This window comes from Silurus aristotelis (assembly GCF_946808225.1).
Source record: "Silurus aristotelis genome assembly, chromosome: 5".
NCBI lineage: Eukaryota > Metazoa > Chordata > Actinopteri > Siluriformes > Siluridae > Silurus > Silurus aristotelis.
Window position 1 is genome coordinate 21,951,049 of NC_139578.1, and position 71,582 is coordinate 22,022,630.

Consider the following 71,582-nt stretch of genomic DNA (forward strand, 5'->3'; position numbering starts at 1 on the left):
TTAGCCGACAGGGTACCGGTGGAAATTGGGCTACTGTTGGCCGAAGGAGGAGAAGGAGAGGAGGAAGGCGTCTACAGAGACGGCAGGAAAAGGAGCAGTGTAGGAGAGTAGAGGTTCGGGTTGGTACTTTAAATGTTGGTACTATGACGGGTAAAGGGAGAGAGATAGCTGATATGATGGAGAGGAGAAAGGTAGATGTGTTGTGTGTTCAGGAGACCAAGTGGAAAGGGAGTAAGGCCAGGAACATTGGAGGTGGGTTTAAACTGTTTTATCATGGTGTGGATGGGAAGAGAAATGGTGTAGGGGTGATTCTGAAGGAAGAGTACAGTAAGAGTGTAGTGGAGGTGAAGAGAGTTTCTGATAGGGTGATGATCGTGAAGGTGGAAGTTGAAGGGATGATGATAAATGTCATCAGTGCCTATGCTCCACAAGTTGGCTGTGAGATGGAGGAGAAGGAAAGATTCTGGAGTGAATTAGATGAAGTGGTAGATGGTGTACCTAGGAAAGAACGATTGGTGATTGGGGCAGACTTTAATGGGCATGTAGGTGAAGGGAACAGAGGTGATGAGGAGGTGATGGGTAGGTATGGTTTTAAGGAGAGGAATGTGGAAGGGCAGATGGTGGTAGATTTTGCTAAAAGGATGGAAATGGCAGTGGTGAACACGTATTTTAAGAAGAAGGAGGATCATAGGGTGACATATAAGAGTGGAGGAAGGTGCACACAGGTGGATTCTCTTTTGTGTAGGAGATGCAACCTGAAGGAGATTGGAGACTGTAAGGTGTTGGCGGGGGACAGTGTAGCTAGACAGCATCGAATGGTGGTCTGTAGGATGGTTTTGGAGGCGAAGAAGAAGAGGAGGAAAGTAAGGTTTGAAAGAAGAATTAGATGGTGGAAACTGAAGGAGGAAGAGTGTAGTGTGAGGTTCAGGGAAGAGGTCAGACAGGGGCTTGGTGGTGGTGAAGAGGTGCCGGATGATTGGGCAACTACCGCAGGAGTGATGAGGGAGGCAGCTAGAAAAGTACTTGGTGTGACATCTGGAAATAGAAAGCAAGACAAGGAGACGTGGTGGTGGAATGAGGAAGTGCAGGAGAGCATTAGGGGAAAGAGATTGGCAAAACAGAAGTGGGATCGACAGAGTGATGAGAAAAGTAGGCAGGAGTACAAGGAGATGCGGCAGCAGGTTAAAAGGGATGTGGCGAAAGCCAAGGAAAAGGCATATGAGGAACTGTATAAGAGGTTGGACACTAAGGAAGGAGAAAAGGATTTATACCGATTGGCCAAGCAGAGGGACCGAGCTGGGAAGGATGTACTGCAAGTTAGAGCAATAAAGGATGGAGAGGGAAATGTGTTGACTAGTGAGGAGAGTGTGTTGAGAAGATGGAGGGAGTATTTTGAGCAGCTGATGAATGAGGAAAATCAGAGAGAGAGAAGGTTGGAGGATGTGGAGTTGGTGAAGCAGGATGTAGATAGGATTAGTAAGGAGGAAGTGAGAGCAGCGATTAAGAGGATGAAGAATGGAAAGTCGGTTGGACCAGATGACATACCGGTAGAAGCGTGGAGATGTTTAGGAGAGATGGCAGTGGAGTTTTTAACCAGATTGTTTAACAGGATTCTGGAAGGGGAGAGGATGCCTGAGGAATGGAGAAGGAGTGTGCTGGTACCGATCTTTAAGCATAAGGGAGATGTGCAAACCTGCAGTAACTACAGGGGAATTAAGTTGATCAGTCACACCATGAAGTTATGGGAAAGAGTAGTGGAAGCCAGGCTGAGAGAAGAGGTGACCATCTGTGAGCAACAGTATGGTTTCATGCCGAGGAAGAGCACCACAGATGCCTTATTTGCTTTGAGGATGTTGATGGAGAAGTATAGAGAAGGACAGAAGGAGCTGCATTGTGTATTTGTGGATTTAGAGAAAGCGTACGACAGGGTGCCGAGAGAGGAGTTGTGGTATTGTATGAGGAAGTCAGGTGTGTCAGAGAAGTATTTGAGGGTGGTGCAGGACATGTATGAGGACAGTGTGACGGCAGTAAAGTGTGCAGTAGGTACGACAGACTGGTTCAGGGTGAAGGTTGGACTACATCAAGGATCGGCCCTGAGCCCTTTCCTGTTTGCAGTGGTGATGGACAGGTTGACGGACGAGGTCAGACAGGAGTCTCTCTGGACTATGATGTTTGCAGATGATATTGTGATTTGTGGTGAGAGTAGAGAGCAGGTTGAGAAGAGCCTGGAGAGGTGGAGATATGCGCTGGAGAGAAGGGGAATGAAAGTCAGTAGGAGTAAGACAGAGTACATGTGTGTGAATGAGAGGGAGGGCAGTGGAGTGATGCGGTTGCAGGGTGAAGAGGTGAAGAAGGTGGAGGAGTTCAGGTACCTGGGGTCAACAGTGCAAAGTAATGGAGAGTGTGTTAGGGAAGTAAAGAAAAGAGTGCAGGCAGGGTGGAGTGGGTGGAGAAGAGTGACAGGAGTGATTTGTGATAGAAGAGTATCTGCAAGAATGAAAGGGAAAGTTTATAGGACTGTGGTGAGACCTGCGATGTTGTATGGATTAGAGACAGTGGCATTGAGTAAAAGACAGGAGGTGGAGCTGGAGGTAGCAGAGCTGAAGATGTTGAGGTTTTCGTTGGGAGTGACGAGGATGGACAAGATTAGAAATGAGTTTATTAGAGGGACAGCACATGTAGGATGTTGTGGTGACAAGGTGAGGGAGGCGAGATTGAGATGGTTTGGACATGTGCAGAGAAGGGACATGAATTATATTGGTAGAAAAATGCTGAAGATGGAGCCACCAGGTAGGAGGAAAAGAGGAAGGCCAAGGAGGAGGTTCATGGATGTGGTGAGGGAAGACATGCAGGTAGTTGGTGTAAAAGAGGCAGATATAGAGGACAGGGTGGTATGGAGACGGATGATCCGCTGTGGCGACCCCTAATGGGAGCAGCCGAAAGAAAAAGAAGAAGAAGAAGAAGAAGTAGGTTCTTTAAAGTAGCCACCTTTTGCTTAGATTACTGCTTTGCACACTCTTGGCATTCTCTTGATGCCTACTTTGAAGAACCTACAATATGACATATTTTCAGTTTACTTTTTTGTTATGTATATAATTATCCACATTGTTAATTCATAGTTTTGATGCCTTCAGTGTGACTATTTGAATGAGCAGGTGTGTCCAAACTTTTGGTCTGTACTGTATATATATATATATATATATATATATATATATATACACACACACACACACACACACACACACACACACACACACACACACACACACAGAGAGCGAGAGAGAAAGAGAGAGAGAGAGAGAGAGAGAGAGAGAGAGAGAGAGAGAGAGAGAGAGAGAGAGAGAGAGAGAGAAAGAGAGAGATATTTTAAAATCTACCAATAGGGTCGCATCTAGAAAAGCGCAATGGTTCATGGGTTTGCAATTTTTACCTCATTGTAGTTTGCTGTGTTGATTGACCGGTTGACGGGTGAGGTCAGACAGGAGTCTCCACACACTATGATGTTTGTGGGTGAGAGTAGGGAGCAGGTTAAGAAGAGCCTGGAGAGGTGGAGGTATGCGCTGGAGAGAAGGGGAATGAAAGTCAGTAGGAGTAAGACAGAGTACATGTGTGTAAATGAGAGGGAGGGCAGTGGAGTGGTGTGGTTGCAGGGAGAAGAGGTGGAGAAGGTGAAGGAGTTCAGGTAATGGAGAGTGTGTTAAAGAAATGAAGAAAAGAGTGCAGGCAGGGTGGAGTGGGTGAAGAAGAGTGACAGAAGTGATTTATGATAGAAGAGTATCTGTAAGAGAGAAAGGGAAAGTTTATAAGACTGTGGTGAGACCTGCGATGTTGTATGGTTTAGAGACAGTGGCATTGAGTAGAAGACCATTGTCTGGGAGTGATGAGGATGAACAGGATTAAAAACGAGTTTATTAGAGGGACAGCGCATGTAGGACATTTTGGAGACAAGGTGAGGGAGGCGAGATTGAGATGGATTGGACATGTGCTTTGGAGAGGTATATTGGTAGGAGAATGCTGAAAAAGGTGCAACCAGGAAGGAAGAAAAGAGGAAGGCCAAGGAGGAGGTTTATGGATGTGGTGATGGAAGACATGCAGGTAGTTGGTTTAAAAGAGGCAGATGTAGAGGACAGGGGGTTATGAAGACGGTTGATCCGCTGTGGCGACTCTTAATGGGAGAAGAAGAAAGAAGAAGAAAAAGAAGAAGAAAAAGAAGAAGATGTAGTGTTACAAACTCAAAATTGTACCTTTTTTGTTTGATTTTCAAATATATATTTTTTTTTTATTTGAAAGTGTGTAAACTTGCGATTTATTGGTTGGTTTGATTAATGGTTTAGAATGCTTTAACCAAGTTTATAATATATATATTTACATATTTAGTTTGACATTGCTCTTTTGGATTGTAGAGTTAGTATGTAGGAGTAACTGCCTGATGTCTGCGGCCTCAGAAAAGGAAGCACACCATTAAAAGATGGCTATATGTGGGATGAGGGATGGTGGATGAAGAGACTAGAGCATCAGGAGTTTACAACAGGTAAACGACTTGTGACTGGTTTAGATATTGAGTTGTGTGCACAATGCCACTTTGTTCATGAATTGAACCATGGATGTTACAGGGTTTTTTGAAATATCGCATTGAAATTAGAGCGTTGTTGTTTTATTTTTTTGTTTTTTTCGTTAAAATGTTAAATTATTTGTTTCAATGTAAAACAATAAAAAAGTGACTAGATTAAGGTTTTGTTGAGCCTGACTTGTGGAGCCAACTTGTTTGGTCCTATATAGGAATAAGGCCAGCTAAAGTTATACATTTGCCTGGGATATGTCTATTCCATGGGCCACATGTGGCCCAAGATCTGGCAACAAATCCTGGTCCAGTCATGTATTGTATTTCATTGCTGTATTTGGGACAAGTGAAAGTGGGTTGTGTGGCCCATCACTGATCCAAGAGATAAATAAACAGTTTGAAGATAGATATATGCGGAATATATTTACGGGATATTATTATCTGGGAGGCCCTCTAGACCATTTATGGTATGTAATCATTTATTAAATAAACAATTAATAAATTAGATGCAGTAGCAGAATAACCATTAAAAGAGGTTATGAAAATACAGAAATTGGTAATTGACCCTTGTTATTAGCAGAATATTAGGCTAAGCTGCATGTGTTTGTTAAAAAAAATCCAGTATTTGTAGGAATGCAAAGCTGAAACTGAGTATGAAATGACATATTAATTAGACTTGTAGACATCAGGTACAAAACCACATATCCAAAACTAGACTAATGACAGTCTAAGTGGTTTAAGATTTTAAGAAATATATTGTTGATGTGGCTGTTGATATGCTAAAACTGTGTATAAGTTTGCTGTTGTACAATATTCAGAGAAATGGCATGTGAAAGGGCATATACTGGGATGATGCACTTTAAGAAACAAAATATTCAGCACCACACAAAGACCATTTGCTTGTAAAATTCCTCAGCTGAATCATAAAAGCAGATACTCCGTCACTGGCCAACAAATGTAATGTTCCTTGTTCATGTCCATGTTCATCATTTACACAGAAAGTCAAACTCAAATAAAACAAAACGTTGAAACACAAAAAAACACAAAAATGTTTTGTTTATTTTCCGATTTTCTTTTTATTCATATTCAAAAGAGAAGCAAGTGAAACAAACAAACAAAAAAAGCAGAGTAGCGTGAAGAAGCAGTCAATGCATTAAAAATAAAACTACTTTAGCGGGAGCGGGAAAATTATATTTTTCTTCGCAAGTAGCTGTGTTTTTTTGCTGTCACATTAACCCGTAATTTGAGCAACCCAACTAATCGATAATGGCATTTGTTGACAACAAATTTCATTATCGATTATTATCGATATTATTGTTTCAGCACTATAATGATCACTCCAATGTCATAGCTTTAGTAAATGAAAGTGGCATTTATGGAAGAACTGGCTTGTAATCAGACAGCTACCAGACAATATGGCTATTCTTTTCTAACACAACATTACTGTATTTCTATCTTTCATCTAAGAGAAACAATTGAAGGAACTCTGCCCAGTTCCCTGGATTGCAGCTTACTTTGGCAGTCACTGTCCCTATAAGGGGATTTTTGTAGGAATTTTTCTTATCTAAGGTCAGCAGCAGGCAGAGAAAGCATCATCAGATGTACTATAATACCAGTAATGTCTGGATGACAGCATAGAAATGGAATGGAAAATAGAAATTATTATTATCATTAATGAATTAAGAAGCCAGCAGGATGACTGCAATACAGTATCCTGATTGAGTGCAGTGAATATTATCACATAACTCCACTTCTGGTTTTACATAGTGTTTTATTTTAGCTGTCATTGATTTATTTGTTATTAATGTTTTGCAAGAAAAATAAACTGTGAATTCACTGTGTACTGTCAGCTTTATATAGTTGAAATGACAAAAGCTTCTTAACTTGACTTGACTTAAAACAATCCAAAGCTAACAAGACCTTGCAGTTGTGTTTGGTCTTTATAGGTTTAAGAAAGGACTGCAAAGCCTTGATATAGCTTTGGGACATAAGTACCCATGAACAAGCATGTTTAGCATTTATTTTAAGATAATGATGATGATGATGATGATGATGATGATGATGATGATGATTAATAGTAGTAGTAGTAGTAGTAGTAGTAGTAGTAGTATTAAGAGCAATAATAATAATAATAATAATAATAATAATAATAATAATAAAACATTTAGTATATTTCCTTCAGGAAGACAATATGATATAGAAACAAGGTCAGCCATGCTAATGGTATGAATACTGGGAAAGAAAATGTGCAAAAATACAACATAGATGATCTAATCAGAGGAAGGAAGGATGAGGAGGAGAAGTCTTTTAGGTTCAGAGATAAAGCAACATGACTCAAAACCTGACCTTGGCCCTTTGATAATTTCATGAAACATGTGTTTGGATCAGTGTAAATTAATTCTGCTGAAAAAATATATTCAGTAATTTGATTTGTTGAAGTATGTTTTTAATACCCTTTCAGAAAATTGCATAGACATTTTTTTGATTCTCATATCTACAAGTACAGTGACCACAGACTGATATAGTACACACACAATGACCACAGACAATATAGTTCCAATTTAAAGAAATTAATTTAATTTTAATTTATATAAAATAAGTCTTGTCTTTGTCCAGCAAAAGAACTTTAGATTTGACAAAGTCAATAATATCTTCATCCACAGCATCAACCTTTACATTTATTCTGTCTGGCTTATCTGAGTCCTTGGCCTGCTTGGACTCCAAGACAATCAAAAACATCAACATAATATAGCTTCCTTCAATCAAAATTCGAGTTCTTACCAAAAACAAGGATTCAAGATCTATAGCAGTGTTACTATAGGCTCCAGGCCTTTTGAATTAGTAAGGCAAAAGAATTGTTAGTGCATAAGTAACTAGAAAATATCAACAAGTATGAGAACATGACAACTAGAGACTTACTGATATTAAACCAAGCATATAAATGTTCTCTTATTCACACAGAAAAAGAAAACAAACTGGTACGTACTTAAATGTGAATCCAAACATGAGTAAATCCCTTAAGCATAGTTTTTCTTACTTGCATACACATTCTTCCACTTTACAGACAAAACAGTACAATTTTACACTCTCACTCGAACTCTCTTTATCCTTCTTAAACATACACATCCTTTCTTCACACTTTTCTTGTCCATCACTTCACATTTCAATATTTCACCCATTTTCCTTTTTAAAATCATATCCATTTATTACCCAACCTACTTCACTTATATACAATCTAAACTCCTACCACATCCCTCCACAAACCATTTACACTACTTTAGGAATTGTAATTCATAGAAGTGTAATATTTCTTGTAGTTCAGACAGCTGTAAAGTTTGCAGTTTACTGTTGATTCACTGTAATATTAATTTCATAATGTAATTAATAATTAAACCTAACACTATGTTCTTTTTAATGTGCCGTCTCTGTCTTTTGTCCACAGATTTTTAAAATTAAGTGAGAAAGAGAACACTAAGCCAGGCAAATAAATAATACAAAAAAAAGTAGAAAAATATGATTACTAATAATATTCAGCACGTCTAGTGCAGGAGAACAGCATTTCTGGAAGGTGTTTTTCTGTTTTGATGTAAATATGCTTTCCAGGAATGCAACACTCCACCTCATTTTGTAAAACAAGCATAATGTTTCAAATGGAGCAGTTTTGTAAGCCTTGGCATAGATCGGAAGTTATGATAAACCCGAATGGAATAAAAAATACTCTTAGGAGGCTTGCAGTATGGCTGGTCCAGTGTGGTACGGATCAGCCAGGACTTTATAGCGGATTTTGGTGTTGGTAACAGCACCATGCTTCTGCCTCAGATGAAGCCTCAGCTGGCTCTTATGACGAAAACGCAGATCACACTTCTCACACTGATACATATGGAGAAAAGGAAACAGAGGAAAACAACATATAAAATAAATATTAGATAATTATATTTTTTCTTCTTTTGTATAAATATAATACAGCTGATTATTTTACAAATAGTACAAAACTAAAACAATTTACTAATCTTTTTTTTTTTTAAGTGTGACTCTGCATGTGTTTTATTTAATACTCACACTGTATGGTTTCTCTCCTGTGTGAATGCGCAAGTGGCTCTTCAGTGTCTGCAGGTGACGGAAACGTGTTCCACAGGTGTGGCATGGGTATGGCTTCTCCCCAGTGTGGATCAGAACATGGGCACGCAGGTGAGCCACCTACACACACACACACACACACACACACACACACACACACACACACACACACACACACACACACACACACAAAAACACACACAAAACAGTAAGTGATCTGGGTATATACTCTATGCTTTTTTATGCTTTTTTTTGCATTCTAGATTTTATAATAGAATCATTGTGGATGTGTTTACTCTACTGTAGTTTTTCTGTATACACATCATGGTAACTTTAATATTGAAGTATAATAGTGTTTTATATATATATATATATATATATATATATATATATATATATATATATATATATATATATATATATATATATATATTTATATATATATATATATATATTATTAATATTATTATTTTTTTTTATGTATTTATTTATAAGCACATGCATATTTTTTTTTGGTAATAGTGGGACGGAGAAGTGATAAAAATCACAGATTAAATATAATAAAATCACTGTGTAACAGGAGAATGTGGTTCATTACCTGAACAAATCGAGCACCACAGGTGTCACAGCGATATGGTTTCTCTCCTGAGTGAATGCGAGAATGGGTCTTCAAATTGGCTGGACGATTAAACTGCGCCCCACACACATCACAGCGGTATGGCTTTTCTCCTATATTAATGTAGAAAAAAGGCAGGGCGGATTAAATTAAGATAAAATGGAACTTTGTGTGAAAGTTTAACAATTATCCTCTGTCACTCTTGATGAATGAACACATCTGCTAAATGCAAAAAAAAAAAGATGTACAATTTGTCATTATAAAATGTGTATTTAACATTGAGATTGTCTGAGATGTAGCCTCTTACCTGAGCAGGTAGGTTTTGTGCTTCCTTGATTTCCTGAATAACAAATCACTGGAGAGTGATTCTCAAGCTTGACTGGAAGCTTTCCAAATGTATGGATATTCTGTTTGGTGCTGTTTAGCAAAGGGGGGAATGGGCTCTGATACAGAGAGAAGAAATCTAGGGACAACAAGAGATCACAGACTCTGTTATTTTTACACAATCACAATTAACTGCACACAATTAATACAATAAATATTTCCATGCAAATTCATTTTTTACTTTAGTTTATTAAGCATATTTTATTAGAAAGAAAGACTGTGCTGTCTGTACCTCTCTTATCCTGGGAAGTAGCTGCTGGTGGTCCTTTGTAAGTGTCTGCTGTGTGTGGTGATAGTCCTTGGTAGGCCATGAAGGGTGTTTGTCTGAAAAAAATTTTTTTTAAATAATCTAATGCTGATTTCTCATTTATATATACATATAAATATATCATCATATATTATATCATATATTCCATCACTTGAACTTACATATCCTTCAAGCCATGTCCAGCAGGTAACCATGCCTCATTAGACAGTTTGGGTGTTACAGCTGCCTGATCAATATCGCTAGAAGAGGAAGAGTGGTCAGAAGTTTGGCACTCCTCCCCTGGCCCTTCCTCTTTAATATGTGTAGCACATAGAGGGTTCAGGACAATATATTTGTATTTCTTCCAGTTACAAGCCTTTGGGTCAGGAGTAGGTCTGGATTCAGAAGAACGATGCTGTAAAGAAATAAGTGACACGCACACACACATAAATAAAAAAGTTAAACACTTAAATACATAGCCACATGTAAACACTTATATACAATGTTAGTGTACCTTTAGTTTAGGGGAAAGACTACAACCACTGGACTCAGCAGGTGAGTTAGGCTGACCTCTGGACTGACAGGGACTGCCTGGTGATGGAGTATTTGGAGAGGCTGGTGATTCAGAGCTGGGAGCAGGACTTTTGCATCTTGTTGCCTCTACTGAATTTAATCTCTCACTAAGAACTCTACATAGGAGTCAAAAATATGTAATGTGAATTAAAAAAAAAATTTTAATTAAATTAGTCATTCATATAGATCCAAAATATCATACAACATCTCATGCTTTCTTCCCTTCTTCCTCTCTCACCTGGCTTGAGCAGAGCGGGGCTCCTCCATGTCCACTGCATTCCTAGAAGTGGAGGAGTAGAAAGAAGAGTGGCCTGGAGGTGATCTGCCACCTGTGCTGACGGTAAAACTCACATGGGTGTTTTTGGATGCCAGGTCCACCAGATGAGGGCTTACACAAATATTTTCACTGTAAGGGACAGAAGGGTTTAGCTTTCAATAGTCAAATAAAAACACAGTATAACTCAAACCGGAGGATACCATGGTGTAATCTACTGTATATGTAGCAGTGATTTGTACTCTTGTGCTTCATGCATCAGTAAATATATGCTGCAAGTCTTATGATTTTGCAGAAAGGTAATATGTTAGTTTACTGTTCTGAACTCCAAACTCTCAGAATTTGACATGTTCATGTCTCACCTCTTCTGTAAAAAAGCTCGGCAGGTGTCAGCAACATGTTCCATCTGCAGATAGGTGGCAGCAGCGAGCACACCAGGTGCGGTGCCAGGGCTGAGAGGAAGGCGGGAAGTGTACATGAAGTCCAGCAGCAATGCCACACTGCCCGCATCTAGCTCCTCTGGCAGAGTCAGGGAAACCCCTCGTTCTCCCACAGCACCAGTCTTGTGTTTGGAGAACAAGGAATAAAAGAAGCCACTGAGAGGAAAAAGAAAAAAGAAAATAAGACACACACACACACAAACAAAAAGAAATTATATGAAAGAAATAAAAAAATAAAATAAAATACACTTTAAATTTGAATGAAAAAATATATATATTCCGACAAGACCAGAATTTCCTTCAAAATACGTAATAAATTTGCAGTTCAAATAATAATGGAAACCTGCACAGATATAACTGGCCTCATGAGAATAAAGAATGACAATATCTTCAAACAATAAGGTGTTGTGCTGAAAACAGGATCAGCAGAGGAAGGAGGATGGGAAAGGGAAAAAAGATGGGAGGGAGGATGAGGAAAAGCAAATGGCCCATGTATCCTGACAATGCCTGCAAACTGACCTGCATGCTATGAGCACTGCACAGTGAGCGTGCAACCGGGCACTGCCCACCAAAAGTGTGGCATCAGTCAGGATGTTGCGATGTCTTAGCTCATTTAAATTAAGCAGAACATCATTAGAGTGGCGCGTGAACTCCTTTACATATCCCTGGACCTCCACCATCGAGTCACGTCTGGTAGAGTCCTGATAATCCTCCACAGCCAGCTGCATTTTACTCATTGTCTATTCGAGAAAAAAATAAGTATATAATCTCTCTTTACATCACACTGTTTATGCAGTTTTGCATATTTACAGAAAAGAAATAGTTATCATGATTTTCTCACCCTGTATTAAAATTGTAGAGAAAAGAAAATTCCAGATGGATCTGTTTGGGGAGACCAGCTCCCTACTCGTACCTACAAATAGAAAGATGAATCATTTATTTGAAAATTTGTCTATATCCTAATACAGATAATTCTAATAATATTAATTAAACTATTTAATACCACAATTGAAAAATGTAGTATATATATATATATATATATATATATATATATATATATATATATATATATATATATATATATATATATATATAAATGTAGTCTGTTATATACAGTACAATAAATGTGAGACTATTAAGCAAAACTATTCAATATATAAGTTCAGCAAGTCAGTCACTCGAAAAACTCATGGTTTTCATTGAAAAAACATGCGCATTGCAAAAGCATATCATGAAATAAACCTGAAGAATTATGAAGGATTCAGTAACACTGGGCAGTCAGTCGTTAATTCTGTAAGCAGCAATTGAAGACTCTTGATACCTGAAGAGCCTTCAAAATGCTTTACTTAAGCTTTGTGTAGAGCACAAAATTATTTTTTTAATTAAAAAAAATATATATTGCACTTCCCTTAGGATTCTTTGTATAAAATAGATAGATAATAGATTGTAGATACTCATTGAAGCATACAAATCCAAGTTATATATATTCTTATAATACTTTAATAGTAAACTTACCCCGACCAGCAGGGACGAGAACACACACCACTGAGTCTTGGTCACTCCTCTCTATCACTGCACATCCAAACCAAACACACAGACTTTTGTGCTCTCTTCTCAGATGTTTATTACAACTGGCTAGGGCAACTGTAGGGAGGAGATCCTTTATAATCTAATGCAGGAAGTTCCACGCAGCTGGGCTGCTCATTTCCTGTGTTGGTAGAAGACATTCTCTTTACACTGATCTGGGAACAGCTTTCCAAACCCTCACGCTGATTTCAAACCACGAGATAGTTTAGCTTAAATTGGCCTGGAAACAGAGCAAAAATTCAAATACCTTTCTGGATCTTTGTTTCCCTTTCCCCAGGAAGCCCACACATGCATTGGAAGAGCCACCGGAAAAGAAACCAGACCTCAACATGTATCAGTTATTTATAGTTGTTTATCGCAAATGTTTCTGTTTTACCTGACTCTAATGTAAAGTTATGGCAGGAAGGAGGGGTGTCTGTTTTGGATCTGTAGCCTACCTGTTTATTTGTGTGGGCGAATTTATGCAGAAAATGTGTTAGATTGCATGAGTGGCTAAACAGCAGGGGGTAAGAGTGCGTGCCTGTGTGCTTGTGCGTGGGCACATAGGCATTGTCACCGGGTCATAAGGTCTAATAACACTGTCCAGGAGTTCACTTAACCAAAACAAAACTCCACAACCCTGTTTGATTCCCACCAGGACACAGGAACTGGACTTAAAAGACCAAACAATTTTTAAAGACTTCACAATTCCTCAATCTGCCTTGCCTGTCTATATTTATATATATGCCATATAATCATAAATCTTTAGGTTTATCCCATTAATGATAGTTGTAGTTTTTAATTAAGAAAATTAACTAAACTTTACTTGTTTACTTGTTGACTGTCTTTTCAAACTGTGTCTTGTCTTCCAGCAGGACAGTAATCTTAACCATACTTCCACATCAGTAACAAAGTGGCTTCAGGGCAACAACATTAAAGTATAATAGTAAAGCCCTCAAAGAATCCTCTAGAAAAACCAAACTCAAAAAGCAAGGAGCAAGCAAGGAAAGCAAGAAGCAAGGAGGCCCTTAAAGATGAATGAGCTACAACAATTTTGTCATGGGGAATGGACAAAAAGTATTATAATAAATTTGTGGAAAGCTACTCCAATCATTAGAATTAATTAAAGCATATTAAAAGGCAATGTTATATACTCACAAAGTGAATGTACAGTTTGTCTAATTGAATTAAGAAATATTAAAGGATAGTCTTTATTTGTCACAAATACATTACACTGAAAATTGTTCTTTGCATATCCCAGCTTGCCTCGAAGCTGGGGTCAGAGATGATATGGTGCCTCTGGAGGGCAGAGGGTTAAGGGCCTTGCTCAAGGGCCCAAGAGTGGCAGCTTGGCGATACCAGGGCTTGAACCACTGACCTTCCGACCAGTAACCCAGCACCTTAACCACTGAGCTACCACTCCCCCGGTTACCTAATTAGTAACCTGCTGTATATTAGTACGTTTTGTGTAATGTCTGAATTTATTTATATCAAACTTGATAGACATAGACGACTATGGGTGATGAGAAAATATTATGCCATGCCAATAGAAAAGCTTTCTATTCAATCGGTGTGGTTAAAGGTGAAATGTGTCACCTTTAGAAACTTTTTTCTCAGCATTGTTAAACAAAGACTAAAACCGGAAACTACAATATTGTTTCATATCATACAGAGTGACAGCTGGATTCTATGAATTTAACCAAGTGATTTCAACACACATTTTCTCACATTAATGCAGAGTACAGTAAAGGACTTCTATACTATGCACATCTTTATAGTAACATCTGAATTACATCTTTAGTCTTTACTAAAAAATTTAATTAAACAAACTATAAAGAGAGAAGATTGATCCAGGACTGATGCTCATATTCAAGATCACAGATAATATTCAGAAAATCACATGGGCTGATACTTTGCAGATCTGGGTCCTGCCCTCATACTAGAAAATCCTGTGCAGAATTGCTGCCAGGTCAGTGGGTGAAGCAAGATTAAACACCCTGCTCAGACTGCTGACATGAGCTTTCGGCCATATCAATCTGACTTCCTGTGACTTTGTGAATTTGCGAGCGTGTGTGTGTTTCATAGCCCTTGTTATGGGCATAGTGAGGAAGGAAATAGGAGAGTGAGAAAAAAAAAGTATACAGGGTAATACCCTTCTTTCACAACTGAAAAACAACACCCAAAAAAATGAAGCACACAGATGTACAGGAACCATGGAACACCCTCTCCGCCCCCTACAACCTCCACATCTCCTCGATGCTTCCTGTGAGCAGCACATACACACACTTACTGAGCCATGCATGAAACGCCTGCACAGGACATCCGTCAGTTTTAGTGGAGAATGAGAATGGGGATATGGGGCCCACTTAGGTCTCCAATAGGTTCAAAACAAATTGGAAGTTACCTCAGCTTGAACATTCTACATAGTTCATGGAGAGGTTCTGGCACACAAACAACACTGGCACATTTTCAGGTACATATCGAATGAGATAGATATGGTCATATATATATCAGGTATTGTAGATATGATTAAAAGGTTTAGGTGATTGTTTTGCTAAATTATTGTACAAAACTGTATTTTTCTCCTTTTATTCTTACCATTTGAGAAAAGAACTGAAATACCAATCATTGTGCTATCTTTCTTTGGGAGTCTACAGTCCAGCAGATTTTCAGATGCACGTTCATGCTGTTAATCTCTAATTCTAGTACATTCTGGCCGACTACAATCAGATCTGGTAACTGCGAAGACCACTGAAGAACACTGATCTCACTGTCATGTTTATGAATCCAGTCTGAGATCACTTTTGCTTGTGACATGGTGCATTATCATACTGGACGAAGCCAAAAAAGGGATGCACATGGTTAGTAACAATTTTGAACTAGGCTGTCGCGTTCAAGTAATGATGGATTGGGATTAATGGCCTCAATGTGTGCCAAAAAACATAACACCTCTTTTTACCAGCCTGGACTGTTGACACAGGCAGGTTGGTATTGTGCTTTTGGTGCCAAATTCTGACCCTGCCATCTGTCTGCTTCAGCAGCATCATCAGTTTTCATCATGTTTTGCCCAATGCAGTCTCAGATTTTGGTGCTTGGCTGACAGAAGAGGAACTTGATGTAGTCTTTTACTGTTGTTAGCATCTGCCTCATTTGCCTTTTTTGCTTACTATAACTGTACAGAGTGGTCAATGTAGCCATTCTGTCAGATTAAACTAGATTAGCCATTCTACTTTGAGCTCTCATCAGCAAGGCATTTACATCCACATAACTATTTGCCTTTTTAGTACTATTTTAAGTAAACTCTAAAGATTCATATAAGATCTGCAGCTATAGAAATAGTAAAATGATGGTCAAAATCATTAAGATCCCATGTAAACATTATCAGAGGCATTTGGTTTGTATTTGCATGTTTTTATGTTTTGCACTGATTGCATTTAATTGGCTGAGGAGATAACTGTATAAGTATTATATATTAAAGTTCTCATTGAGTGTAGATGATTCTTGAAATATTGTGGACACCTTGTTGCTGCTGAACAATATGGTCAAAATCCTTAAGCATAAACTACTAATTTCTATGACCTTTAGTTTTGCTTATAATTATTACTGAAATAATTCACCTAAATGTGATCTTGAAATGCAGGTCAACAGTAAACGCTTACCAACAACAAAACAAATGTGTGATTTTGAGACTTGTGATTTGACTAAACAAACAGCCAATACACTAACATATGTCGGAAGTATCTTTTGGACTGGGGTGTAAAGTGCATGTGTCATTGTGTTCATGTTTGTTTTGATGGAGCATAGAATCAATTGTGTATTTTGTGTGAGGGAGACTGAAAAAAAAAGAGAGAAAGAAAACAACATAAGAAAAAAAAAAATAAGGAGATGTGGGTCTAGGCAACTTCCAGGCATTGTGCGAATAACGGAAGAGAGGGGGTGGCCGAGGAAAAGTGAGAACATTACTGAAGGAGGTTCACCAATTAGCGGAAACTGCACAGTCTGTCTGACTGGCAGCAACACCACTTTTATCATTATTTTACACTTTTATCCAGTGCTCTGTGTTGCACCAATGTCTCATAGCACTATTTTACTCTTTGGGTGGGGTACATCTCTGTGTATTCTGCAGGTCTATATCTGTTTAGGAATATAATGCATTATGAACTAAAACATTTCTAATCAGATTCTTTGTATTTTTATATATGTAGTCTTAGATTTGAAAAGAAAATTGTGACTGCAATTTATTTCAAAGCTAGTTGAAATGCATTCATTAGTTGAAATGGTTTATTTATCTACATTTAACAATCAGTCCAATAGTCAAAAATCATGTGCAACTTTTAATTACAAAAGATGGAGGTATATTTTGTTTAAATTGACCACATAAAAATAAATATTTATTAATCGGGATTTTGAAATATCATACAAGCACATGCAACAATAAAAAAAAGACATTAAAACCACAAACATATAGGAGGATGTATATTTTTTAATGTAGTTTATAGATCATTTTATATCATGACAAAATACAACTGTTGCAGCTGTTAAAACAATAATTGCAGCCATGATAAACTGTTTCTTCCTGTTGAAGCTGTTGTGGACATATAAGGACATATACGAGAGCTATCCGGAAGGGCTGAAGTGGAAATGGGGGATTGTTTGTCCTCTTTAGGAAGGTGACAGGAGGCAGAAACATGGAAAAAAAACCTGAGACAAACAATAAAGAGAATACTAAAAAAGAGCTTCATATGAAGTGAAGATAATGTGAACTGTAGAAAGTGTGTATGCATTCTTTTTCTTGTGTATTTTTTATATCTTTATTATATATTGTTTATATTAATCTGCTATTTACTATTGTAGCTTCTAATTTAAATAGCTATTTTTTGATGACAAAAGTAAACATGGTTAGATTTGGGTGCTAAGTACTATTAATTAGATGTGAATCATTATTTTAATAGAAGGGCAAGGATAATAATATAAGCATGAGTGTGTAGCAAAAGTGTGAATAATACACTATTCATTTCCTCTTCAGTCTCTCAGAATGATGAAATAATGTTGTAAAGCGAAAAAGGCTATGTGGAAATGAATGAATCACTCAGGACTGACATCTAACACACGGTCATGTGAAAACTAGAGAAAGTGGGGTAAGATGATATTACTTTCACAGGCATAAAATCCATAATGAACACAATCCATTCAATTGAGTGTTTCTTTTTCCTTGCCAATAATATAATTTCATTCATAGGTTCAAGTTTTGAACCTTCACTATTAGTTATTTTTCAGGTATATATTTGTAGGCGGCCCCAGTGCAAAACTTATCAGCACCCTTTACCCCCTAACCTACATAACACTGACAAGAACTTTTTTGGGTAGTGGTCCACTGCAGTAACTTGCATTACCTAACATCTAGTTCTTCACTTGGAAACTGCATATATTATTATATGCACAGAATGCATGTTGCAGGTGTTGTATACTCAGTCATTTATAAAAACAGGTGGAACCTCCAGACCTTTTATATACAGGTGCATCTCAATAAATTAAAATATCATTAAAAATTATATTTATTTTAGTAATTGAATACAAACAGAATGATATATTTCAAGCATTTATTTCTTTTAATTTTGATGATTATGGCTTACAGCTAATGAAAACCCAAAATTCAGAATCTCAGAAAATTAGAATATTGTGAAAATATTGGAGACTCGTGGCATCACACTGTAATCAGCTAATCAAATCCAAACACCTGCAAAGGTTTCCTTAACCTTTAAATGGTGTCTCAGTCTGGTTCAGGCTACACAATCATGGGGGAAGACTGCTGACTTGATATTTGTCCAGAAGACGATCATTGACACCCTGCACATAGAGGGTAAGACACAAAAGGTCATCGCTAAAGAAGATGCTCTTCAAGAGTGCTGTTTCCAAGCACATTAATGGAAAGTGGAATGGAAGGAAATAAAGTTGTAGGAAAAGGTAAAATAAAGCCCATTCAAGAATTTAGGGGAGATTCACAAAGAGTGGACTGCAGCTGGAGTCAGTGCTTCAAGAGCCACCACGCACAGACGTACCCGTGGGCTGCAACTGACGCATTCCCTGTGTAAAGCCACCGTGTCTTACCTGGGCAAAGGACAAAAAGGACGGCATTATTGCTCAGTGGGCCAAAATCGTCTTTTCTTAGATGAAAGGATAGAAAGTTGTGCATTTCATTTGGAAATCAAGGTCCCAGAGTCTGAAAGAAAAGAGTGCAAACTTTACACAGGACCTCAGTCCGTGGTGGTTTGGGGAGTCATGTCATCTGCTGGTGTTGGTCCACTGTGTTTTATCAAGTCCAAGATCAGCACAGTCGTCTACCAGAAAGTTTTAGAGCACTACATGCTTCCTTTTGCTGACCAGCTTTATGGAGATGCTGATTTGATTTTCCAGCAGGATTTGGCACCTGCCCACACTGCCAAAAGCACCAAAAGTTGGTTAAATGACCATGGTGTTGGTGTGCTTGACTGGCCAGCAAACTCACCAGACCTGAAACCCATAGAGAACCTACAGGGTATTGTCCAGAGGAAAATGAAAAACAAGAGACCAAAAAATGCACATGATCTGAAGGCCATTGTCAAAGAAAGCTGGGTTTCCATACCACCTAAGCAGTGCCACAGACTGATTACCTCCATGCCATGCCGAATTGAGCCAGTAATTAAAGTAAAATGAGCCCCTACCAAGTATTGAGTACATATACAGTAAATTAACATACTTTTCAGGAGGCCAACAGTTCACTAAAAATGTTTTTTTGATTGGTTTTATGAAGTATTCAAATATTTTAAATGAATTGGTGGGTTTGTGTTAAATGTGAGCCCAAATCATCTAAATTAAAAGAAATAAACAACTGGAAAAATCTGTGTGTGGTGAATCTATATAATATACGAGTTTCACTTTTTGAATTGAATGACAAAAATAAATCAACCTTTTAATGTTATACTAATTTATTGATTATACAGGTGCATCTCAATAATATTTCAATTAAACTGATGTTTTAATTATATTCAAAATGCATTTTCACGTAAATGTACAAATGCATTTAAAACTAATATAGCATATTTATTTATTTATAGATCAAACTTAGTCCTGTGCCAAGTAAGGATTACGGGCGCCTTTGGTGGCTGGTTTTTATTTCTGTAGATGAGGATCAGTGCCATCTGTCATATTCCAATACGGGATACTGACTGCAAGGCGCAGCTCGCGCGCCCCTCACCGAACTGACGTCACGGGCTTAGAAGGTCGCCACGGGCCCCGGTATCCACGGGGGAGAGGGTCTGAGTCTTGGTGGGATGCAGTCGGTGTACAAACTGCTCAAAAACTCGTCAACTTGACCCACGCAACACGTCGAATGCACGTCGAAGAAACGTAGGCCATTTTCCTGTTGTTTTTCCTGCGCCTCGTTGAGGGTGTGTGAGGGAAGCGATAGGTGTTCATCCTGGTCTAGGCTTAAGCTACAGTTAGCATTCTCGTGCAAACACATAGACGTTGTATTTTGCCTTGAACAGAAAATATATCCTTTATATAAACTTCTAATTTCAATATTTAGTGAAAGTCGGATAATAAGGCGAGAGCGCTGTTGTATTTTGCACGCCATTTGTTTTACATGAACATAAAAAGTGTCTAGTAGCTACAATGCATGGACTTGAAGATCTACTCGCCCTCCGCGCGCACCAAATGTAAAATAGATATAATATATTTATATAAAAAATAAAGAACCCAGAGAGGAAAGGATATACATTAAAAGACACATCTATTTAATTTTGCCAGATGAGAGTCGAATGAGTGCGGCTGTAGACGTGGTGGAATAAAGCCAGCATTTTGAGCAGCAGGAGAAGGAAGAGGGGGAGGTACGGACACTGATTAAAAAAAAAAAAAAAAAAAAACATTAACGCTGCATTTTTCCGGTTTTCTACACAATAATCTGAACGCGGATTTTTGATGATATGATTTGAGCCGCTTTATGGCGACGATTTACACGTTTCTTTTGATCTCCGAGTTGAAAGCGGTCCCGGCGGCACCCTCCCACTGATGGTAAGAGTGTAGCGGCGACTCTGATACACTTACCGGCGAGTGTAGCTTGTTTCCGAACCCGCCGCCTTTTAAATTTCATAAAAAGGCATTATGTGGAAACCACGATTGTGACTTGTGTTTGAATGTTGGCCAGCAGTCCTCGGAGTTGAGTTCGCTCCTGAACGGCTGAGGATACAAACGAAGCCGGTGTGGTGTCGGTACACAGCTCGGTTACATCTCCTGCTTGTTTTGGACGCAGGCCTGTAGGCTCAGAGTAAACGTTAACCGAGCACTTGGGTTGTTCAAAGATGATCCAAATAGTTTATAAACTGGTCTGTGACCTTACATCATGAAAATAGAAATGACCTGTTGCATGTGGTCCTATCAGAACCTGAATTTTGATCATTCTGTTTCAGGTTTAGGCCATGTTTTTTCCCCCAATAACCTTTACAATCATCATTGCAGTAGGAAGCATCCAGTATTCCAGGTTTTGTTCACCATTGTGAAGCAGATATTATTGTACTAGGCCAGCTGGATCGAGCCAAACATTTATTACACAAGATTTCCGATCTTATTTTGATTTAGAGGTTTGTACACAAAGGGTCATATCTAAAAATCAGGACAATAGCTATTGTGCCAATGAGGGATTAAGAGGAGCTTTGCACCTGTGGGAGTTTTGTGTGTAGTATGATGTTTGTTGGAGTACATATGGAATTTCCCTAATGCTTGAGAATAGTTCCCTTTTCCTGCTTTTTAACCAAAGGTTTGTTGTAGCAACTACTTGACAATGTGAAGCTTGTAACATACAAAGACCAATATGAAAAAACTCACCAGGCTTCCATTTGTGATGATGTGCAGTGGCATAATTACTAATAGTTTGATAGCGTCACAAATCAAATATCAGAGTTTGGATAGTAGTTATTTACTTATATTCTAACCATACATTTATTTATGGATGAACAAGCTTTATACACAATTTAAATTAAATAAATATATATATACAAAGTGTTATTCTCATGCTTCTTGCATAAAACAAAAAAAACCTTTGCTCTGCCAGTGGAAGCCCACTATGTCCAGTTCTTCCTGGGTGCCTTCGAGAACTCTGAGTAGCCCTGAAAGAGCTGCAGCACAGATGTCACACTCTGGACCTGCTTTCTACAGACCTCCCAAAAAAGGTCCACCTGACCAGAGAGCCAAATATGGTGGGTATGACCAAAATGGACCAGCGGGTGGAAATAGTGTACCTTCAAGGTACATTGCCACTGGACCCTCAGGTGAGAAAGTCTCATACTTTTATATTTTGTTTCCTGTATGTACACACAATGTTGTGCATGCGGTGCAGACCTACAAGATCTACCTAAAAAAAATGTCAGCTGTTGAATGGAATAGTGAATCTTAAGGTGGACATCATACATTACAAGGCCTTTTCTTTAAAATAAGAGAATATACTGCATATGTGAAATTAAAAGTGCCTGGTCTGTTCCAAGTGATGTATTTTTAAAAGTCAATATCTTTATATATAGAAGCATCTCTCGAAATTCCAAATAACTGAGAAACAAGTTCAAACAAACTTCGTTTGAAAATGGTGGTAAATAAAACCTGGTTGGCAAAAAAAGCTCAGTCTCCATCTTTTGAATACAGACAAAAATGTACAGTGTATTTATTGTTGTATATGTTCATAGATCATTAGGAAAGGCTTTGGTTTTGATTCTGTCTTCCCCTATTGGTGTATATCTACTGTTATCTTTTTGCAAGTATATTTCTGAGAGCGAAGGGATTATTTGTTGAATTTACTTTAGTACACTAGTAACAGATTACTGGTTTCTGTTTTTCTGTCTGTAAAATGTATAATGAATTTGCTGACAGAGTAAATAAAGATTTCGATACTTACTGTTCTATGATTGGATGATAAATGATAAATGAATAATGATTTTTGTTTTGTTAAACATTGCTGTGTTTGTGTGGTTACTTAGGAGGAAGCATGCATCACCAGCATCAAGACGGTTATTCAGGGCCTCCGTCCTATAACCCACTTTCTCCAAAAGGGGAACACTATTATCCCCCAGGACCTGGACCCACAGATGATCATCTCTTTTGGAGCACACACATGAAAAGCTATGATCAACACGTGAGTCCAAACCACTATGTTGCAAATTATGAATCACTGTATTTGAGTTTTTGTTTATGAATAAATACACCAATGTCGTTATTTTAAGACAATGTAGCACTTTTGGCATAGTCTCTGACACACTTTTCTAGGAATTTGTAATCTCAAATGATTATAAAGTAAATTTTATTTCCTTATTCTTTGTCGTATTTGCTTCCCTATATGTAAATCAAATATATATATAAAACATCATAAATAAAAATCTATTTCAAATTGCTCTAAAAAAAAAAAAAAAAAAAAAAGGTATAGGTACAGTGTTTTCTTTATATTTTAGTTTGAAATGATCCCAGACTTTGGAGGCTTTGTCGTATTATTTGGCTTGAATCTTCTCCTCACCCTTTGCTGTTTTCTCCCCGTTACGCCATGTTTCTGTTATCGATGTCTTCTGTGTTACCTGTCCAGAGTTTAGCGGGTGGTGCGTCAGTAATAATGGTCTGTGGACAACACATAGCTCCGTGTGTAGTTAAATGGACTAAACGAAGCATTTAGGCAAATTATTTGCTTCAATTATTTTTTTTTTGTATTCGAATTACTTAATTTACTCAAGGAATTGGAGTAAATTGGTGTATTATAAATAAATATGTTATTGTCTTGTCATTTTCAGACACGTGGGTCTGATCAACACCTCTCTAGTATTGATGCAGAGATAGATTCCCTTACATGCATGCTGGCTGACATGGATAGCCATTCTCAGAACACAAGCACACAGGTACACTAATACTCTGTTTTATCTTTCTTATTGTTGTTATAGAAATTAAAATAGTTTAAGTGTAAAAATTATTACCATGTAGATATGTAATTGGTGGTAAATTAAATTCTGCTGATCTTGTATTAGAACGATGCCTGCATGTACTGTAATGTGATTTGATTTGTATTTTTTATTCATGTGTTTGTAAAAACGAATAAACTGAAATATGTGGAATCCCACTCAAAAATCCAGGTAGCCAAGTGAGTAAAAGATTTACATTAATTTTCATTTTGCACAGCTATACGACAATGTGCCTTACAACAAGCATCTCTACAGCGATCGCTACAAACCATCCAATCAGACAGGTGCTCCGTCCCAGAACAGACCATCCATGGGTTACCCTCCACATCCTCAAAGCCAGTACCATCCTTCTCCACCTTATGTGTCCACCCCAAAGCCTGAACACTCCTATCCATCCCCATCATCGTCTGCCCACATACCTTACCCCCAACCAGTGCCAGCCTCCTACACCACTGCCTCCACTCCAAGTGGGCCACGCTTTACTGTGCAGGTCAAAACTGCCCAGCCTGTGACTTATTCTCAGAGCGGGAGACAGGCAGAGCAGGCCTACACCCCACCACCTCCTCGCCAGCATGCTACTTGCCCTGCCCCACAGGATCGCCCACATTACACAGATGTCCCAGGACAAGGACAGGGCTGGTACCCACCACCCCCTCCACCAACCCAGCAGGCCCATGGTGATCCAGCAGCTTATAAGGCAAGCTCTGGTAGTGTTCAGGTGCCAAGCAGGGTACAGGGACCACCAGGAAAAAAAGGACAAGAGCAGAGTTTCCAGTCTAGTAAGGTGAGAATTTTCTAGATTTCTTAACTGTGATCTGATTGTGGAGACCAAAACATGTTCAAAAATCCCATGTGTTTGTTATCTAATTAGAGATTTAGTCCCCCTTCACTGTTATTATAATCCTGTCTTTTCTGGGAAGACTTTCATTAGATTCTGAAGCATGGCAATGGGGATTTGCCCATTCAGCTAAAGAGCATTAGGGAGGTCAGTCTCTGATGGCTGTTGCGGAAGCCTGTGGTGCAGTTGGCATTCCAACTACAGTAGGGTTAAGGTCAGAGTTCTGTGTAGGGCACTCAGTTTCATTCACTTGACAAACTATGTCTTTATAGCGTGTACATGGAGGCACTGTCATGATGGAACACGTTTAGTCTCCATAGGGCCTAAAAACGAGTATACAGTGACATGCTTCCAAATTATGTGGCAACAGATTAGGGAGAAACCCACATGTGGATGTGATGGTCTGGTGTCTATGCTTTAGGCCATTTAGTGTGAATGCTAACATTAACCATATTTGCTAGTAATCAGGTTTTTTTTTTTTTTTGACAAATCAGTGACTGGCTTATTTTATGTATTTTTTTTCCTTAAATTTTCCAGTTATATTTAAGTGGAAATGTTTGGACATTTGTGAGTAGAAACCCATTTGTAAAAAATGTTGCACCACCAGGGAATAGTGCCAAGAGCAGAGGAGGAGTTGGATCGTCTCACTAAGAAGTTGGTGTATGACATGAATCATCCTCCCACAGAGGAATACTTTGGTATTATATCTCACATAACACTGAGTCAATAGTTCATTTAACAAACGTATGATCTTGACACCTAGTTTGCGTTATGCCATTTTGTTTCTCTCTCAGGCCGGTGTGCCAGGTGTGGAGACAATGTTCTCGGTGATGGGAGTGGCTGTATTGCTATGGAGCAGGTTTTCCATGTGGACTGTTTCACATGTATTACCTGTCATGCCCAACTTAGAGGCAAGCCTTTCTATGCACTGGACAAAAAGAGCTACTGTGAGAGCTGTTACATTGTGAGTCTTATTTATTACATTTTTGTTACTCTGCACCTGTATTTGCTATTTTTGTTTCTCTTTGACTTTTCACATTTTACCCCAGAATTCTTGTTTTTTTATTGCCTTCACATTTTTTTTCTCCTCTCCTCTGTGTTCTTGGGCATAGTCATTCTCATACCCTCTCCGGTGCATCATTCTCCTCGACATCTTAATGCTTTATTTATAGTGGAACTGATGTTAAACCATCCTTTTAATAAGCATAAGATGATCAGTTTAACACATACATTACAACAATGTGAAATCCTTTATTCGCGTATCCTAGCTTATTAGGAAGCTCTGGTCAAAGTGCATAGCCAACTAAAAAACAGTACCTCGTAAGCAGAGAGGGTTAAGGGCATTGCTAAAGGGCCAAACAGTGACCAATCTGTAACCCCAGGCCTTAACCTTTAAGTTACCAATTCCCCTACTTTTGACATGCAGTTTATCCTTACATGCAGTTCTTTCCTTTACTACCACTTTTTAATTTTCTCTTCACAAGATGTGCTGCCCCCTGTCTTGTAATTACTTTCTTAATTGAAATGGAATTCTCCATCTTCTCATTAATCACGCTCTTACTTTTGTTCTTGTTTCTCCAATTTTTTCTCAGAGCACATTGGAGCGCTGCTCAAAGTGTTCAAAACCGATCCTGGATCGGATTCTGCGGGCAATGGGTAAAGCATATCACCCACGCTGTTTCAGCTGCGTCGTTTGTGGCTGCTGCCTTGACGGTGTTCCCTTCACTGTGGATGCCACTTCACAGATTCACTGCATTGAGGACTTCCACAGGTAACTGCAACTGCATTAACATAGACTTTTTCAGTCTTAAACATGTGCCAGCCTTTCTGTCAATACAAGTGTATTCACATGTATACTGCGTAATAGGGCAATTCAAAATCCTTTGCATAAAATATCAGCCCTAATCTAGATATGATTGAAAAGCATTTTATTTGTAATCCAGTCTAAATTATAGTGGACATATTTGATAACTGTATTTCCTTTGTGAACAGGAAGTTTGCCCCAAGATGCTCTGTGTGTGGGGAGCCAATAATGCCTGAGCCAGGTCAGGAGGAGACAGTGAGAATTGTGGCTCTAGATCGCAGTTTCCATGTCAACTGCTATATTTGTGAGGTAAGCACACACTATTGAAATTAACGTTTTCACATTTTCTAAAGCTGAGTAAATGAAGTAATTAAGAAATCGTCCATAATTCAGTCAGAGTTTGAGTACTTGATTGTGTTGCAGGAGTGTGGTTTGCTCCTCTCATCTGAAGGAGAGGGTCGGGGCTGCTATCCTCTGGACGGTCACATTTTGTGCAAGAGCTGTAGTGCCCGACGAATCCAGGACCTCTCTGCCAAAATCTCCACCGACTGCTAACAGCTGTCTGTTATGTTTCAATGCTTTTTATTTTTTGAGGGATATTCAAAGAAAAGCTCAAAGTAGGGATAGCCCCCTCCCCCCTTCCATTCCCCCCTTTCATATTAGCAGACATCTAGGTAATGAAATAATTTCACATGCATTATAGCTGAATTCTACAAACTCAGGGTCTATATTGAAACAGAGCCGTAAAATATGAATGAAGTCTTGCATAGGCCACTTTAGAGGTCAAGTAATATTCTTAACTAAAATAAACACGTTGGTTAAAAAGATTAAAATGCTTATGAGTATAAATTTTGGTTGTTTATATGAGTTGCTGATTTCTCTTATCAGGTGAAAAGGGCACGTTCGGGGTTCGTCAAATAAAGCTTTGTCAGCATGAATCTGTGCTATAACAAAACAGAATTGTATTGGATTAACTGAATAATCAAAAGTTTAAATTACCCAGGAAACATGATGGTAAGGAGTTAAATTGAACTAAAATCACTTTATTGTACACATTTCCTCAAGCTTAAATCTGTATCTGTTGACCCCCTTTTTATACATACAGCAAGGGTCACAGGACAATTTAACTTCTGTTATAACATTTTATATATGCTATAACTTCACACCTTGTCTGCTGTTTTCTGCAGCACACTAGAATTAACACTAGAATTGTTCATTGTTATTGAAGAAAGCACCATACAGTTTAATACCAGAGATGAAAAGCTTTTTTAATTTTATGCCACATTTTTGTTTTTTTGAGTTGAGACTAGTTTCATTTTGTACCTAAAATCTAACTCCTAACCAACGCAGATCAGCATGAAGGCACCTTGTTTAGATAACTATTAAATGAAGGAATTGTAAGCCTATTGTATCATGCATACTGATTTGAAAAAAATAATAGTACTTTAGAAGTAAAGTTGCGTTACAGGGATTTAGAGATGTTGTAAAAAAAAAAAAAAACCCGTAAGGTAATTATAAGATGAAAGAGGTAAATGATAGAAGGAAGCAAAAAGGAGATTGCTGATATTCAGTTCAGTGCCTTCTTAAAATAAGGTTGCCCCGTTAAAAAAAATCTTTCTGGACTGAAATAAAACATAATTGGTGTAGTCTTGCAATCTTGCACCCCAAAACAATAAAGTACTCTCCTGCTGAACTACATTCAGGTAAATGAGCTTTAAACCTTTTGGTTCTTCCACCTTGTTATTTTGCAGCCCTTGCGGGTCGTCTAAATCCCATCCTTGTTTGTTTTTTTTGCCATGGAAGAGTTTTTCGATTTTGTGCTCTTTTGCACAAGTGTTCAATATAACATTCTCATTACTTTATCACCTTTTTTTTTTTTTCATTTCTGTTGGCTAAATAAATCAATTGATTTTGACTGGGCTAAAATAGAATTTCTGATGGTGACGATAGACAGTGATCTGTAATGATTTTAATATACCTATTGTTTCTATTTATGAACTTGCACAATAATTATAATGCAAAAACTGTCAGTATTTGTGTCAAACAAGAGTTTATTTATCAAACTTAAAATTGATTTAGAAATCATTGACAATTGATTTTAAATTGGTTTATAAACAATATTTAGTATTTTTTTCTTTTTATTTTCACTTATTTTTAAGATTTGAACACTCATTCTTCTGCATGTTTTTATTTTTTCCTCTGCTTCATTGCAGAACAGTATCAGTGTCCCCTTACTATTTAAAACTTCATGTTTAATTACTGCCTACTGAATATAATGAACAAAGCTCTTCATGCAGCAGAACTTGTGACTTCGTACAGTGCCACCTTTGTGATTTATTGTGATTCTGACGCATTATTTGAGACTACGGTTAAAAAAAAACCATTCATCAGTACAGCAAGTGAATTTGTGGTGGGGTTTTTATTTTTTTTGTTGTTGTTTTTTTTTTTATCATGGGTGTATGGGGAATGCATCCCATAATTGTTTTAAGAAATGTTAGTTATCAGTACTGCAGATATATAAAACTTTCATGCACTTGTGTCTGAGTCTGAATAGAACAAAGGTTTATTAAAAAAATAAAAATAAATTGGAATCCATATAATATCCTAAGACACTGTCATGCAACTACAAAATGACTCATTACAGGTCAGACATTTGGTTAAAACACCCAAACCCAAAACTATACACAGACACTTTTATTGCTGGCTACTCAAAATCCAGCTATACAGAAATTGGACTCCACCACACATGAGGGTTGAAAAAGAATATCAGCTAACAGGAGGTAAACGTTTTCCAGAAGAAGTTTCTGCACCCAGCTTTCCGTTCACGTGGGGTTAATGGAAGATGGCGTAGGATGCGGCTCAGCTCCATGTCCTCATCAGAAGGGGTGTCATTCTCATCTGGGATCTCCAGCTCAGAAAGGAGCTTTGGCAGAAGTATTCGCAAATAGTCCTGTGTACACATAAGATAAAATATCCAGCAGAGCGTAATTTAAATAATCAAAAATTCTTAATTCATTTGACTGAAGAAAAAGTATAAAAATAGTGAAGATTGACAACATTTTTGCATTCCAAATAATAATGATTTTATATAAATATATATATATATATATATATATATATATATATATATATATATATATATATATATATATATATATATATACACACACACACAAAAAGTCAAATTTTAGTATATATATATATATATATATATATATATATATATATATATATACACACACACACACACACAAAGTCAAATTTTACACATAATAATCACAAATTATTCTCACCTCCTTTCCGTCTTCCTCATTTTGGAGCAAATGAGCCATTAAGTCGTTTCTGGGAGCTGTTCTGACCCTACTCACCAACACAAGAAGGGACAAAGCCAACACCACTACCTGCATTGGAGAACTCATCCTAGTGCTCATCTATGTGTCCAGGCCTATTACTATCACCTGGTCCACTAAGCACAGTGGTCCAAGTGCAGTAATAAGAGGGTTATATACAAGTCAGAGAGGTGGGTGTCTGGAGATGTGTTATTGGTCTAGAAAGGAAAAGGCGTAAAAAGATATGCGGCCATAGACAGAATATATTATGGATGTGTTTGTGGGAGGGGTAAGCATAAATGTGTGTGGTTGTGTGTCAAGATGAAAGTCAGGGTGTGTGAGGAATATCTCAGTAGGGAAAAACTGATAAGGTCAAAGGGAAGTGGTACCTTTTTGATGAGCAAAAACATCTACTTGTAGTAAAAGCTCTAAAGTGGTCATACTACAGTGGTGTGAAAAAGTGTTTGCCCTTTTCTGATTTCTTTTTTTTTTTTGCATGTTTGTCACACTTTAATGTTTCAGATTATCAAGCTAATTTAAATATTAGTAAAAGATAACACAAGTGAACACAACATGCAGTTTTTAAATGAAGGGGGTTTTTTTTATTAAGGGAAAACAATATCCAAAACTACATAGCCATGTGTGAAAAAGTGTTTGCCCCCTGTTAAAACACCTGAGTTTAATTTCTCTAGCCACAGCCAGGCCTGATTACTGCCACACCTGTTCGCCATTAAGAAATCTCATCAATAGGACCTGCCTGACAAAGTGAAGTAGACTAAAAGATTCTCAAAAGCCGGACATCATGCTGAGATCCAAAGAAATTCAGAAACAAATGAGAAAGAAAGTAATTGAGAGTTATCAGTCTGGGGAAGGTTATAAAGACATTTCTAAAGCTTTGGGACTCCAGTGAACCACAGTGAGAGCCATTAATCACATATGGCAAAAAAATGGATGAGTGGAGAACCTTCCCTGGAGTGGCCGGCCGACCAAAATTACCCCAAGAGCACAACAATGACTCATTCAAGAGGTCACAAAAGAACCCACAACAACATCCAAAGAACTGCAGGCCTCACTTAAGGTCAGTGTTCATGACTTCATCATAAGGAAGAAACTGGGCAAAAATGGTCTGCATGGCAGATTTCCAAGACGAAAACCTCTGCTGAGAAAAAAGAACATAAAGGTCCGTCTCATTTTTGCCAGAAAAAATCTTGATGATCCCCAAGACTTTTGGTAAAATACTGTGGACTGATGAGACAAAAATTTAACTTTTTGGAAGGTGTGTGTCACATTACGTCTGGAGTAAAAGTAACACAGCATTTCAGAAAAAGAACATCATACCAACAGTAAAATATGGTGGTGGTAGTGTAATGGTCTGGGGCTGTTTTGCTGCTTTAGGATCTGGAAGATTTGCTGTGATAAATGGAACCATGAATTCTGCTGTTTACCAAAAAGTCCTGAAGAAGAATGTCCGGCCATCTGTTCGTGACCTCAAGCTGAAGCGAACTTGGGTTCTGCAGCAGGACAATGATCCAAAACACACCAGCAAGTCCACCTCTGAATGGCTGAAGAAAAACAAAATGAAGACTTTGGAGTGGCCTCGTCAAAGTCCTGACCTGAATCCTATTGAGATGCTGTGGCATGACCTTAAAAAGGCGGTTCATGCTCAAAAACCCTCCAATGTGGCTGAATTACAACAATTCTGCATAGATGAGTGAACCAAAATTCCTCCACAGCGCTGTAACAGACTCATTGCAAGTTATTGCAAACGCTTGATTGCAGTTGTTGCTGCTAAGGGCCGCCCAGCCCGTTATTAGGTTTAGGGGCAAACACTTTTTCACACAGGGCCATGTAGTTTTGGAATTTGTTTTCCCTCAATAATAAAAACCTTCTTTTAAAAACTGCATGTTGTGTTCAGGTGTGTTATCTTTTACTAATATTTAAATTAGTTTGATTATCCCAAATGAGGATGGGTTCCCCTTCTGAGTATGGTTCCTCTCAAGGTTTCTTCCTCATAACATCTAAGGGAGATTTTCCTTTGCCACAATCGCTATGTCTGCTCATCACACCATTCACCTTAACTGTTGATTTCTGTAAAGCTTCTTTGAGACAATGTCTATTGTGAAAAGCGTTATAGAAATAAACTTGACTTGACTTATTATCTGAACATTAAGGTGTGACAAACATGCAAAAAAATAATAAATCAGGAAGGTGCAAAAACCTTCACACCACTGTATGTTACTGATAAAGAGAAGTATACTGAACCCCCTGATGAAACCCAATGTGCTTGTGATACCGAATGCCAAGCAAAGAAGTCCATTGACGTAAAACTCTGTTTAGGCAAGAAATTTGTCAGTAGTGATTAAGTGCAAACCACATTGATGTGTCTTGGTCTCTGTATGTGGTCCTTTTTTTATGAAGACTTGCTAATGACGAGAAGTGACTCAAATGTTAATTGGTCTGCATGCCCACTCCTCTCTCACTAAAGGCATCGTGCACTGTAGCCTATACAAGACACACACATGCTGATATACACACCTATCACGACCTGGTATTTAACAAGCCCAGATTTAAACAGAATGTCAAGTATGATCTAATACGCTACTTGGTTACTGCTAACATGACATCTTTGCAAGTGGAAATATCAATATATTGACTATAGTCAAATTAATCTATTTTTTTTGTATTGTATAATTACAATATATATGATTATTAAACATATTCCTAACATTCTTACTCATCTCAACATAGAAATACAGGAGACTGGTTGTACTGGCAATTCCAAATCTTGAAATAAATAACAGCATATTAAACAAGCTAAATAATATATTTTAATTATATTATGCACTTAATGGACTAAAGTATTAGGACACCTTCATCCAACCATGGTAATTGCTCAAAATGTTACTACAACGTTGTTGACACAATTGTATAGGATGTCTTCGGATGTGGTAGTATTACATTTTTTCTTCATTTGAAGTAAGAGACCAAAACCTGAATTTTGGTGCAGCATTTCAGAATCATTCCTGCATATACTAGCTATATAAGTGTCATCTTTAATCAGTTAACTATGATGCTTAATCTAAAAAATTAATAGAGATTAATTTAAATAAAGTAATAAAAATTTTTTAATATTGTACAATTTGCACAAAAAAAAGTAATTACCAGAATAATTTAAAAGAACAATCACAATTATAAATGGGTATTAATGTAATTACATGCCAATCATTCAAATCAAAATATAAGTCTATTCTCACTGACACTACTACATTTTTATTAGATAACGTTATACTGCATACTAAATTATTAAGGGCTGTATTTAGTTTACAGTTACTATACTTTGATGTATAAATATGGAAAAACTGGTGAACCAATCCTGATCATTTTGGCCTAGCTCTATACTCATAGACGAGTTTAAAATTTAGGTGAGTTTTATAGTTGATTTTTTTTTACCTTTTACCCATATAACAGATTATTTATCTATAAAAATGGTTTCATTTAGAACATTTGAAGAGCAAACTTGAATTATCCCATTAACCTAACAAACCCATTTGTCTCATAATTTACATGACCAAATAAAATAAACTGTTAATTATTTTAGTGTAAGGAAAATAAATACACTGCACTGAGGATGTACTGTATGTAAACTTGTTAAACTAGCACTGCTTACTCTTTATTTTCCTTTTGTTTCTTTTTACAAAGACTTGCTAATGATGAGAAATGACAAATGTTAATTGATCTGCATGCCCCCTCCTCTCTCACTAAAGGCATCCTGTGCCATAGCCTACACAAGGCACACAGCTGATGACATCGCTGCTTTCATGACCTGGTGTTTAACAAGCTTAAATTTAGCTGATAACCTCAACAATGATGAAACTATATTGAATGTACATTCAGTGGTCACCCAGGTGAGGAAGGGTTTTCTTTTGAGTCTGGTTCCTCTTTAGGTTTCTTCTTCATTTTTCCATCCATTAGGATTTTCCTGGGGATTTGAAATGAAGACAAATTATGTGTTTTTGTGCAAATTACAAAAGAGAAAACACAAAAGTATAAATGATTTGTGAAAAAGCTCAACAACTGTTTTAAACTGTTGTGGATTACCTTTTGACATGATGTTCATCTTTTCTTGAAACATCTGTCTTGTAACTGTCCTTATAAGCACATCTGCAAACAAATCAGTTTCTTATCTGAAAAAAAAACAGCTATTAAAATAGCTGCTACAGGTGCAGTTTGCAAGCTCTGACTAGTGTACTCTCTTACCATCCAATCAAAAGACGTGAAAATGTAGAAGTAATTAAGCGCCTGCTCAAGGGCCCTGGAGTCAGCAACTCAAAATCTGTTTGGTTAAAGAAACAGCTTCAAGCCACATGGATTGTAAAATACAGGGTGCTGGCAGTATTCCTTGCACATGGCTTAAGACAGATATTTTTAACTCCAGCAACATGTGATGTAATGGCCTTAACCTTAACAAACATTTGGTTGTGCTGCAGCGTTCTTGAGGAAACACTATGAAATAAAGAGGACAGACTATTGAGAATAATTCAATATATTTTCATGGACAAATATATATATATATATATATATATATATATATATATATATATATATATATATATATATATATATATATATATATATATATATATAAAATCCTGACAGTTTAGGCCAGCAAAAAAAAAGCCTTGGTGGCCCTGATTGCATATCACTGGAACAAAATAAAAGCATCTAAAACAAGTAAAAATATATATATATTTTTTTGTAATATATAAATATGGACAAAATTGGGACAATTGATTTTTACTTTGAAAATCAAAATGTTACCACAAAGCACACAATTGGATAGGATGACTTTGGATGTTGTAGCATTAAAATTTCCATTTATTTGATCTAGGAGACCCAAACCTGCTCCAGCATGATTGTGTCCCTGAACGTACACTAATCATGTGTTAAACCATCACTGCTTGATCTCCATTTTCCTCCAATAAGGCATTAAGCCACTAGATGGCAATACTGGTAGAAAACCAGAACCAGGGTTATAAAATAAGAGCACATCACAATAGAGACAATCTTCACAATCAGACAGAATACAGTTTTTCCTCAGGTGCTTTGGAGCGTTTTTCTAATCAGAAAAAAAATTCTCAAAACTACTTGTTCAACCTAATTATTTAGTCACTTGTGCAAATCATAAAAACATTTCGTGTTGCTTTGATCAAATTGCAAATGCTTTTGTACATTCATTTAATTGATTGTGTACAATTGTCTATAGTTTTCTTCATTCTCAGTTGTTTGTCATTATAAAAGTTTCCCCTTTCATTGACTAAACCCCCCAAAAATCTCTGCATCAGTCACTGTATAAGTCATTGAATCCAAAATGGTTAAACCAGTTGTCATGATCTTTCAATCGTAAATTTCCATCAAACTTCTTTTGTAAATGTGCCTTAAATTGATGAATTGTGCAGATGAATCTTGAATTTCACTAACAAAGGTGAGTGAACGGCATCAAATTAACCAATGATCAACTGGTTCTCTAAAACAGGTCAAAGTTGAATCTCGTGAACCTTCAAATGGTGACAAAGAAAAACACTGAATTACAATTTCTAAAAAGGGATGGAAAATCAGGTAACGAACAAAGACAGTAAAAGTGTAAATCCTGTCCGGTTTTATGCAATCAATATAAGTCAAATATGCCATCAAATAAATTAATTTGTTCTGTTGAAGTTCATATATATACCATACAGAAGAAATTCAGCCTTGTGAAATTTCAATCATTTTAATCCAAACTGTAGTTTATATCAGGAACTACTGAAACTGTGCCGTCATACTGACAACATGACTGGACGTACTGAAGACCTTGTTTGTGAACAATGACGAAAGGACTTGTCATTATGATGGCAATGAAATGTCCATTGAAACAAATATCTTTGAGGGTTGAACTAATGATTTTGAGAAAAGTACAGCTTTTGCAAGAAATCCAATGTGTTGTCCTGTTTGTACAAATTGCTTTGAGAATGCACTTATTGTTTTGCAAATATTAAGGATGGTTTAAAAAAAAAAAAAAAAAAAAAAGCAGACACATATACACACACAGTCTCCTGTGTATTTATTATATAATTTATAAAACTGAGAAGCTGAGGGTTGCCCAGGGGCCCAACAGTGACAGCTTTGTGTGCTGGAAATTAAACTCACGACCTTGCAAGCAGATCAGTCCAACATGTTAACCATGGAGCTACTTCATCCTCGATCAATCTGAATTGCAGTGACAGAGACAGACAGACAGACAGACAGACAGACAGACAGACAGATAGATAGATAGATAGATAGATAGATAGATAGATAGACAGACAGACAGACAGACAGACAGACAGACAGTTAGTTAGTTAGTTAGTTAGTTTCTGTTTGCTACACGTCACAGTTCTGTAGTGTTTACCAAAAAACTGTGAAGACTTTTATGCTAGCAAGCTCCGTCTTTCAGTTTCCGCTACGTGGCGGAAGTTTAGTGCCTGTGTTTGGGGAAGGGGTTTGTTAACTGTTTGTTGGCGCCACTAAAGCGAGTGTTTCATTAATTTAGTCCTGACGTATTCGTTTGGAAGATGTCAGATACATGGAGCGACATTCAGGCTCACAAAAAGAAGCTGGACTCTCTGCGAGAGAGGCTGCAGAGGAGGAGGAAAGATCCGACACAACTGAGCACCGGTATGGTCCTGTGTATCAGATAAACACGATCTAATCAGAATAACCACAAAGGGGCTTATAAATAAGTTACTCACCGGACCAGGTTTAAAGCTCATACTGGGGGCAACTCACATTCGAATGGGTTTAATAATCTGTACGTGCTGCGTGATATTAAATGTTAGCGGTAAACAGATGTTATAAATGAATGCAGGCACAAACAGTGTCCTGTGATCTGTTTCATTCAATCCCCCCAATGCATTATGGGTATTATGCACCGACAAAGACAGGAGTATGTTAGCTAGGGTCCTGCAGGGCCACATCTCTACTCACAACAAATTAATGAAGGCTATAGGAATCATGTGTATTTAATTAAACCTAAACTCTGCAGTTTTTTAAAGATTGAATATTGTTGATTGTATATTGTGTGCAAGTTCTTTAACCACATCTCTATTTTTTTCCTCCAATCAGAGGTTGGCAGTGGTGATGGAGCACCTACACGTAGTGACAGTCCGGGGCCAACCCTCCAACCCCCTACAGAGGTGCAGGAGGAGCGTTCCCCTGACCCTGAATTAGAGAGAAGACTTTTGGAATACCTGTCTGAATTGAGCCTCACACTCCCCATTGATTCTCTGACCATCACCAACCAGCTAAACTCTGTATGTATAAACGTGTGAGTTTAGTCTGTATGTGTTATGTGGAGAATTTAAATGTTTATTAAAAGAGAGTAAATCTTTCTTCCTCTCACTGTCACTTTTTTTTCCCTTAACTTTCTTAGTCTGAATCAGCGGTGTCGCACGCCTGCATCCAGAGTCTTCTACTTAAATTTTCAGCTCAGGAACTGATCGAAGTCCGACAGCCAACAAACAGCACAACCTCTTCTTCGCCCACCTTAGTTATCTCTGTCGATCATACCAAACTGTGGGCAATGATCAGTAGTTCTACACCACAACCCCAGAAATCTGGTGTAAAAAGAAAAGGAGATGAAATTATTCATCAAAAGAGGGCCCCTGGCTCCTCCCCTTCTTTGCTTCAGTTGTCTTCACCACCGCCCAAGACGTCGTCAATTTCTCCTGCTTCTAGTACACAGCTGGCAGGGACATCTGATTGGAAGTCGGGATCTGGAGGAGTTGGAGCTGAGAAAAAAGGCCGCACCAATAAGGGAAAGATGTCTCACTTGGATATGGAGATAGAGAGCTTATTGAACCAGCAGTCAACCAAGGAGCAACAAAGCAAAAAGGTATAAAGCACTTTTCTGGTTGTTGCAAGCATTATTTATTGTTGTAGAAAATGTTTGTGATTATTTTTTTACGTGTGTGTGTGTGTGTGTGTGTGTGTGTGTGTGTGTGTGTGTGTGTGTGTGTGTGTGTGTGTGTGTAGGTGAGCAGGGAAATCCTTGAGTTACTGAATACCAGCTCAGCCAGAGAACAGTCGATTGTAGAGAAGTTTCGTTCACGTGGTCGAGCACAGGTGCAGGAGTTCTGTGATCAAGGGACTAAGGAAGAGTGTATGCGATATGGGGACACACCACAACCCTGCAACAAGTTACATTTCAGGTAGGTGACCAATTGTGACACAGCAATATCATTTGTTTTCTAAATTTGTAATGTTTTTCCAGATAATACTTACTGCTTGCAGTAAAGTCATGTGTCTTCCCTAGGCGGATCATCAACAAACACACAGACGAAAGTCTTGGAGACTGCTCCTTCTTGAACACCTGCTTTCACATGGACACCTGTAAATATGTACACTATGAGATTGACAGCCCCCCTGAAGCTGAGAGCGGCTCTATAGGACCTCAGACAGGCACCACTGAGCTCACTCTGCACGCTAGAGATGGAGAGAGCAACGTGGGGAAACTGTTTCCAGCTCAGGTGCGCGTTTCTAAATATTGGATGCATACATAATTTTTGTATTTTTTGAAGATGAATAAAGGTGTTGGATTATGTCACAGTTTGCTGTATTTAGAAAATTCCTGCTCTTACAGCTAAAGCACATGTTTCTGTCTCTTATGGTTTACTCAGTGGATCTGTTGTGATATTCGATACCTGGATGTGTCCATCCTCGGAAAGTTTGCAGTGGTGATGGCCGACCCTCCATGGGACATTCACATGGAGCTTCCATATGGAACTTTGACAGATGATGAGATGAGGAAACTTAACATACCTGTTCTGCAGGATGATGGCTTCCTCTTCCTATGGATGACTGGAAGGTGGAGATGAGTTTATTATGAATATTGCTGAATTTGATGAGTGTTAGTGGTAGTTTAAATTTTTTATTTGGTTTAACATATGAGGAATTCTTGCAATGTTGTGGAGCAAGTTATTCTGTAAGAGAAGTCTTTGAATCAGTCGTTTAGAAAATAGCACAGATTTGTGATTACCAGGAGAATTGGTAAATTTTACTTTCTATTTTTCTTTCTTTCTTTCTTTTTCTATTTTTCTTTCTTTCCAGAAATTTTTTCTTTCTTTCCAGTTGTGGATTTAAAAAAAAAATCCACAACTGAGCATTTTGGTTCGCGTTTACAAATTAGTAACATATTGACAGAAAGCCCATATGTCGAGTTTCTCACATGCACAGTTGAGCACTCCCTACTTCTTTTTTATTATTACTTATACTACTTTATTTATTATACTTGCTTTACTAATTGATCATATTGTTTTTTATTATTTAACTGCTAGTCATGCATTTATGTTTGTTTAAAAAATGTATTCTCTAGTTTACATGCACTCTGACCACACTGCACATATACCAAAGCTGAAATAAGCGAACTGGCTGCGGAATTTGCGTGAGCGTTTTTTTACGAACAAATTTGACCCTGCACCACTTTGATAAATAAGGATGTTTTATCCTTTGTTTAAATAGTTTATTATTAGTAACAGGTTTATGACCTGTTGCTTCAGTATAATGTTAGATTTAGATTTTATACCATGTTATCTCTCAAGTGTAACCTTAGAGAATCTCCACAGTAAAACTTCTACAATCTAACAATAGACTGCTGTATGTACAGTGGAATATTTTTAAATACAGTATTTTCTGCCTCAGTCAATTTTTACAATATGCCATTTATTATTGTGTAACTGCCAGATGGTTCAACCTTTTTTCTTTTTTCTTTTTTTTTTTTTTTTTTGTGCATCTACAATTTTAGCTAAAAAGATTATATTCACATACATTTATACTAAAGTATATGTCTTAATGTCTGTGGTTAGCCACAACCTATTGCTGTTTTTGTATGGTTCAGTTCAGTGAACTTTATTGTCATGATTTTTACAGTAGTAACCATACTGCCTGAGCATTGATGTGATGAAGAAATTTGAATACGATGAAAGCTTTTATGACATTTACTTGTATATAAAAAAAAATAAAAAATCCGAACACATTCAGTGTAATGGCCAGTCAGGTCTCTCTCTTTCTCTTTCTCTCTCTCTCTCTCTCTCTCTCTCTCTCTCTCTCTCTCTCTCTCTCTCTCTCTCTCTCTCTCTCTCTCTCTCTCTCTGTTTGTGTGGATCTGTGTTTAACTCTGCTCATGTAAATATTGACTTATCTTTGAAATGCATAGTTGCTATGAAAACAGTTCTTTGTTTTTAATGTCCTACAGGGAACATGATGATTCTCAACATACATAAAGCAGGTGTAAAGTTTTGTGTAGGATATTTCTAGGCTCACTGATGTAGTCATATTATTTTTACTCTGCTGTCATTTACAGAGCAATGGAGCTTGGTAGAGAGTGTCTAAGCCTCTGGGGGTAAGTCCACCTGAACTTAAAATAATCTGTTATTATCTGTTTAAATACTAAAGAAGCCTTTGGATTGTGTTTGATTTCTTTTGAATTTCCTCAGATATGAGCGTGTTGATGAGATCATTTGGGTCAAAACCAATCAGCTCCAGCGTATTATTCGAACAGGACGGACTGGACATTGGCTGAACCATGGCAAAGAGCACTGCTTGGTGTGTTTCTGTATGCTTATGCCACATGTGTTTTATTTTCCTTCTTATTCATTGTTAAAACACATTTCCTTCTCTCTCACTTTTATTAGGTAGGGGTGAAAGGAAACCCCCAAGGATTCAACAGAGGCCTGGACTGTGATGTGATTGTTGCAGAGGTAATTTTGTCATCAAATATAGTGTCATGCTGGTTTTATTCACTTTACATCAATAAAGCGGTATTATATTTAACATATACTGTGTTTTAGGTGCGCTCAACCAGCCACAAACCAGATGAGATCTATGGAATGATTGAGCGTTTGTCTCCTGGCACTAGGAAGATTGAACTGTTTGGGAGGCCTCATAATGTCCAGCCAAACTGGTAATTTTTTAAGTGTGAAGTTGGAAGTTTAATTTGTTATATTTTTCCTTGTTTTATTTTTTGTTTGTTTTTGTTTTTTCTCGACTTACTGATTGTTTTTCTGCTCTTTGATTGTTTTTTTTAGGGTAACTCTGGGGAATCAGTTGGATGGGATTCATTTGTTGGACCCTGATTTAGTAGCTCGCTTTAAAAAGCGCTATCCAGATGGAGTCATTTCCAAACCCAAAAACATGTGAAGACAAAACCAGCTTATAGTGACATGTTACATGTTCAGTCTTCTTACTTTCAGTGTTTTAGGATCATATAAAGGCAGGAAACCTTTTGTATTGTCAATTATTTTTTAATAAAATAACTAGCTATATTGATTCTTTTTTTTGTCCAAATTCTTTTTTTAAATTATTGTTTTATTACCCACTTCACTTTAAAAAAAATTTTGTTATGTTGCAGCCTGATAGTACAATTGTTCAAATATTTTTTTTATACTTTTTTCTATACTCAGGAACCAATAATGATTATGTGAAAACAGAATTCTAGAAATGTCTGTAATGTTTTTACTATAAAAAAAAAACCCTGACAGGATTCAGAAAGTGAAAAATAGGGGTCTAAATACTTTCTGAATGCACTGTATCCCTTGCTGATTTTGTAAATTTACCCCCTTACAAAAAGAAAAAATTAAAAGTCAAGAATTTTTATGATGGGTTTATTTTAACAGTAAGAGAGAATATTTTAAAAAGGAGAATGAGAAGCTGGACACTGAGGAAGAAGAGAAAAGGACTGTATCGATTAGCCAGGCAGAGGGACTGAGCTCGGAAGGATGTGCTTAAAGTTAGAGCAATGAAGGTTGCAGATGGAAATGTGGTGACTAGTGAGGAGAGTGTGTTGAGAAGATGGAGGGAGTCTTTTGAGCATCTGATGCATGAGGAAACTGAGAGCGAGACGGGAGGATGATGTGGAGATGGTGAAGCAGGAAGTGGATATGATTAATAAGTTAGGGCAGTGGAGTGGTGTGGTTGCAGGGAGAAGGTGAAGGTGGATAAGGGTTCAACAGTGCAAAGTAATGGAGAGTGTTAAAGAAGTGAAGAAAAGAGTGCAGACAGGGTGGAGAAGAGTGGCAGGAGTGATTTGTGATAGAAGAGTTTCTGCAAGAGTGAAAGGGAAAGTTTATAGGACTGTGATGTTGTATGGTTTAGAGACAGTGACATTGAGTAAAAGACATAAGGTGGAGCTGAAGGTAGCAGAGACTCCCACACACCCAAATTAGTCCTGTCCCTTTAAGAAAGAACTCCTAATAACAAATTATGTGTATAAAAGACACCAGTCACTGGCAATCTTGTATTTTATTTTCAAATTATTGTGCCAACAGTGGTCTCTTTCTCACCAAGCTTCTTTCTGATAGTCTTGTAGCCCATTCCAGCCTTCTGCAGGTCTACAATCTTGTCCCTGTTGTCCTTTGACAGCTCTTTGGTACTTCCCATGTTGATGGAGAGGTTTGAATGGAAGAGGTTGAGTCGGTGACGGGTGTCTTTTATACACATAATGATGTTGATATTAGGAGTTCTATTCTATAGGGACAGGACTAATTTGGGTGTGTAGAGAATTCTTTCTAATTTGGTAGGGGATCAAATACTTATTTCACTCAATAAAATACAAATTAATTTATAAACCTTCTTTAAAGCTTTTTTTTAATTGATTTTTTTTTTTTATATTCTATCTCTCTCTGTTAAAATAAACCTACCATAAAAATTCTGGACTGTTCATTTCTTTGTAATGGGGTAAACCGCAGAGGAACAAATAATTATTTCCACTGTATATATTATATATAACACAATATAGAAAAATGAGATTCATCTCATTGTAAAATGTCATCATTTAGAAATTAAATTCATTCATTCATTGAATAGATCAGAAATGTAAAAGAGAAAATCTTCCCTTCAGTGTTAATTTTATAAATGTGAAATGTTTCTTCCATTGTTAGAAGTTACAGAATAACTTACATTTTAATGGAATATATGGTAATACATGAAAAAACACTGTAACAATTTAATACAAAAGACATACAAAGTTTTTATAGTGATAGACCACATGTCCTGGGTAGGTGCCCTAACAGTCATTAACAATGACTCTACTATTAGACAAACTTTTATCTGTTTTTTTTTTTTTGTTTTTTTTTTTTTTATCAGATTTAACTTGTAAAACACAAGGTTGTTTTTGTTTGAGTCTGCACATAAACCTATCTGACTAACGTGACTAATCACTTGTCCTTTGGGAATAGAGATCAAATAAAAACATTACTCTTAAAAAGGAAAGAAATTGCAAAAACAAATTATAGCAAGAAGTAAGAACATTAATGTTAAAAAAATATGTGAATAAGTATCTTATTAAATATCCATTTGCACAGAATTACCAGACATAAGCAAATAATGTGGCCTTCCAAGTATAACAGTTTGAAAGAAGCCATACCATAAAATCACTGCACATAAACAGAACATAGACAACACTTTCTAAAGACTTGTAAACATTTTTTCCTAAATGCGCTGTTTTCTCCTCTTCCTTCTTCAGTGTAATCATTTCATTCATAAGGGCATAAGGTGACATTATTGAACAGAATTCGGGACATCCTGAGTGATATAAAGACACAATTTTGAAAGTCCTGTGTCTGCCATCCATGATTATTACACCCAGTTGTCCCTCGACATGGGTCAGAGTTCATTTTTACAACCATGGCAACTTGTCAGGTGTTAATATGTGGTGTCTATTGCATTGAAGTTGCTATCCATTTGGTGTCTAAATGAGAGCCGAGCCTTCTGGGAGAAATATGCTTGAGGACTACCCAGGTTGCTGCCACTGTCACCCTCACTGACTGTCGATGCTGTTGAGCAGAGACGTGGCTTTGGCTCAGCTTTCGGTACTGCAGGTTCTTTAAGAGATGACATTGTAATATTAGAACTATGATTGGAAAAATACCATACTGTCATATATTTCATATTAGCTGTACATCAGCTATGATAAGTTAGACTATAAACGGCAAATGTGTTAGTTAAATCATGCATTTTCATTCTACCCTATACAGCCTATCAGCACGAGTAGATTAACAGCTCTGCTATAAATTATTCTAATTAGCAGGCTGATACAGAGAGGCACATAAATTAAATCATAGTCATATAATGAGTATAGCTGGTTAACCTGTTTCAGGAGGGCATTCTTGTTCTTTGCACCGCTGTTTGCAGCGTCTGTAGAATGGGAAGCACAGGAGTACCTTCACGCCCATTTCTCCAGGGGAAACTGAAAAAAGGAACTGGGTAAGTTCAGAGAGAAGTATGAATTGAGAATAATTTGGTTGTGTTAGAATTTAAATATTCAAAAGCATATTAATTACTTTATACTGTCAAACAAAATTCAATCAAGAAATCATGGAAATGTATCATATAGCTAAGTGAGTTAACCTGAGATTACAGTGCTGTATACAGTCATCGTCTGTATAGTCAGACAAACTTACTTTTAGCTGTTTTAGATATTTATTCAATAGTGTTGGATAAAGTGCTTTTTTTCTGTCAGCAAACATTCCAGAGCAAATAGGTTTCAAAAACCACAAAAAACTGAAACTAGCCTCAGTTAAATGCTGTGTACTACCTCATACCATGTGAAAACTTTAGCAAAATCAATTGAATATGTCACATTTTTAAAAGAATTTTGTCACTGGTAAGTGCCATTTTAGTAGGTATATAAAATGTATGGGGTTGTTATAAAGGACGTTTTACTCCTTCTGCCCTTGTGTATGGTTACTGGTTAAGAGTGAATCAAATCAAATTTTATCTCCCCTTCTTAAATGTCTTTTCTTTTGCTATGTTAGTCTGTGAATCGATGTCAACATTCCGCTAAACCCTTGATTGGTATTAGTCTAAAGAGCGTGTTCCCATAGTTGGCCTGCTAATATTAGTTTGATAATCTTGCAGTGTGGGGAGCAATTATATCAAATGCCTTGTAGAATACAGTGGTATAGTGACAGTCATCCAAAAATCAGTAATGTGTTTAAAAATGAACCGCAAACCAGTTATACTGGTGTACATTCAATACACCCTCTAAGAGGTTGCATACAATACTTTTTGTATTTAATTCACAGGAATTCCTGATGATTTCCAGCTTCTTTCTTAAGAAATGAAATAGAAATATTACAAAATATAGAAATGTAACATGACTTGGGAAGGCGTGTTAATAGTCACACTACACAATTTCATATCTTTTTTTCATTTCATTTCACATGTCATATGTGCATACGCTTCGATCATTAGATAAAGGGTCTAAGAAGAAATTATACCAAACATTTATACCAGTACAGAACTGCAATCATGGCTGTACCTTCATGCTACATGAAAAGTCTCTTGTTTTCTCTTAAGCTGGGTAGAGTTATCTTAGTTTATCTAAAAAATATTATCTTTATCTGTAGAGTCTTTCCATATAACTACTCCCTCCCTCCAACCCAGGGCTATTTGGTAAACTCTCATATGCCTGGCAGCTTTCTCACACTGTGAATAATCTGGCACATGATGAACTCATCATGTGTTCTCAGTCCACAAAAATCTATCTGGCACAATGTCAGTTGCTATTTAGCCAAAAGTGGCAATTACATTTGCCTAATATTTTATTCAACTTTGCATGTGAAATTACTCTGAGGTGCAGAGACTTATCAGAAGCTTATGAATACAGTATTATGTAAGGAATCAATATGCAAACACTGAAAGCTTGAGATTTTACATGATTTTTGAAAACTGTCGAACACTGATCACAGTAAGCCTTTTTACATTTACATCTACTACTGCTTTTAATGATTAAATCAAAAATTATTACAGAAGTGTGATGGATCGGGGTAATCAAGATGTAGGTCTTTGTTTTTGGAAAACCATCAAGAGCTGTGTTATGTGTAGCAATAAACATAAAAGTACTGCATATTTATATGTATTATACACTGTGTTCTAATCACTTACATCATTAATCACCGATGTCTATCTTTAGGAATGTAACCTTGTACTGTTTATGTTTAGTTAAGACTTGAACTGCAACTCTGGTGTTCGTCATGAGATCAAACGTGGCTCTTGGGGTCACATAAGTATATAAAATTGTTCTAAATGATATATTTAAAATTAAATAAATATTTATTACCCTTACAAGTAATGAAAAAATAAGCCCTTCTCTGTGCCCCTTCATATGAAGAGCAAAAAAACAAGTTACAGTTCTTCTTTCCTATTAGCATAAATATATCCAATGCTCGCTCCTCTCTGTTATCTCTCTTGTATCACACTCATTATTCAACATAGACATGTTGTGTACACTGGCTGGTCAGTGGTGAGGAAAGCCTTGTAAAGCCTTGTTTATTCTATAACCATACACAATTGGGATATAATCCAGAACTCATTTACGAGGGAGCTGAGCACATAAGGCCAGACCGAGCCAACTCTTATTTATCTATAGTTACATAACTGGAGTCACAGGATAATGTGAAAAAGCTATGGTTAAGCTGTTTTGCTGCTCGAGTGGTCAGTCAACTAAATCCAAGTACACATCCAAAACATTTATAAACAAACTGTCTACTTGTCTACACAACTTTTTAATGTTATTAAATTAAATGAAAGCTCAAGACAATATTTGTTCTTTTGCTGTTGCAGGTTATGTTACCACAAAAACAGGAATTCAACGTGACATTTTCTGAGAAGCAATAAAAAAAGTTTTTACTTTACCACACATAACCACACCTTTTCTGTAACTGTTTCTAGGAACAGTACATGAGTGCAAATGTCACTAAACAATTCAGACTATTGCAAGTTTCCAACTCACATTCTGCTTTCTTTTTTTTGAATAAGTAAGAGATTTTTCCATCAGTCAATAATTTTGTTAATCAAACAGTCAGGGTTTACAAAATGCTTTTTGGACCATGGTATGAAAATGACATTAGAATTAATTTTTCACACAAAAACTGATTGATTTTTCTGTAAGCACGCTGATGCTATGTATAGCAATACACTGTATTACAGTAAGATTCTGGAGTATTGTCTATTTTAAGGACTTTGGATTCCTGGCACTGCACCCAGCACAGTACTGGTGGTGGATTTGGTAGCACAGTTTCAGACCTGAACTGAGGTTGTGTAGAGTTTCACATATTCTACACGACTTGTGTCTCCAGTTCTCCACTTTCCTACTACCTCCCAAAAACATGCTAGCTGTGTGTACATGTGTGTGACATATCCTGCAATGGAAAAGCAGAGTATATATGTCTTTTTGCCTTTCCCCAGTATTCCTAAGAAAGGCTCTGGATCCACCTTGATCAAAATAAAGTAGCTAGAACCACCTGCTAGGTCAGATGTGTAGTAACACAAAAAAACCCGTCGAATGCATTAGTTTGCATAACAAGTTACAAAATTATCTGTGTGACAAAAGTCTGCAATTTTGTGTTCTTTACACGTGTATATCTCAATATGGATATTTGAAAACACAAGTGGAGCATTAAACTAATAATAACAAGTGAGATTCATTGTAAATTGTTCATACTTGAGACACTTCAAGATGTGCACAAAATGATTTCCTGCTTTTTTTATTGCCAGCATATTGTAATTCTAGGTATAATCCACAGATGTCACTTCAGTTTTAATTCCATGGATTTTTACAGGTTTTTAACTATATGAGCCAACGCGTGTGCAGAAATGGGTTTGGCCTCATCGGGAACAGGCAAACGAGAGCACCGCGCCTCAAACATATGGTAAAGTGAAGGATGCAATAGCAACATTATGTCCAGTTAACATATAAATAATCGGCGAAAGGATAATCGTATCAGCTCGTTAATGTCTGAATGTCTACGCCGTTCCCACTTTGTAAACACCAGCGCACGCGTGCTGTACGTGACGCTCCGCGAGCCCAAGCCGAGTAATGAATGTACACAACTCAGTCAGGTGGTGCGTCTTGTGGTTTATGACGTAATAAATCTCAGCAATTAATATCTGACGAACAAAAGCATTTACCTAATATGCAATTGGGCGTATTAATGGTTAAGGCAACAGCCTTTTTGTGCGTGCATATGTGTGTGTGCATATGTGTGTGTGTGTGTGTGTGTGTGCAAAATCAGTTACTGTATATAAACATGTCGGACACAAACAAACCTGGAGTTTAGGGAGAAGTAGGTCAATGTCTTACACTCAAATAATACAAATAATACCATCTTATCAGATCTTATTAATTACTTCAAAGCAATCATAAAAATGCACAACACCTTCACCTCATTATGCTGCACCAGTGGAAGCCCGACCAACCATCTTCTTTTCATACTTGGCATTAAGATTGTGACTTTGGTTTGCGTTCTATAGAAGTGAGATGACTGGCTTGTGTTGGTGTTTATATTTTTGAAACGTGCAATATAATGAAAGGTTTATTGGATGACAGACACTCCCACCATGACACACCTCCAACAACAGTCAGGTAAAGTTTTTCGGCAAAACACGGTTTTTAGGAGTGTTTTGCATTGCTGCGTAATATTTAATATCCACTTACCAGTTTAGTTTAAAAACGTGCGTCACGTCTTCAGATCTCAGCTGAGTGTTCCACTGCTCAGATTCCCCGAGTTCCACAGGACAAGGAGCGACGGCGTTACAAGAAGGTGTCGAGTGGTGTGTGTGTGTGTGTGTGTGTGTGTGTATATATATGTGTGTGTGTGCGTGCGCACGCGCGCGTATGTTTGTACGTACGTGTGTTTGATACAGCACGGAGAGCTCTTGCGCTATTTAAACGGATTTAGAGCGACCTCAGGCTTCCAGCCCTCCTCCTCCTCCTCCTCCTCTCCCCCTCCTCCTCCTTCTGTCAATGGCATTCTGAGAGTCTGGCAAGCCTCTAAAGTTGAGTAATAAACATTCCTACTTCTAAGAATCTTCACCTATAAATATACTACTACTAATTTAAAGCATATAAAAACAATGAACGAAAGATGTGGCCCTTGAATTGCTGAACACTGCTGCTGTAATAGCTCTATGTTTTTCCACATAGACACACTTCTATCACTTCTTGAGATCTGTAGAACACCGTTACACAAATTTGTCGAAACCTTCCACTCTATTTGCATTTAAAAATGGATGCAGGTTTATCACAGGGCACCATGTACAGACAAAAACACAAACACACACGCAGTAACCTGAGTTTCAGATTGAACACTAAAACCCTGTGCTGTAAAGTTGCTATACTACCTCCCTGCACCATTCATCATGTAACAATAATAGTTTATTGTTACACAGAGATTTCGGAATAAATGTATGCAAATTCTCTGTGTAACATTAAAATGTTAGTGTTACATGATGCATGGTGCAGGTAGTATAGCAGCTTTAGTAGCTTTAGTATAAGTAAAAAAGCAGCATTGTATTGTACATTTATATGAACTGAACAAAGGCTAAAACTGTTAAACTGGAAGTATCCACTTTGGTGTGAAGCATAAACAGAGACAGAAAATTTTGTTGAAGGTATGATTGCATTCTGAAGTTTTGGCCATAGAAACCAATATTTGTATTCTTTTTTTCTTCTTTTTTTTCTGAGCTATCTCTTGTTGTTGTTGTTGTTTTTTTTCCCAGTAATTGAATTATTTCACTAGCATCATTTAATCATAAAAAAATGCTAATTGGTAACAGTCATGCATGAGCTGTGTGAAACTAACTGAAAATTCCCAGCTGGACCCTGCATTCTTAATGGCACTGGTATCCTGGCCAGTCTGTCAGGAACAAGGTTTAGTCCAGTGGAAATTTTTATGGAGTTGATTTATAAAGAGGAAACAGATTAGAATGCAGACCAGCATGCCTGCTGCACAATCTGGGGCACAGTCCAGGTTACCCACATGATGCTATCCATGCTGAGGGTCTGGTTTCTTTTTTTATTGTTTGCTTTTTTTATGTAGTATGCTTTATAATTGGTATCAGAACAGTTGGTAGGTGTGGAGATAAAAGATACAAGCTTGTATGCATGGTTATGAAATTACTGAACAAATTTTATTCTTCACTGAGACAGTAAGTAAAATAAACTCTTCCGTAATATGCTTTCATAATACACTGTCTTTTTCCCTTTTCTCCGTGGATTTCTCCCTGACCTTCCTGTTCTTCTGCCAGTCTCTTTTATATTGTTTTCTCTTATCTGTTTAATTTAAACCCTGTTGGAAGAGGGATGTGGTTTAGACAGTTCTGGAGACATGAAGTGGGGCACTATCTGTTATTGATATGCAAGTGAGTAGTCAATCATTAACACTGTGGGCTGTTGATAAGGTCCAGGCGAGCCTAGTAGGTGTCCTGTAGGGTTTAATTCCTGAAAATTTTTCTGGCATCAGATCATATAAGACTGGGTTTGATCCCAACAACATATTCCTAGTTGTTTGAATAACAAATATTATTATGAAACAAATATGCAAATCCTTGTCTCAAGGCAATTTATTGGCAAAGTATCATGAAAAATTATTATATTCAAATGTCTAAAATACAGTTCACTATCATTTATCATTCTGTCCCAATACAATTTCAGGGCCACATTTGTTACCATTTATTAGAGAGCATTATCTACATACTAAACATTTACATACATTAAATACAAATAAATCCTGCATGCTGAAGTCTGTATCCATGCCTTTTAAGAAGAAGGAATATAATACTAGAGTATAGTTTTACAGTTTATGTGATCTGTGATAGCCACCTTCACTCAGTGATGCCAATGTCTGAATATGGAAACGCTCTCTTGAAAGCTTATTTGACAGATGTCATTGTAACATAAGTTACAGTCTAAAAAGGACCAATCAGTCTGACTAATATTTACTCTGTGAATCTTTGGTCCCTCTGTTATTGGCCCTGCTGTTATTCAGCAACTGGCAACCACTGAAGCCACATAGCAACAGATAAGAATAGCAACTGCATAAACATAGGTAGTAGTGTTGTGATGGCAGTGATAATTAGCAAATGGAGCAGAATCATTTGTAAAATCTTCTACACTAGCTAAAACTCTGTAAAGCTGCTTCGAAACAATGTCTGTTTTGAAAAGCGCTATAGAAATAAACTTGACTTGACTTCACATAGCTAATTTTTTTAATTAAACATCAACATAATAATATGATGTATATTTTTTCATTTAAATATAACATTTAAATTAAATATCTATTATTAGCAAGCTTGCTGATTACTTCATGCAATAAACAAACCATATCTAGTGGCAGCATGTGGAAACTGTATTTGTGGTTATGAGATATACAGTATGAAGAATGTATGTCAGTAAAAAAAAAAAATTGTCTGGCTGGGTGTCAACTGTATTTGTCAGAAGAAAATGGCATGTTTGTGCATGCAGTTATTAGTGTTGTAAGAAGTGTTTCATTCCTAAGCCCTAAGGCTGTATTCATACTGAAACTCTGCTCAGTTCAGAAACATACAGTTTTAACTGGCACACTCTAGCTCAAGTTGCCTCAGACCAGTTTTTCTTGCTGTTACCCCAAGTTCCCCCTCCTCCCCATATCTTATATTCCCATATCATTTCTTCTTCCATTAACCCAAAACAGTTCTTGTTAATTCTTATAAAATATTTCCCCTTATCACAAATTTTTCTTATATACGTATCTGGTTAAAATGCACAGATATAGATCTTTGGATGTCTCGGGTTGTTTTTAGTTTTAGGGACTAGTGCTGGCTTGTTGTTCACTTCCCTTCCTGCAAGTCTGTGTTGAATTTGTATTCTGTCAGACCAATGATGTGATGTCTCTTCTGAGGTACTGAGTCACATTTCAAGAAGTTGTGGTTATGGTGTGGTGGGTATATTTGTGCACTACCTGTTAAAAATAGATAGTGTGTATAATCCAACACAAATATATGTCAAGTGTACAGGTTTCTCTAAATAACAGTTTGGATTGGATTACGGTTTACAAAATAATGTGCAACAAAGTTAACTGTACAAACAACATCAGCAATAAGAGTTGTTTGTGATTTCCTTGAGATTCATTCATGTGTGCTAACTGGTCTGCTCCAGTTCTGTTGTGTTCTTTGCAGAGGCTTGTGTACATTTTGTGCTTGTGCTCTCTGTGGGTTGAAAGACTCAGTGTGTGGATGTGTGTGTGTGTCTGTGGGGGTGTGTGTTTTCTGGCAGAGTAGTAAGTTTGCATTGGTTCTTTTGAGTGAACACTACTGGTACTGCCAATCCGAACTATCAGACCAAAGCTCCCAATTCTCCTCAGCCTGTCACCCTTTAAGATCCTCTGTGAATATGTGTGTGATCTGCATGACAAACGACAGAATGTCTTGATTCTTCTTCTAAGCTGATTTTGCTTTTGTTTAACTATATATAAAAAGGAACATAAAATTGAACACCTTGATCATCATTACTTTAAAAAAAAAAATTATATATACGTATATACAGTGAGGAAAATAAGTATTTGAACATATATACATATATAATGCAAACTGTTATTATATACATATATATATATATATATATATATATATATATATATATATATATATATATATATATATATATATACAGTGAGGAAAATAAGTATTTGAACACCCTGCTATTTTGCAAGTTCTCCCATTTAGAAATCATGGAGGGGTCTGAAATTGTCACCGTAGCTGCATGTCCACTGTGAGAAACATAATCTAAAAAAAAAATCCAGAAATCACAATATATGATTTTTAAACTATTTATTTGTATGATACAGCTGCAAATAAGTATTTGAACACCTGTCTATCAGCTAGAATTCTGACCCTCAAAGACCTGTTAGTCTACCTTTAAAATGTCCACCTCCACTACATTTATTATCCTAAATTAAATGCACCTGTTTGAGGTCGTTAGCTGCATAAAGACACCTGTCCACCCCATACAATCAGTAAGAATCCAACTACTAACATGGCCAAGACCAAAGAGCTGTCCAAAGACACTAGAGACAAAATTGTACACCTCCACAAGGCTGGAAAGTGCTACAGGGAAATTGCCAAGCAGCTTGGTGAAAAAAGGTCCACTGTTGGAGCAATCATTAGAAAATGGAAGAAGCTAAACATGACTGTCAATCTCCCTCGGACTGGGGCTCCATGCAAGATCTCACCTCGTGGGGTCTCAATGATCCTAAAGAAGGTGAGAAATCAGCCCAGAACTATATGGGAGGAGCTGGTCAGTGATCTGAAAAGAGCTGGGACCACCGTTTCTAAGGTTACTGTTGGTAATACACTAAGACATCATGGTTTGAAATCATGCATGGCACGGAAGGTTCCCCTGCTTAAACCAGCACATGTCCAGGCACGTCTTAAGTTTGCCAATGACCATTTGGATGATCCAGAGGAGTCATGGGAGAAAGTCATTTGGTCCGATGAGACCAAAATAGAATTTTTGGGTCATAATTTCACTAAACATGTTTGGAGGAAGAAGAATGATGAGTACCATCCCAAGAACACCATCCCTACTGTGAAGCATGGGGGTGGTAGCATCATGCTTTGGCTGTGTTTTTCTGAACATGGGACAGGGCGACTGCACTGTATTAAGGAGAGGATGACCGGGGCCATGTATTGCGAGATTTTGGGGAACAACCTCCTTCCCTCAGTTAGAGCATTGAAGATGGGTTGAGGCTGGGTCTTCCAACATGACAATGACCTGAAGCACACAGCCAAGATAACCAAGGAGTGGCTCTGTAAGAAGCATATCAAGGTTCTGGCGTGGCCTAGCCAGTCTCCAGACCTAAACCCAATAGTGAATCTTTAGAGGGAGCTCAAACTCTGTGTTTCTCAGCGACAGGCCAGAAACCTGACTGATCTAGAGAAGATCTGTGTGGAGGAATGGGCCAAAATCTCTCCTGCAGTGTGTGCAAACCTGGTGAAAAACTACAGGAAACATTTGACATCTGTAATTGCAAACAAATGCTACTGTACCAAATATTAACATTGACTTTCTCAGGTGTTCAAATACTTATTTGCAGCTGTATCATACAAATAAATAGTTAAAAAATCATAGATTGTGATTTCTGGATTTTTTTTTTTAGATTATGTCTCTCACAGTGGACATGCACCTACGATGACAATTTCAGACCCCTCCATGATTTCTAAGTGGGAGAACTTGCAAAGTAGCAGGGTGTTCAAATACTTATTTTCCTCACTGTATATATATATATATATATATATATATAATGCAAACTGTTATAATTTTGCAATTATATGACATAGTTCCATAAGCACCCTTGAGTCTTGTACTGATTTGAACCCATAAAAGAGAATAAGTACACTCAGAGAGCACCTCACCAGATATGGCCAAGACACCATGGTATGTTTATATTTATCAGTTAATGGAGTTTATTCAAAGTGGAGCATAGCTAGACAGTTTGTCACCACCGATAAGTCACTATTAAGGTTTGTAGCTTCCTTAAAGTGTGTATCATAATCCAGATTGAGTATATTTTCTGTCTGCATTAAAGCCTTTGAGTGCCGAAAAACTTTACTGATGATTACAGGCTTAGTACTTGTTATTAGTCACATTAAGATGACCTAAAAATATTATTACTTATAAAAATTTTATCCATAGCTGTAATGAAATCAACATCAATAACACTGAGATAACTACACAATGATGATTTCTACAAACACGTTCCATTCTAAGTTTCTTTTGAGCTGTTCGAACAGCTCTAAATGTTTCTTTTGCCACATGGATGGTGCTGATCCTGCTTTCAAACAGGATCTAGTTCAAACTGGTGAGCAGTGCAATTTAAAACACAGATGCAGTGTCCAAGTAAATACATAAGATCTCAATGAATGTGCTTTATAGTTTAGTATTCTGAATATATTATGAAAATTTTATTAGGATTAAACGTTCCAGTCTGCAGAGATCACATAAACATTGTTATGTGTGTCACATTACTTTATGTGTATACTGAAGGGTCAAAGGTAAAAGTTTTATTAGAGCTTCAAGCTTTATGCAAAGATTTCACACAATTACACAATCTTATTATCTGGCCTTAGAGCTTCAAACTTTATGTAAAGATATTACACAATCTTAGTGAATCATTAACACATATTTATGCTATATAAAGTTAATAATTGATTGTTATAGCAATATAAATAACACAGTGATATTAAAAGTAGATATCTAAGCTATATTCACATATGCAGTGTTGCTTTCAGATGACTAATTTTAACTCTTCAATTCTGCTGCTTTGAGACAATGTCCGTTGTTAAAAGCGCTATGGAAATAAAATTGATTTGACTTGACTTGACTTGACTGACAGTGAATACACTATAAAAAAAAATAGATCTATTTTGAATTAATGATTAAAATTGCATGTTTAAGCGCAGTCATTTTTAACACAGGAATTTGTTCATGTGGATCACCTTAATAAATAGATATGTATGTGACTTATTTATCAGTGAAGAAAATATGTATTGTAGAATTTAATTCCATGGCTTTGTCTTGATAATATCTTCCACTCACAAACCTCCATCATCCTGCAAAAGAAAAATACATGTATAAAAGATAATTTCTCTCTGTGGGATCTTAAAATTTGGGTTTCTACTTCTATGTGGAAAAAAAAAAACTATTACAAACAAAACGTTTGTGACACACAAACATTAAAATAAACTATTTAAAATGTTGCTGATTCTTTGGTAGATTTTGTTGTTTTCTTTTAAAATGAATTTTTAAATACAAGCCAAGGTTTTTAAGATATAATCTAGAGTAGGAAATGTATCCCACTATACCAGCTTTCAGTGTTTCCATGATGAGAGTGCACTTAACCAGCTTACAGCCACTGACACAAAGTGCAAACGATATGCTTATTTGCCCCCCGTTACTAAACGTGTAACCATTAATAAGGTTAGGGTTCACATTTTAGATTGGCCATAAATGTATTACTGATTATTCAATTTATTGAGCCATATTCTTGTCTCCAACTCCCTATCAAACCACTACAGAACATTTGTGAAACTTTTGATTTACCTCTGGTCTTTTTCGACAGTCCCCACATATACAACCCAGGCAGCCATTAATAACCTGGATCCCAAGAAGCACAATCTGCAGGAGACCCAGACCTAGTATGATGGAGAAGAGAACGATGTGCCAGAGAACTACGTTTTCCGGGAAAATACAGAGAGACCACTGAGTTTTATCCACCAAGTAACTGGTGGTACTGGAGAGAGAGAGAGAGAGAGAGAGAGAGAGAGAGAGAGAGAGAGAGAGAGAGAGAGAGAGAGAGAGAGGAATATAATATAATATAAGTTTTTTTTAACATTTCGTTAATTAAAATCTCAAACAGGTTCATTCAGAGCTAAAGCATTTAATGTACTCAATTACAAAATAGACATTATTAAAATTATTTAGTTTGACTTGAGTCTAGGGATTAGCTACTTTTCGGGTTTGTTCTCAAACGGATGTTCCCAGGTCTCTGAGGCACCACGGCACTTTGGTCCAATAGCCAGTGCTGAGGATGCCACGCTGGTGCTGTATATTGCCCCAATCAAACCAAATGCAGAGGAAAACACAGAGTTCAGCATCTACAGACACACAGACACAAACACACATTTCACTTATTAAAACTAAGGTTGTTTTTACATGGCCTATGTATTAGAGTAAATATATAGAGTTGTGCTTAAATCTAAACCTCAGTAACTCTTGCACAGGTTTGAAAAGTAAGTGGTCAAACAGAGTCGATTAGTGATTAACAAAGTTGATTCGTGAAATTGTGTGGACTACTTTCTATTTAAATTTCAGTTTACTTGTTTCTACTTTTACAGTTACAAGTGTTCCTTTTTTCCATATATACTAGATTTGAACATTTCCCCGAAAATAAAGTAGTTTTGCTTACACGGCAGCGATTTCCACAGCAGCCATACCCACAGCAACCCTTTCCACCAGCTTTGATAGCTGAACAGCTTGGACACAACATCTGAGGGACAATGAAATTATCATTAAACAAAAATCTAAAAGAACTTCTATTACTGATCATTACTGATCAATTGTATACCAGCTGTTTACATTAAATCATATGACTTTTATGGTGTTGACATTTTTTAAACTTTAATTACAATTGTACATAATCCACTATGACTCACTTAATACAGTTTATCTAATAGTCCTCTAATGTTACAAGAAAAAAATATTATTTCTCCAAAACATAGAGACTGAGACCTAAGAGTAATAGATAATAAATAACACTAAATATATGGATAGTAAATAAGCAGTTGTCTATATAGCCAATTATCTTTGTTTCATAGCTAAATTTTCTTTGTATTACATTTTGGTACAACCATGAAACAGAAAAAAAAATGTTTTACTTACAAATAAGCCTCCTCCAAGGAATCCTCCTAGCAGCCAGACCTGTAGGGAGATCTGATCATTTTCTAAAACCTTGCCATCGGGGAAGAACAACAGCAGGTTGGCAATCATACACAAAAATGCAGAGGGCAACAGTATTAAACCCACTAACCGTGCACACTTTCCTGTACAACACATCTTTAAAAAAATGTTACCCAATTTAAGACCCTTAAAACAGAACCAAGATCATATAAGCTCAAAATAACATCAGCGCTTCTGTGCCTCAAAAGTCAAATGAAGATGTGTGCATTAAAGAGCAAAATGAAGCTTAGTGCCCCAGCTAATGAAGGACACACCGTGCTAATCTAAAACTTCTGCATGACCTTTGATATGTGTTCATATTTACTGATCTACTATCAGTGTCATTTATGGTTTGTGAACACAAGTGAGTATGTGTCTACAAAATTTATACAGTTGCAGTTGATTGTTAGGGATATAAAATAAAATGATTTATTGATCATTCCAGGTGTGTGTGTTTTGAGAATTATAACTTTTGATATTCTGCTATAAAACCTGGATTTGGACCAAATGCAATTAAAATGTATTTTCCAAGTACAACTTTCCATTATTTGAATACAATTAAAATAAAAAATTATTTATGGGAATATACTCATATCTTCTTCTTCTTCTTTTGGCTGCTCCCATTAGGGGTCACCACAGCGGCTTATCCCTCTCCATACTACCCTGTCCTCTACATGTACTACACCATCTTCATTTACTACACCCATAAACCTCCTCCTTGGCCTTCCACTTTTCCTCCTTCTACTGATATACCCCATGTCCCTCTTCTGCACATGTTTTAACCATCTTAATCAGGCCTCTCTCACCTCTTCTCCCTGCAACTGCACCACTCCACTGCCCTCCCTTTCATTCACACACATGTACTCTGTCTTACTCCTACTGAGTTTTATTCCCCTTCTCTCCAGTGCATACCTCCATCTCTCCAGGCTCTTCTCAACTGCTCCCTACTCTCACCACAAATCACAATATCATCCGCAAACATCACAGAACTCCTGTCTGACTTCATCTGTCAACCTGTTCATCAGCACTGCAAACAGGAAAGGGCTTAGAGCCGATCCTTGATGCAGATCCAACAACGCCTTGAACCAGTCTGTCGTTCCTACTGCACACTTCACTGCTGTCACACTGTCCTCATACATGTCCTGCATCACCCTCATATACTTCTCTGCCACACCTGACTTCCTCATACAATACCACAACTCCTCGTACGCTTTCCTTAAATCCACAAACACACAATGCAACTCCTTCTGACTTTCTATATACTTCTCCATCAACATTTTCAAAGCAAATATTTTGTCTGTAGTGCTTTTCCTGCTCCATTCCTCAGGCATCCTCTGACCTTCTAAAATTTTGTTGACAATCTGGTTAAAACTCTTAACATCTCTCCTAAACATCTCCATGCTTCTACTGGTATGTCATCTGGTCCAACCGACTTTCCACTCTTCATCCTCTTATTAGTTGCTATTACTTCATCCTTACTAATCCTATCCACTTCCTGCTTTACCATCCCCACATTATCCAACCTTCTCTCTCTCTCATTTTCCTAATTCATCAGCTGCTCAAAATACTCCTGCCAACACACTCTCCTCACTAGTCAACACATTTCCATCTCTATCCTTTATTGCTCTAACTTGTAGCACATCCTTCCCAGCTCGGTCCCTCTGCCTGGCCAATAAATAAATTATTTTCCTCCTTCTTTAGTGTCCAACTTTCCATACAGCTCCTCATATGCATTTTCCTTAGCTTTTGCTACATCACTTTTTACCTTCTGCCACATCTCATTATTCTCCTGCCCACTTTTCTTATCTCTCTGCCGAGCCAAATTCTGTTTCCCCAACCTCTTTCTCCTTATGCTTTACTGCACTTCCTCATTCCACCACCATGTCTTTTTGTCTTTCTTTTTTTTTTTTTTGCAGATGTCACACCAAGTACCTTTCTAGCTGTCTCCCTTATCATTTCTGCAGTAGTTGCCCAATCATCCAGCACCTCTTCACCACCACGGAGCCCCTGTCTGACCTCTTCCCTGAACCTCACACTACAGTCTTCCTATTTTAGTTTACACTATCTTATTCTTTTTTTCAGTTCTTACTCTCCTCCTTTTCTTCTTCACCTCAAAAGCCATCCTACAAACCATCATCCGATACTGTCTAGCTATGCTCTCTCTGTAGACGTCTTCCTCTCCTCCTTCTCATCCTTTGGCCAACAATTGGCCAATTTCCACCAATACCCTGTTGGCTGACAATACCTGTGGCAGTAGTTGGTAACCTGGCAAATCTGGTATGCAATTCTGATTCGTGATCCACATATTTGATAACGCAACCCTCCCCATTTATCCGGGCTTGGGACCGGCACTAAGAATGCACTGGCTTGTGCAACCATAATGGCTGGGTTGGAATTTACTCATATACTGCATATATTAATACATTGATTTTAGTTATAGATAGTGTAAAAGCAAAAAAGTACTATACATAATGCAAACATTTCTCCATTATATTTTCAAATAGGCTTTTACATAGATTTTTGCTGCACAGACTAAAGGAGGCTTAAATGTGAGCACAACATAATATTTTCTGAGATAATTAAAGGTATAAAATATGCCTTTCGTCATTTAAAATGTAATTTAATATATTTTTATTGAAGAAATTAAATTCTGTTGTCATTGCATTATTCATTTTTAGCTCATTGTATGTTCACCCCTAGATGCGGTAACGATGTTAAATAAGTTTTCACCTCTGTGGGTTTTCACAGGAAGGAAGTGTTCCGTTGATGGGCGTGGTTTAAATATTAGCATGCTAATATTATTATTAGCCAAAAAATTTCCCAAGAAAATGCCCAGTTTTGCCTATTTTATGTGTGGGGCAAAGTTTTGTTTCATGTTTTAATTAAAATAACAAATGTTTATTTAAATAGTGAGCCACTCTTTGGTTAAAGATCCGTCCATGCGACTTTATATCTGAAGTTTTTTTCAGTTTATTTATTTGCTTGTAGCTCTTAATTCACCTTGTGCAGGTAAGAGCATTTGTTTTGTACACTTTTATAACATTATTTCAAAATTATAGTTGCCATGGTTCTTCTTATGTATCATTTTATTATATTAAAAAATTAAATAGAAAACTTTACTCTGTAATTTGCTTAACTATTGCTGTTTTATTTTTTAAGTTATAGTTCAGGGAAACAAAGTATTATGAGAAACAATCCAATTTATTGTACAATAGAGTTCAATGTGTAATGCTTTGTGGCCCCTAATGAGAGACATTAAGCATGAAGTGGGGATTGTGATTTTTTTCTTCTTCTTTTCTTTCCCCCTCTTCTCATATATGGCATGGTGAATCAAGGAGTAGGCCTAGTAGGCCCTGTGCAGTTGTTGCCCACCTTGGGATCAGTGCCTTTACCAAAATTAGTGAAGAAATATATGTTCTGTTTTAAGAAATAATGTCGATATTAAATGTTTTTGCGAAACAGTCACTGTCCCAAATGGCTAGTTAACGCCATGAGGTTATTCTTCTAGTCCACACAGATGTTTTATTGTTGATGTTTTCCAGGACTTTGGTTAGTAATAAAGAATGTCTGGGACACCCCTCAAAACTCCATTACATTCAGTGATTGATAAAGTTTATCATTATGTTATCCATTCCTTCACTAAATTAGAAATTTTCACACAGAGCCATTCAAATGGCCTACTTTTGAGAAATAGTATCAGTGGTAGAGACCCTACACTTCTGATTTAGAGGTTGCATACTGCTCTTTAAATTAGATAAATTATGTTGTTCTGGATAATGCTGTCTGCCTAATGGCATAAATTAAATCAGCCAACTATTAAATGTTTATGCAATACACAATAATTGTCATTATTGTAATTTAGATCATTAATCATAGCTGGCTCATTGTCTTTTTTTTTTGTAATTTATCATGTACAATTTGCAACTGTACTACATAATTTGTTGAATAATTGATAAAAGACATGGTATGATTTAATTAACGGGAAAAAAATTGCTGGACCTAAAGGGCACAAAGAAAATATGTAAGAGCAAAATAAAACATGGTTTGGTGTGGAAGACCAAACATAAACCCATTGAGCATCACCGGGATGTACATGATTGCTGACCGAACCACAGTCCCCCTCTCACACGTCAGTGTATGTCCTCTCTAATGCTCTTCTAGTTGAATAAACACAATTTTCCACAGGGACTGTGAAAGCCTACTGTGAAAAGCCTTCCTAGAAGTCCCTTAAGGTTATTAAAACCGCACCAGATGGACTACATTTAAAATGGGATGTTACAAAAAACATGTATGAATGTGATGGTCATGTGTCCACAAACTTTAGGCTATATAATGTAGTTCTTTAGTTTAGTTCATAAGAGAGAACATACATTTACATTTACATTTGCGGCATTAAGCAGACGCCATTGTCCAGAGCGACGTACAAAATTGCTTTGAGTCTCTAGCGATGAATAAATATACACTGGTATGCAAGATTACAAACTTAATATAAATATAACTCAATATAAAATACAGAAATACAGTATAGCTGGCACTTGTGAACACACTCTTGAAGCTCTAAATTAAACATAGAAAAGATAATTCTCCAATTGGCATTTTAGCCACATGTTGTCCATGATGCTTTTTAGGATGGGGCAATTTACAAAGTATTGCATTATGACTGTTATCTCTGTCATTTCTGCAATATCTTATTTGAGCACCAATAATTCGATTAGATTGGTGTTCTACTGTAGTGTAGTGTCTGACAATTTTCCACACACATAAATCCACAAAGACTAGCTTTCTATGCCTAAGAGAAGTTCTTCTGTTTGCTTGGAGGAAGCTTGGTTTGCTGGCTGCATACTAGTTTTTTCCCACATTTACAACTACTATGTCACGTGGCATGTCGACTGTTGCTTGCTTTACTGGGGACCTAATTTGATCAATCCCATAATAAAGTTTAGTTTAGTGTGTGTGTGTGTGTGTGTGTGTGTGTGTGTGTGTGTGTGTGTGTGTGTGTGTGTGTGTGTGTGTGTGTGTGTGTGTGTGTGTTTGCGCTCAGCAGTACATCCGGGAACGGTGCACCCCATTATAAAGTGAAAGGAAAGACTTCTGAAAGCATTTTAGTAAATGCTGAGTGATCGTGCAGTGTTAATATCGAATTTTAAGTCAGTGATCCGATCTGAAGTGACACATTCCACATCATGAATGATTTTCTTGAAATGCGGGTTTTATATAATTTTTTAATAATGCGTTGATGAAAGAAAACAGTGAAGGATCAGGAAATCTTTTCTGTGTATAAATTCTTCCCTGCTCCTGGACCGACTGTTGTGATTTGATGTCTCGAGTAAAAGAGGAAAGACTCTACTTCCGGCATTGCGTCGTTCTCATTACATATTCAGAAGCAATGCATTATGGGAAATTTCACTCTGTTCACTAGATCTTTTTTTTTTTTTTTTTTTTTTTTTTTATAAAAAGACCAGTCTTTCAGAAACACGGGATTCGTTAGGAGTGATTAGACTGTACGGTTTTCCATGTGCATGTGTTTGTAATAAATAAGAAATGTCACTCACCATGATGGTAAAGTGTGTGTGTGATGGTGACGACGCTCCACAGTCCGTTTCCAACTCATACTTACCTGGCAGGGGAGATACCATGATCAAGAAGGTGGTTCACCCAGGGCGAGGCTCAACCATTGCACTCCGGTTGTGCTGACCCCTGCGAATTCCCCAAATGTGGGAATCTCGACTGCATAATTTATGATAGTGGGGGACTGCGTTCGCGCTCTCCCCTGATTTCACTGGTGAAAAAACAGACTTACCTTCATATTAAAATGTGTTGTTTCTTATTTATTATATCAAAATATTAAGATGTGTATCATTTATATGTTATATATAAAAGAACAGTAAAGTAAAATTGTTCTTGTTTGTTTTCTCCAAAGTTTTAGTTTAGTCCTACACATGAAATAAGAATCTTATTCATTGTGCAAGAGTTTACTGTCCCAAATTTTACAGTCACTGCACCAGTCACACTGTAGACTGACTGTAGACTAAAATTCACATAGTAGTTTAACTATGTGATCTAATTTAGACAGCTCGACACTAGAACAACAGGGTACAATTTAAAAGTGCAACACGACAAAAGTAAAAATAGTGAAGGAGTCTGAATACTGTATGAATGCACTGTATATTTTGGTATTGTAGGTTCACTACAATAGACAGATACATTGGTAGCTAGGTCTGTCTTTGTTTACCTACATTTATGGAATTTGGCAGGCACCCTTATCCACAATGACTTACAAAAGTGCTTCTGATGTCTCCATTAATACAAACATTCTAATGATGGTTCATCAGAAAACGTACTAAGAATGCAAAATATTGGGGGGAGAGAATAGAGTTATTTTAAGTGCTAATTTAATTGTCAGTGAGAGAGAGAGAGAGAGAGAGAGAGAGAGAGAGAACAAACATGATGAGGAAAGTGAGGAGAGGCAGATGTCTGTAACTTGCTTCTCTGGTGGAGAAGAAATTTGTCAGGGTCAGGAAGGGATGAAAGGATGCAGGAAGCTACAAAGGAAGAAGAGATAAATTTATAGTTTTGGTGAGTAGGAGAGAAATACTAAGAGTTAGATGTAAGATGGACTAGTAGAGTGGTGTATAAAGAGGGAAAGCTGAACACCAGGGCTGTTGTGGTTGTGCATCAAGGGCAGTTGTTGAAGGTCAGTGAAAGAGAATGCAGAAGGGAAACGCCCGCAAAACATGATAGATAGTTTCCTAGCAGTCCAGGATTGTGGTAGATGACAACAAGTAGGTTGATTGGAGAGATAACAGTAGAAGCTTTGAAGTCAATTGATGAGACATGGTGAGAGGTGTAATCAACATCTCTTACACAAGAACAGATCTGCCACACCTGCTACTTTCACTTAAAGCATGGGAAAAAGCATAAGCATAAGAAAGAGCAGCGAGCAAATTTAATCAAACTTCCATGTTGAAGTGATACATTATTAATTAATATTAGGATAATTGGTCAATGTGTATGTTTAATCAACATGAAAACGATCAGATAAAGAGGATGAGATGATAATCCAACTGTGCAAATCCTGAGCATAAAGTAAACATTTCAACTTTACATGTGTTTATTGTACTGGAAATTTATTTATCTGGCATTTCTTAAAATGTTGATGATGTAATTCAGTTCTAGGAGCATGTCCCAGTGAATGACAATTGACTCAATTGACTTGTTTTCAACTTTTCCCATTTAAAAAACCACACCAACATGAAGACACTCAGAGTGCAACACGATGCTACTGTTGTTTTACTATTTGTGTCTACTGTTCACTTTAGTGAAGCAGAAACTCAAAAAGAATCCACTGAAGTGTCACAAAAAGACACTTTTCAATCTCTGTATCTATTTTAACATCATAAAACATGTCATGATTGTGTAGCTTTTAATTAATGGGCAGTCAAACTGATTTTGCTTCAGCACGCGGAAAGAATATAAACATGAATATATATTGTTTTTTTTCCCCCTCTCTGTCTCATTTTAACGTTTTGCTGCAGCTTTGAGTTTTAAACCAGTATAGAGTACTAGCGCCCTCTTCAGGACATCTTAGTAAAAACGTGCCTTTAATGTGATACAGTATAGGGTTCTGTATACCGGTAAAAGCTAAGTTACATTTATACAAGAAACTAATGGATAATAAAAAACATTCGAGTGCAGTTAGCAAATCTGAGAGTTCGCTTAGAAGGCGGCATAGCACGGTAAGATGTATTTGTAGTCAGCAGGGGAGCTCTCTGATGAAGCTTGCTAAAGAAAATCACCAGAAATGTAAATGTCATGTCAAGAAGCTTTTATTGTCATTTCAAGCATATATAGCTGACGCAGTACACAGCGAAATGGACAACATTCCTCCAGAACCCTGGTGCTACATTAACCAACATAAAGCTACATAACAGAAAAGAGCTAAGGACTAGTAAGTGTCCTTGCAACATAAAGTGGATCGTGTGCAACCTGGTGTGCAAACTGTTGCACAGTCAAAATGTGGTGGCCGGGTGATCTCCTCAGCTGTCCTCACTATCCTCTGTAGGGTCTTTGCGATCCGAGACGGTGCAGTTTCCAAACCAGGCAGTGATGCAGCTGCTCAGAATGCTCTCAATGGTCCCTCTGTAGAACATGGTCAGGATGGGGGAAGGAAGATGGGCTTTCCTTAGCCTTCTCAGGAATTAGAGATGCTGCTGGGCTTTCTTGGTGATAAAGCTGGTGTTAAGTGACCAAGTGAAGATGAACACCAAGGAATTTGGTGCTCTTGACGATCTCCACGGAGAATCCGTCAATGATCAGTGGAGAATGGTCGCTCTGTGTTCTCCTGAAGTCAACAACCATCTCTTTTGTTTTGTCAATGTTCAGAGACAAGTTGTTCACTCCACACCAGGCTGTTGCACCTTCTCTCTGTATGCTGACTCATCGTTCTTCCTGATGAGACCCACTCTGGTCATGTCATCGGCGAATTTGATGATGTGATTCGAGCTGTGCATTGCTACACATTTGTAAGTCAGCAGAGTGAACAGCAGTGGACTGAGCACACAGCCCTGCGGTGCCCCAGTGTTCAGTGTGGTGGTGCTAGAGATGCTGTTTCCGATCCGGACTGACTGAGGTCTCCCAGTTCGGAAGTCTATGATCCACTTACAGAGGTGTTCAGGCCCAGTAGGCTCAGAGGGATAATTGTGTTGAATGCTGAACTGAAATCTTTGAACAGCATTTGTGCATATGAGTCCTTGTTGTCCAAGTGGATGAGGGCCAGATAAAGGGTCGTGGAGATGGCATCGACAGTGGAGCGGTTTTGGACGATACGCAAACTGCATGGGGTCCAGTGAAGGTGGAAGCTGGGTCTTAATGTTTCTCATGACGAGCCTCTCGAAGTACTTCATCACGATGGGTGTGAGAGCGACTGGACGATAGTCACTGAGGCAGGAGACTGTACACTTCTTCGACACGGGAATGATGGCCGTTGTCTTGAGGCATGTAGGAACAACGGCGCTGCTCCTGGAGATGTTGAAAATATCGGTAAAAACATCAGCTAGCTATTCTGCGCATTCCCTTAGCACTCTGCCTGAAATGTTGTCTGGTCCAGCAGACTTCCGTGGCTTAACTCTGCATAGAGTTTTCCTCACTTCAGTTGTGGTTAGACAGAGCACCTGGTAACTGGAAGAAGGGGTGGTATTCCTCTACATTTAGGGCATCTGGGAGGGAGGCATCATGGTCATAGGCAGGTGAAGTTGTCTTGTAGTTCGTGATCAACTGGATGCCCTGCCACATGCGCCGGGTGTCTCCGCTGACCTGGAAGTGGCCGTGGATTCTCTTGCCATGTGCGCGCTTTGCCTCGCTAATGGCACGGGACAGTTTGACCTCTCGCTGTCTTTAAGGCCGTCCTGTCCCCTGCTCTGAAGGCGGAGTTTCTGGATTTTAGTAGCGCAAGCCCACGGCTTCTGGTTGGAGCGTGTGGTGATGGTCTTGGAGATGGTCAAGTCATCAATGCACTTGCCGATGTAGCTGGTCACTGTTGACCTGTACTCCTCCAAGTTAAAATCGCCGTTGGTTGCAGCCTCCCTGATCATGTCCCAGTCAGGGCATTTCAAGCAGTCCTGAAAAGCAGACATAGATCCTGCAGGCCATGTTTTCAAAAGCTTTCGAGCTGTATATATTTTGAGAATGTATCTAGTTATAAACGACTATGTGCATTAAGTGCATTTTTTGTAAATACGGATTTTATTTAAACTGTTGCTCCTACTAGTAAAAAAAACAAATACAAGCAAGAGCTTTTGTTTATCTGAGGTTTTGATGTGATGTCTGGTGTGAAATCGGAGTAATATTTCATAACTTATCATACACACTGATTTGTAAAACTGCTTCTATTGAACAATTGGTGTTTAGTAATCTAGGTGATTAGAAATGCTCGACTTTTACAGATATCATGTTAAAATGCAGAAGATGCCTAAAGACATTAATAAAATAAATGCACTTTTATTTACTGTCTGTCTGGTACAAGAACACCAATCACATATTCAGTTTCTGGCTACTAATTATTATTTTCAGTTATATTTGATACCCAGGATTTTTATGACTCTGCTGTGTTGTTTGGCAGTGAAGTCGCCATCTATGAAGTTTTCTTTTAAAGAAACAGTTAGAAAGATTTCTTTTTAAAGGTGTTTATATAACTTTATTAAGGCTTTATATTTACCAGAATGTTTTGTATATACTGTTTTAAATATTATCCTTTTAATATTATAATAATAATTTATTCCTCATTAGTGGTTTTAATTCTGTTTGTTCTATTCATTGCTATTTATGTCTGTAATTCAACATTGTCTTAAATGTTTAACATCCTTAGATTGAACAATGCTGAAATAAACATAATGAAACTAGTAGTTTAGCAAGGCAGGAAAGAAGTAAGACCTTCATAGAGTCTGCTACTGAGACTGTTTAAGTAGATAAACTTTGTGAAAAAAAGGTTTTAATATTTTTTTTTTTTAACAGATTTTTGCTCTAATTACAAAGCTGCTCTTTACTGAAACACACGAAGTCTGTTTATTTATTGCAAGATGGTAAAGACATGTCACCCTGTGAAAATAAAAAGGACTGATGTAAATAACACAGTGGGTTAAATGCTGTATGTGTTGTTGAGACATTGCACAGGTTCTCTCTTGTCTACAGGTTTAGACACTGCACTTTCTCTTTTAATTTTTATTTGGATTCATGTTAAAACTGCAAACTCGAACATGATGTGATCCTCTGTGCCACTGAATACAAGTTTTATTAGCGATGATGCATGTTTACAGTCTCTCGGTGGTTTAACATAAAAAAAAAATGTATCTAAAACATTTAAGAAATGTGAATAGTGTAGATTATTGTTGGCCATTTTGTGTTTTATCCTCTGCAGTACCACATTTGGCCACAAAGGAGCGATTTATAATGATCTATTTAACCAGAAACCATATTTTCTTTTTCTCTATTTAAAATGGTGACTTTAATACGTCTAATATTAGTTTTACATCGTTTAAATTTAGTTTATTTATTTATTTAGTAAATAGTTTAATATCTGTTGTAGTTAAGATTGTATCTGATTGGTCGGTTTCTGAGCTCATTTGCATTTCCTATTCCTCCTCTTTCAGTCCAGACTTTTAAAGAGTTTTTTCTTCTTAATATTTTTGTATTTGCTTCAATGTAAAATGTTTTGTAGTTTATTACATGGTAGTTTATGGTACATGGTTATTGTACATGGAAGGTAACGGTGTAGTTTATGTAGTTTATTAAATCTCCTGTAAATAAGTCAGTGTCTGCAGTCCTCCTGAGTTGTGTAGTGAAGGAAGTCTCTCTTCGTGTTTTCTCTCTAAAGGTATCGCTTCTCGGCCTTTTGGCTAAGATCAAGTGTAGTATCTGTTCTTATCAGTTTAATATCTGATACGTCCCCTACCCGGGGACCATATATTAAATTGATTTTTGGAACAGGGAGATGGAATAGGGGCTTGCTCCGTCCACTCCACGCATCGGCCCGGTATTGCAGTACTTCCGGGATCGGTGCACCCCCACTTTACTGGTAACGAAAGATTGTAACATTCTTTATCATCTCCACTTTTAATTATTTTATATAAGCGAAATTGTGTATACGAAATGATTGTAGTTGAATGTGTTCAGTGTACACAGTGAATGATTCTAGTAGAAGATATAGTTAAGGATGTAGGATCAGTGTGTGTTCATTTACTACCGGCTTTATTAAGTCAAGTCAAGTCAAGTTTATTTGTATAGCGCTTTTCACAACAGACATTGTCTCAAAGCAGCTTACTTTAAATTATTCTTTTAACACGATTTAAATCTCAACTTTCAGCGATTATAACAACCACAACAATATTGTGTACAGTTTAACTTAATGTGGCACTAAATACTTAAAAAACGACGTCTCTGAAACATACAATTACACGGGTAATAAATCATAACTAATAAATGAATATCAGTCAGACTCATTACCGGCCGAGCAGTTGATATATAGTCAGAAATTTTAAAGTATTTTTTCTGATTTATTTGTGGTGATTTGTGGTCTGGAGTCAGACTAAAAAATGAACTAATTTACTTCCGGGATCGCTCTTAGCTCTTATTACGTATTCAGAGCATTGCATCATGGGAAATTTAATTCTGCTCACAACATCTTTAAAAAATGCCAAATAATTGACGTCGTTCAGAAGCACGTGATTCTTTATGAGTGTTTAGACTGTACGGTTTTCCATGTGCATGTGTGTGTAATAAATAAGAAATGTCACTCACCATGATGGTAAAGTGTGTGTGTGATGGTGACGGCGCTCCACAGTCCGTTTCCAACTCATACTTACCTGGCAGGGGAGATACCATGATCAAGAAGGTGGTTCACCCAGGGCGAGGCTCAACCATTGCACTCCGGTTGTGCTGACCCCTGCGAATTCCCCAAATGTGGGAATCTCGACTGCATAATTTATGGTAGTGGGGGACTGCGTTCGCGCTCTCCCCTGATTTCACTGGTGAATAATAGATATGAATAATTATTTTATTGTTTAATCTTTAACGTCTTAGTTATTGCTAAAGTATTTATTGTATATTCTATTTCAAAGTCACATTTTTCCTCTTTTTTGTAGTCTTTCTTTCTTCCGAAATCTATTTATCTATTTTTTTCTTCAATACCACTGGTGTTATGGACTCGAGATTTAACAATCGTGGAAAGTATTCACTGTTGACCATTCCGCCTTCTGATTGGCTGAGATTCAACAATCACTGTAGCAGTCACATTGTAGACTGAATGTAGAATAATTAACAAATGGTAGTTTAACTATGTGCTCTAATTAAGACATTTTATTGACTCTTCTAGAGCCAAGAGAAAAAAAGAATCACTAGTGGGACCAAACTAAGTTAATGCATTTTTTTTATCTACGCAGTTGTGCCCTGATTAATGTGTATTTTGGTAGTATAAAGTAGGTAGACCTGGCTTTTCTTTTTCCTACATTTACATTTATGGTATATGGCAGACCCCCTTATCCAAAGTGGCTTAAAAATGCTTAAAGTCTTCATCAAGAAATCTATTTTAATGATGGTTCACTTGTACACAAAACTAAAAATACATCAGTGTAAAACTATTGGGAGAGAAAACTGTTAGATAATAATAATTTTTTTTTTTAGAAGTGCTAAATTAATACCCATTGGAGGACTTGCATTTGCATTTAGACATTGTATGAAGACTGCTAGAGACTCAGCTGGATATCAAGTGGAAGTTTGTTCTACCACCTAGACACCAGAAGAGCCAGTGTTTTGAGTAGTGAAGAAAAGATATGAAGTTTGCGTAGTTTGAACTTCCAACTTTTTCCAGCTTTTGTTTGTAAGAGGTGGTTTTAGGAAAAGTTACCGTACAAGATCAGATCATTGTCAAGATGTGATCTCTTCCACTTTCTCTCTGATGCACTTAATTCTACTAGACTGCAGTGTAACAATTCCAATAGCCAAGTAGCATTGCATGATGTCTTCCTGGATTAAGATCATAGCAGGCAAAGAGAGAGTAAGTAATGAGGAAAATGAGGAGAGGAAGGTATCTGTGACTAAAAAAGTGTCAGGGTCAGAGAGGGCTAAAATGCCTTTGTCAGCTCCAGAGGAAGAAGACACAGTGAGATGGTTTTATTGAGTAGGAGATCAATAATGATAGTCAGATGTAAGCAGAGCAAGTAGGATAATAGTAAATGGTTGCAAGCGACGATTGGAGACGTGTTGCAGGGTAGCATGGATATCAGTAAGTGTAGTTAGCAAATGGGAGAGTTCACTTAGTATTGCTGAGGAGTGGGCATGTTAAGGTGAGATGTATTAGTAGTTAGCAGGGGAGCTCCCTGATGAAGCTTATGTCTTTATTAATTAACTGTTATACTTATCTTACATAATACAGTCACCCTAATTATATTGAATATGTCAGGTGAATAAAACCTAAACTGATGGGTCTTGAAGTATCAACTAAAGTTTATAAAGTGATTATTATTAATCTAGGTGAACAGAAATGCTCTACTTATTTTTTTTATGATGAAATGCAAAACCTGCCTAAATACATTCATATTTATATGTTGAAATAAAAGAAAATATTATTTCATTTTGTTGTATTTAATTTAACCTGTCTGGTACAAGAACGTTAATCACACACTGACAGGCTCTCAGGACCAGCAAGGTCTTCTCTCTTCTGGCATAAACACTCTCAGAATCACTGACTTAATTTATTACATTTTTTTTTCATGAAAATTTAGTAAACTATTCCCAATAGTCTATTCTCTTCATGTCATAGCAATTCTCTAGCATGTTTCCTGTAGTGTCTGGAATAGAAATAATCATATTTCAGCCATCACATCATGTTCAACAGTTCAAAACAGTTTTCATGAACCATTTATACTTTGCATTTTCTCTCTTGCAGAATTTGCACAAAAACAATTTGTTGTACCAAGTTATTTTCGGTGCACAGCATTTTCAGGATTTTGTTGTTTGGCAGTAAAGTGCCCATCTATGAGATTATCTGTTGAAGGAGCAGCTGTTTTTTTGCAGGTGTTTATTTAACTTTATT

General features: G+C 37.2%; 5 protein-coding genes across 9 annotated transcripts; 2 read left to right on the top strand and 3 right to left on the bottom strand.

The window, feature by feature from the left end:
- Positions 1-7,115: 7,115 nt before the first annotated feature.
- Positions 7,116-12,822, bottom strand: bcl6b (BCL6B transcription repressor). The gene is made up of 12 exons (XM_083543032.1): positions 12,688-12,822; positions 12,014-12,085; positions 11,692-11,912; positions 11,095-11,328; positions 10,697-10,864; positions 10,400-10,574; positions 10,068-10,300; positions 9,871-9,962; positions 9,562-9,717; positions 9,237-9,367; positions 8,621-8,758; positions 7,116-8,431 (listed from the first exon to the last, which is right to left on the bottom strand). The coding sequence occupies exons 3-12, from the start codon at positions 11,907-11,909 to the stop codon at positions 8,282-8,284; spliced, it is 1,695 nt and encodes a 564-aa protein (XP_083399158.1). The 5' UTR covers positions 11,910-11,912; positions 12,014-12,085; positions 12,688-12,822; the 3' UTR covers positions 7,116-8,281.
- A 7,074-nt stretch (positions 12,823-19,896) lies between these two features.
- Positions 19,897-28,942, top strand: trip6 (thyroid hormone receptor interactor 6). 5 transcript variants are annotated; one of them, XM_083541201.1, is made up of 11 exons: positions 19,897-20,435; positions 20,527-20,606; positions 21,827-22,043; positions 22,743-22,897; positions 23,541-23,645; positions 23,923-24,489; positions 25,151-25,241; positions 25,338-25,507; positions 26,136-26,314; positions 26,536-26,656; positions 26,771-28,942. In XM_083541201.1, exons 3-11 carry the CDS (start codon positions 21,839-21,841, stop codon positions 26,900-26,902), a joined length of 1,725 nt encoding a protein of 574 aa, XP_083397327.1. In that variant the 5' UTR covers positions 19,897-20,435; positions 20,527-20,606; positions 21,827-21,838; the 3' UTR covers positions 26,903-28,942. The 5 variants fall into 5 exon arrangements, with proteins under 5 accessions (XP_083397327.1, XP_083397328.1, XP_083397325.1 ...); XM_083541202.1 differs by having other exon boundaries at positions 19,897-20,124; positions 21,827-22,418; positions 22,583-22,897; XM_083541199.1 differs by having other exon boundaries at positions 19,897-20,124.
- A 7,196-nt stretch (positions 28,943-36,138) lies between these two features.
- mettl3 (methyltransferase like 3) lies at positions 36,139-41,013 on the top strand. Its single transcript, XM_083541480.1, has 11 exons — positions 36,139-36,366; positions 36,814-37,001; positions 37,121-37,582; positions 37,723-37,898; positions 38,003-38,216; positions 38,367-38,554; positions 40,049-40,087; positions 40,182-40,290; positions 40,380-40,445; positions 40,536-40,648; positions 40,773-41,013. The coding sequence occupies exons 1-11, from the start codon at positions 36,264-36,266 to the stop codon at positions 40,882-40,884; spliced, it is 1,770 nt and encodes a 589-aa protein (XP_083397606.1). The 5' UTR covers positions 36,139-36,263; the 3' UTR covers positions 40,885-41,013.
- A 1,560-nt stretch (positions 41,014-42,573) lies between these two features.
- On the bottom strand, positions 42,574-48,397 carry LOC310726219 (uncharacterized protein C17orf114-like). The gene is made up of 3 exons (XM_083541576.1): positions 48,182-48,397; positions 43,832-43,930; positions 42,574-43,565 (listed from the first exon to the last, which is right to left on the bottom strand). The coding sequence occupies exons 2-3, from the start codon at positions 43,914-43,916 to the stop codon at positions 43,387-43,389; spliced, it is 264 nt and encodes an 87-aa protein (XP_083397702.1). The 5' UTR covers positions 43,917-43,930; positions 48,182-48,397; the 3' UTR covers positions 42,574-43,386.
- A 6,152-nt stretch (positions 48,398-54,549) lies between these two features.
- On the bottom strand, positions 54,550-57,252 carry tm4sf5 (transmembrane 4 L six family member 5). Its single transcript, XM_083541191.1, has 5 exons — positions 56,942-57,252; positions 56,469-56,549; positions 56,012-56,157; positions 55,604-55,793; positions 54,550-55,113 (listed from the first exon to the last, which is right to left on the bottom strand). Exons 1-5 carry the CDS (start codon positions 57,113-57,115, stop codon positions 55,096-55,098), a joined length of 609 nt encoding a protein of 202 aa, XP_083397317.1. The 5' UTR covers positions 57,116-57,252; the 3' UTR covers positions 54,550-55,095.
- Between the last annotated feature and the right edge of the window lie 14,330 nt (positions 57,253-71,582).

Coding starts and splice junctions, on each gene's coding strand:
- bcl6b (XM_083543032.1), bottom strand. CDS start 11,909: ATGAGTAAAATGCAGCTGGCTGTGGAGGATTATCAGGACTCTACCAGA. Junction 9,368..9,561: donor CACAAAACCTACCTGCTCAG/GTAAGAGGCTAC, acceptor ACATTAATATAG/GAGAAAAGCCATACCGCTGT. Junction 8,432..8,620: donor CAGGAGAGAAACCATACAGT/GTGAGTATTAAA, acceptor CATATGTATCAG/TGTGAGAAGTGTGATCTGCG.
- trip6 (XM_083541198.1), top strand. Junction 22,044..22,742: donor CATTGCCACTGGACCCTCAG/GTGAGAAAGTCT, acceptor GTGGTTACTTAG/GAGGAAGCATGCATCACCAG. Junction 22,898..23,540: donor TGAAAAGCTATGATCAACAC/GTGAGTCCAAAC, acceptor TGTCATTTTCAG/ACACGTGGGTCTGATCAACA.
- mettl3 (XM_083541480.1), top strand. CDS start 36,264: ATGTCAGATACATGGAGCGACATTCAGGCTCACAAAAAGAAGCTGGAC. Junction 37,899..38,002: donor TGCAACAAGTTACATTTCAG/GTAGGTGACCAA, acceptor TGTCTTCCCTAG/GCGGATCATCAACAAACACA. Junction 40,649..40,772: donor CATAATGTCCAGCCAAACTG/GTAATTTTTTAA, acceptor TGTTTTTTTTAG/GGTAACTCTGGGGAATCAGT.
- LOC310726219 (XM_083541576.1), bottom strand. CDS start 43,916: ATGGGCGTGAAGGTACTCCTGTGCTTCCCATTCTACAGACGCTGCAAA. Junction 43,566..43,831: donor AGAATGCCCTCCTGAAACAG/GTTAACCAGCTA, acceptor CATCTCTTAAAG/AACCTGCAGTACCGAAAGCT.
- tm4sf5 (XM_083541191.1), bottom strand. CDS start 57,115: ATGTGTTGTACAGGAAAGTGTGCACGGTTAGTGGGTTTAATACTGTTG. Junction 56,550..56,941: donor TCCTTGGAGGAGGCTTATTT/GTAAGTAAAACA, acceptor ATTGTCCCTCAG/ATGTTGTGTCCAAGCTGTTC. Junction 56,158..56,468: donor GCTGTGGAAATCGCTGCCGT/GTAAGCAAAACT, acceptor GTGTGTCTGTAG/ATGCTGAACTCTGTGTTTTC.